Source organism: Lucilia cuprina, chromosome 3, assembly GCF_022045245.1.
Source record: "Lucilia cuprina isolate Lc7/37 chromosome 3, ASM2204524v1, whole genome shotgun sequence".
Lineage (NCBI taxonomy): Eukaryota > Metazoa > Arthropoda > Insecta > Diptera > Calliphoridae > Lucilia > Lucilia cuprina.
Window position 1 is genome coordinate 27,909,510 of NC_060951.1, and position 72,089 is coordinate 27,981,598.

At 31.3% G+C, this 72,089-nt stretch overlaps 3 protein-coding genes across 5 annotated transcripts; 2 read left to right on the forward strand and 1 right to left on the reverse strand.

Annotated features, from left to right (window-relative positions):
- Positions 1–6,416: 6,416 nt before the first annotated feature.
- On the reverse strand, positions 6,417–35,558 carry LOC111685987 (nuclear cap-binding protein subunit 1). Its single transcript, XM_023448273.2, has 8 exons — positions 35,318–35,558; positions 33,901–35,239; positions 33,740–33,843; positions 11,178–11,425; positions 10,874–11,117; positions 10,674–10,798; positions 6,609–6,797; positions 6,417–6,531 (listed from the first exon to the last, which is right to left on the reverse strand). The coding sequence occupies exons 1-8, from the start codon at positions 35,358–35,360 to the stop codon at positions 6,418–6,420; spliced, it is 2,406 nt and encodes an 801-aa protein (XP_023304041.1). The 5' UTR covers positions 35,361–35,558; the 3' UTR covers position 6,417.
- LOC111679484 (eukaryotic translation initiation factor 4 gamma) lies at positions 23,764–32,239 on the forward strand. Its single transcript, XM_046945827.1, has 4 exons — positions 23,764–24,053; positions 24,231–24,487; positions 28,567–30,310; positions 30,990–32,239. Exons 1-4 carry the CDS (start codon positions 23,982–23,984, stop codon positions 32,091–32,093), a joined length of 3,177 nt encoding a protein of 1,058 aa, XP_046801783.1. The 5' UTR covers positions 23,764–23,981; the 3' UTR covers positions 32,094–32,239.
- Positions 35,559–47,704: 12,146 nt separating the features above from the next.
- On the forward strand, positions 47,705–62,293 carry LOC111679489 (probable basic-leucine zipper transcription factor R). Of its 3 annotated transcripts, none has more exons than XM_046947355.1 (2): positions 47,705–47,868; positions 60,639–62,293. In XM_046947355.1, the coding sequence occupies exon 2, from the start codon at positions 60,713–60,715 to the stop codon at positions 62,207–62,209; it is 1,497 nt and encodes a 498-aa protein (XP_046803311.1). In that variant the 5' UTR covers positions 47,705–47,868; positions 60,639–60,712; the 3' UTR covers positions 62,210–62,293. The 3 variants fall into 3 exon arrangements, with proteins under 3 accessions (XP_046803311.1, XP_046803309.1, XP_046803310.1); XM_046947353.1 differs by lacking the exon at positions 47,705–47,868 and adding an exon at positions 47,971–48,202; XM_046947354.1 differs by lacking the exon at positions 47,705–47,868 and adding an exon at positions 48,262–48,372.
- Positions 62,294–72,089: the final 9,796 nt, after the last annotated feature.

Sequence of the window (72,089 nt, forward strand, 5' to 3'; positions counted from 1 at the left end):
AATTTCTGTATTTGTAATTAAAGTTTTAATACATACATATAATAAAAGTTGTAATTACTTGTAATTGCAATAGATGTAATTATTTGTAATTAAAATAACTGTAATTACTTGTAATTGAAATGCTTCAATTGATAATACTTCAATTGCCAGAACTTGTAATTGATCATTAAATTAATCATAATCTCAATTACATTTTGCAAACATGGCTTTTAAATAATTGCAATTAAAGATTAAGCAATTACTTGTAATTGAAATTAAGTTTTAACAAATACAATTATCTGTATAAGTACATAATCTATTTATACTCTACAACACTATAAAAATATTGGTTCAATACACAAGTATATACCTATCGATTCAGAATCATTTTTTGAGTCGATTAAGACATGTCCGTCCGTCCGTCCGTCTGTCCGGTTGGTTGTCCATGTAAACCTTGTGCGCAAGGTACAGGCCGCAATTTTCAAGATAATTTGATGAAATTTGGACCAAACATATTTTTTGGCACAGGGACGAAGCCTATTGAAAATGGTTGAAATCGGTCCTTTATTTCACCTAGCCCCCATACAATCGTACCTCCCGATTTGGACTTTTTATGCAATAATTACGTCAAATATTCAATTATCTCTCTAAAAATTGGCACAAATAAGTTTTATATAAGTATAAATGACACTGAAGTTTTCGTAATGATCGGGCCTTATTTGACCCTAGCCGCCATACAAACTCCCCTTCAAAAAATGTCAAACGTCTAAAATTGACTTTTAACCATTTGTATCGCAATGAAACTCAACAAAAGAAACTGTTATTTAAAAATATATCCTTTTCCCAAATTTACCAAAGATCGGCCCATATTTGACCTATATAAATTGCTTAAATACTTTGGAATTAAGGTAAAATTAAACGTAAAAGTTTCTTTATGAAAAATAAAAATTTTAAAAATATACTCATGGTGTAGGGTATTATATGGTCGACCATGCCCAACTATACTTTCCTATTTGTTTTTAATTCTTATTCATTGTAATTACTAGTAATTGAAATACTTCAATTGGTAATACTTCGATTGCCAAAAATTGTAATTGATCATTTAATGAGTTGGGTAATTAAAATATGACTGTTAAATAATTGCAATTAAAGTTTTAACAATTACTTGTAATTGAAATAAAGTTTTAAGAATTACAATAACCTATATAAGTACATAATGCTTTAATAATTACACAGCTAATTGTGATGGTAATTATATAGAATCGTAAGTACTTTACAATTGTAATTACAATAACATGTAATTACAATTCATTCTAATTAATTCTACTTCAATTACCACTACTTTAATTTTAAATGAATTTTAAGCTATTTTCAATTACAAATAATAAAATAATTATATTCCAATTGCAAAGTAATTGGTAATATTTAAATTGCAAGTAGTTGGAATTGATCGTGCAATGAATTGCCAAATATAATCATTAATTAATACAGTTAAAAATTACAATTTCAATAGATGGCTTTAAAATAATCACAACTGAAGTATTAGCAATTACACTAAATTGTAATTAAAATTTTCTACAATTACAATTTCCTGTATTAGTAAACAATGCTTTAATAAGTACGTAGTTAATTGTGGTAGTAATTACTTGTAATTGCAATTAGATAGAATCGTAACTACTCTATACCATTCATTCTAATTAATAATTCTCATTACTCTTCTGAACTATGAGCTGATTTCAATTACAAGTAACAGAAATAGATATTAACTTAATTACAAGTTATTCGTTATACTTTAATTGCAATTGTAATTACATTTCCAATTACTTTAATTGTAATTGAAAAAGATAACTTTAAAAGAAACTCTTATCATAAGCTATGTACATTTTCTATTACAAATGCAAGTAATTGTGTTATTATTTATATAATGAATTACTTAATATAATCTTTACAAATCCCCACAGCCTTCTAAATACACATGTACCAACATATTAATATATAATTTTCATATTTAATACCACAACACACGAAAGTTTTCACAATTTTACTCATACATAAACACTATCAAAATGTTACTTTTGGAAAATATAGCAATTGAAATTTTAAAGCATATTTTAAGGGAAATGTTCCGAGCTGAGACCCTGGGAATACGGTACACATTATCGTCTATCTGACCTATAATTATTACCGTGTAAAGATCGAAATATCAATTTAGCGGTTGATGTATAATTTATAAACAAAATTGAGACTACGCCTTCATATAAGGGACTTCTCACGATTTCAGGTTGAATAGTGGATAATTCTGATAGATCAGAAAAGTATGCCGACACTATTACGTGACGACGAATCGATTTAAGGCCTAGGCAATTACACAGAAAATGAGTTATTGTTTAATCCTCTTCTCATTTACACAGCTCCTACAAAAGTCATTGTATTGAAGACCAATACGTCTTGCATGGTTTCCGAACTTGGAATGACCAGTAAGAACTGATAGCAGAGTGCGCAGATGTATTCTGCTTAGCCCCTATATATAGAATGTTTTATGAGGATCCATACATCTTAGCAATCGAGCAAGTGTGTTCTTGAGACCACCGGTCTTGAGCTGAACTTAAATAAGTGCTGCGTATTTATTTCTTAACGACTGTTATGGGGACATCGCAAAACCGGGTTATATTCAGTAAGACCATCCTCTTACCCGCTTTCGCCAAGTTATCAGAAATAGTATTGCCAATTATATCCCCGTGCCCTTTAACCCAAAGGAGTGTGTTTTTTGAATGTCTCGCCATCTCTTTGAGAAACACCCGGCATTCCTAGACAAGTTTTGGTGCAGAATATACACATATCAGTGTATATTCTACACCAAAAGTAAAGCTTTTTGGCTGTCGGTGTGAATTCTGATACCCCTATTGAATATCCGATAGTACCTGAGGCAGATGCCCTTTTTATCACTGAAATTTCCGCTTGTAAGATATTGCATTCATCATTGAGTCGGAAAGATATATTCATTCCAAGAAATAAAATGGCTAAAGAACAAGATTTCTCACTACTGGCCAATTGGCCAGTTGTATTGCACTTCTATCGAGAACAAGATTACTAATATCAGTTTAAAAATTTCCATTTCAGATCAATAGAACAGCGAAACAAAACCTATATTGCAAGTCTGACGGAGACTTTATTAATGTTGAACTCGTTTTATGACATTCAATTAATGACAACTCATATGGAGCGATGGCTGTGAAAGCTTTTTATACCTTCTTCTTGTTGTATTCCATTTTGGATCCAATATATGTGGTTTTAAAGAGTTAGATGAAGGAATGTATGCCATGTTCTGATGTCCAGGATATTAAGAGCTTCAGAATCTTTAATATTTACACCCTTCGGTCTTCCATTCTATTGGTCTTGCTCAAGCGATTCATTCATGTTTTGCAACATTGGGCAAATCTTTCAAAATATCGTTGTCATCTGCAAAAGATTAAGATTGGATGTCTGTCCGAGACTTTATATATCTTCAACTCGTTTTATGGCATTCATTCAACAACAACTTCTATAAAGTAATGACTGAAAAAGCTCTATGTATCTTCCACTTACCTCACTCCCTACTGATCCACCAATCTTTCAAAATATCGTTGTCATCTGCAAACGATTAAGATTAAAAGTCTAAAGGATGTTTTATGTCATAAAATATCCATTTAACAACATAGAGTGATGGCTGAAAAAGTTCTATTTATCTTCCTCTTACTTCATTCACTGCTGATCCATCATTTCCGCTTTCTTTTCGCTCTCCAGATTTCGTAACATTTCAAAATCAGCTACAAAACGTTCAATCTTTGTATAAGCTCAACGATTTCTTTCCGAATTTTATTTGGAAACTTCGTTTTTTAGACATTAATACCAATTCAATGGCGAAAATGTTAGAAAACACAATCACTTTGGAAATGAAAACATTCATTTCCATGAAACAATTTTCGATTAGACCCAGATATAGTTTAAAAGGAATTGCAGTCAGTTCCATTTTCACATTTAGATTAAATGTGATAACATTACGTATGTGGTATAAAAAATATATTTATATCACTCATACGTACAATGACATTTAGTAATTTTTGTTTAAAACGCATATTTTCTTAGCATACTTTCAGGCTGTTAAAGTAAATTGTCTACTAGGGCGTATGATATTTGTAGTTTATTTTTGTGTGTTTTGAAATAATTTCTTTTAAAGGAATTTTCACATTCAATTGCTATATAATAAAATTTAATAAATAAAACTCATACACACTCACTTACACACATACAGACTTTTTACTAAAAATAAATTTCTGTGATAAAAAAATATTAAAAGAAAATAAATATAAAAATATATATACAAAAACATACAACTACACTGAAAACAAAAATAAAATAAACTTTTTAAATTTTCATCTTCGAAAAGCACACATACTATAACAACAACAACAATGCTACATTCAATCACCTCTTTATACACTGAAAGAAAAATATATATAAAATTAAGCAAATAAATATAAACAAAACTACATAAATAATCACAAAAATTTTTTAACCAAATATTTGCAAACGATATTAATTAAAGAAGAAAAAATACAACGTTTAATAAACAAACAATACGGAAACATAAAAATAACCAAAAAAAAAAAAATAAATATGAAAATAAATTTAAAAAAATAAACAGCAATTAAAAAAAGCAATAAATTATTAACTATTTACCATTAAAAATATAAAAAAATAAATAATTAAAATTAAAATAAATGTATTTCACCACAGATTTTTCAAACAAATAAAAAGAAAACTGCACATTTTTCGTATGATTTCCAATTGCGTTACAAAACTTTTCGATATAAAAACCCAAACTATATGTTAAAAGAAATTTTTTTTAAACAAATAATTTAACAAACAAAAATGTAGAAAAAGAAATTAATAAATAAATTTAGTTAAGTATAAAAATTTCACATTAGATTAAAGAACAAACAACAAGAAAAGTTTTTAAATGATAAAAACCCCAAATACCAGTTCCCCTTCCCCCAAAAACCATGATAGTGTTTATATTGTAGTAATAATTATACTAATTCTAGACATTTAGTGTAAAATTAAACAAAATAAAGCAAATAAAAAAAGAGCAACCAAATAAAACCTAATTTATATACAAAAATACTTAAAAAAAATATAGTATAATTCTGCACCTACAAACAATTTTCTAATTTCACCGAAATAAAAAACAATTAAGGAAAAAATAAATAAATTAAAATAAAATAAAGACTACAACTTGTATTTTTAACCTCCACACATGAATATGAATAAATGACAAATAAAATACTTGAACAAAATATTTAACTCTTTGGTTGATTTGCTATAATGTTTTATGATAAATAGAATTTTGTTAACTTATTTATACTGTCGATTTCTTTTTTAACGCTTTTTTATTATGTTTTAACCTTTAATCCCCGACTTCTTACCATAGAACTTTACATGCGTACAGTAAAAAGTACTTTGCAACCAACTTCCCCTCAAAAGGAAATTTTAAAGTGCAACATGTAATAACTATTGAAAAAGTATTTATGTATGTAGGTAAATGGCAACAAAAGAAAATAGGTTTAAACAAATGATAAATTGTATATTAAAATAAACGAAAAAATAAAAACAAAAATAAAAAGAACATAATGTAAATTTATTTAATTAAATAAAAAATGAAAAATAAGAAAATCTGCATTTTTTCTTGGAGTGTAAAGTAGGGAAATTTAATAATCGAACAAACTTAAAACTTAATGAAAGATAGATAGATAGATAGATAGATAGATAGATAGATAGATAGATAGATAGATAGATAGATAGATAGATAGATAGATAGATAGATAGATAGATAGATAGATAGATAGATAGATAGATAGATAGATAGATAGATAGATAGATAGATAGATAGATAGATAGATAGATAGATAGATAGATAGATAGATAGATAGATAGATAGATAGATAGATAGATAGATAGATAGATAGATAGATAGATAGATAGATAGATAAAGCGACAAGACCTATAATTGAACCCAACTTTATATATGACCTAAAGTGTTTATATTCGTATTTACAAGTTTTTTTTTTAAAAAACCTCTGACAATTTGTAAAAATATCTGCATTTGGGAAAGTTCTTTTAATATCACCAATAATAAATCTCCTTTCAATTGGTAACAATTGTTAGATAAAAAAAAACTATAATTAACTTTTCTTTAGTATGTTGTTAAATTTTGTTTATTACTTTATTTACGCTGTGTTTTTCTTTTACTTTCTTTTCTTTACAATAACAATGTACTTTTTCCAAATATTTTTAATATTTTCAATTTGAAAACATTTAATGTTGTGTATTTATAATAAAAAAATCCAAATTAGTTTATGATGTAAAACTGTAATATTACTTAAATATGCTGTTAGATGTTTAAGCTCTCAAAGCTACAAATTGATGGAAAACTTCTAGAATATGAGAATCCAAATCTGAAGTGAAAAGTAATGTCTCCAAAGTGCTGCTGTATTTTTGGACTTGTTCATGATGCTAAAATAATAAATGAATATAAATTTAATATAGATTGTTTCCTAATTAGTATGTGTTTGTTAATTTATATTAGTTACCATAAGAAAGACTTGTTGTAAACGTCCAATAGTCCAACGATACCAATCTGTATCGGGATCACGTCCATCCGTATCGGAACGTACTAAATGTTCAGACAAAATCATAATAAATCTCTGGAATACAATTAAGAATAGACGTTTTTGATCCACATTGGCAGCTTCGAGTTTTTCTTCCATCCGCTCAACCATCTAGAAATGAAATTTAAATTTATTAGAAATTATTTATTCACATTTTTACCTAATTATTAAAAATACTTCAAAAATAAAATCCATTACATAAATAATTCGTAAATTAAAATTTTCTCTTATTAGACGTTTAAACCTTGAAATTCTAAGCAATAAACTACAACATCATATGGACATTGTAAATGTTAGTCTATTACTCAGTTACCCAGTTTGCCTTAGGCGATTTTATCTTCCGTTATTTGTTACACATTTTTAGTTTAGAAAATAAAAGTTTGTTTAAATTTTACGTTTTTTTTTCATTTCATACATTAATCTAGATTTCATTGTTAAACTAGTGATTAGAAACAAATGTAAATTACATATGAAACATATATGGTCTAAGTCTCTGTCTATTCACTAATGTTTAACGAAGCGTGATGAGTTGCTACGAAAAAAAAACTTTATAAACTACTTAGAAAATGTATTTAGTTTATAATGCTTAAATGTATTCTTAAGCACAGATGTTTAAAGTTATTAATTCAAAATATATTTATGATTTATTAGATTCATATTTTTATCTGTCTTTAGAGTAAAATCCAAATCATTAAAAACATTAGAAGATGACTTTGAGGTTTTTGTAATTAAAACTTCATTTAGAGTTAATGAAGTTGTTATAAAAAATTCTACTTTCAGGGTTATAAAGAAATGCCTAAGGCACTATCGAATATTAAGAAATAAGCGTAATAGTTATAGACTTTTTTGTGTGGTTCCTTTTTCTAAATTACAGGATCAAAAATATGTTGTTGTTTTAACAGGTTGGCAGTTATTGATTACTAGTTCCACACAAGAAAGGTTTCCTTTCCTAGTTCCACACAAGATAGGTTTCCTTAAAGTTCACTCCACTCAAATCTCAAGCTGTTTTTACTGGCAGAGGACGGAAATAGTGGCTATTGACCTGTCTGATACCTTTGATACTGTTAGCCATGCATAACTCATCAAGGATATCGCTGAAACTGACTGTACTGGATTCCAGTACATCAACAAATTCCTGGTAATGCCACCATCGCTTGCAAGAGAGCATACCGACCTTTTTGCCGGTATACCTATTTCAACCTGCAAACACTCGATACGTGAAAAACTATATGAGCTTGTCCAATGCAGATGGTCGACTGCAGCCACCTGTAGACAGGCAAGATTCATGAGGCCATCTTACAACCAACAGAGATCCCGAACCCTATTCTATATTTACAGGGTTAAACTACGGAATTTAACCACAGTGGTAACTGGCCCCTGCATTATACCATTAAATGTGTGCCCCATAGCCCTATGGTTAAGACCGACTAAGGTGGCGCAGTTTACAAAGCGTAATCTGCAACTAACAAGAGCAAAGTCGCCATCAACACTCTTTATCGCCCAAAACGAAAAAAGTGGATTAAACTCTTGGCTTCGTGATCAATAGAGCATCGAATTTCGATCTTGGTGGTCACATTCGACAGCTTATTCATCAACTCTTGTCAGTGCAATCGAGCACAAATTCGCAATTTGTGCTCGATTGCTCAGCCAACATTACTTCAATCTGTCCAGTGGATTTATGCACGCATCCAGTTGAAGTAGCCCAATTTTTAGATTTTTGTATAACCGGCAAAAACTAAAATGATGCCCTAAGGACTGTAACGAGATGCTTACGAATTACATATGAACAACTTCTATACGTGGAAAGTAAAGTCTTCCTAGTCAAGGATTTCAAACTGCAGTCCAATCGAGGATGTAGAAAGATTGATCTGTCAGTGGTTAAAATTTGCTGCTCCAGTGATACTCAGGAAAAAAACATTTAATGATAAAAGAATGATTATCCGAGAGCTGTAAAGGGGCTACTAACAAATTACCTCATAAGAACTTTTACACCAACAACGGAAGGTTTTTTGCTAGTCAATGATGTCTAAACTTCAAGATCACATAGTTAAGTGTTCCCACAAGGCATGTCGGAAGGACCAGCTTCTTATAAACGAGAAGAAAATGCTAAGTTATATAAAAAACCTATTAGATCAATCCTCGTATATGGCAGACGAAAGCAAAATACTTCATTCAATGGATTTAAGAACACATCCTGTTGAATGTTTGTGAACATCGTTTTTGTTACAACAATAACGTTTTTAGAGTCAACTTTTGTATACTGACTTGAGGCACTAAATGTGAAACAATCGTATTATTTCAGATGCTACAAAAGTCCTTATTAGGTTGTTGTTGGGTAGTTCTACATTAATGTCTAGGGCCTAAAAATTGGGCTATTTCAACTTTATGCCTCCATAAATCCTTTGGACAAAGTGAAGTATTGTTGATCAGTAGGCATTAACCTACTAATCAACAATACTTTGTCGTGAATGAACTGTTCTTGCCTTCCTCGGCAAGTTTTTTTCTGTGTCTGCCCAAAGCAGTGGAAGACCTTCAAGTAACATACATAACATTCAAGGAACATAATGTCATGCTGACTAAACAGTTCCTCCTGGGATGTCACCGGAGGAGTCATCCCAACTTTAACATCACACAGTTGGATGCTCCCCCGAGGCATGTCAGGAAGGACCTTCGTGTATACGAAGAGAGCATACGTAGTTATGTTCAGGATCCCTTAGATCGGACTTCGTATACAGCAGCTTTGAACGACATTCATAGAGACGCCATCAATACCGCGGTTTCAGGTTACCGCATGAATGTCGTTCTTGGAGGTCGCCCATAGCAGAAATAGAGAAGAACCTGCCGCGGAAAACAAGAGTTGCTCTGGCACAACTGAGATCGGGATGGAGCAACAGGCTCAACGCCTACTGGTCCCGCATAGACCGTGCCGTCCCCAATATATGCCCATCTTGTGGACAGGGTCCCCATGATACCCACCACATATTCAACTGTACAGACCATCCTACTTCACTTAGCTCAATGGATTTATGGACTAACCCCATTGAAGTAGCGCAATTTCTTGGCTTGGACCTAAATACAGAACCCCCGGATTAAAATTGTATAGTTTAAGCTGTTACAACAACAACAACCTTCAAGTAAGACATTCATGTGTGGAATCCTGCAACCGCAAAATATTTGTGTCTCTAAGAATGTCGTTCAAAGCTGCCATGTACGTGGACTGAGGATATTAGCGTATGTTCTCCTCGTATATTTGAATATTCTTCTTGGTATGCCTCGGGGAAGTATCCAAATGTGTGATGTTAAAGTTGGGATGACTCCTCCGATCATTAGGTTGTTGCAACTTATCGAATGTAACCAAAAGTTCTTCCAGCTTCAAAATATTTCGAGTCTTGAAAAGCTGAGGTAAAAAACTTGTAAAGCTTTTTGTTACAAAAATGACTATCGTCTATGAAAAAAGTAGAAAAGTCGACTTTGTAAATAAAAGTCGAAATGTCTGAAAGTCGAAAAAGTCGTAACAAATCAAAAAGTCGAAAAATGTCGGAAAAAGTCGAAGAGTTGAAAAAAGTCGACTATTTATAAAATACTAAAAGTCGAAAGTCGACTTTTCACTAAATGAACCCTAGCTAATCCATTAGCTACTTGGTCTCACCCAACTTGTGTCTTCCTCTCCTATACTTTCTTATGTAATTATTTTCCAATTTGTTTGCATTCTTTTAAATACACTGCTACAAACAAACCATAACCAAATGCGTGTGTCTAACTATGTTCTTTAATTGCATAATTAAAACTTAAAATACAAAATAATTTTCAATTAAAAACAAATCTTTAAACTAATGAATGAATGTTGCTATTAAGTAAAGAAACAAAATGTTTAAAACATTTTCTCTTCTAATTTGGGCAAAATAAACAAAATTATTTTAAGCTTAATTAATAATTTTACAAAAATAAAACTGATTTCTTTTCATAAACTTTAATTTCATTACTCACCTCTTCAGTGGGTTTGTCTACAACAACGACAGGCTTCTTGCGTTTAGGTGCAGCTTCATCTTCCGAATCACTTGATGATGAATCGGCTTTAGCTAATTTATCCTTGGCGTCAGTTAATTCATTATCTAGGAATAACGGTGAAAAATTGGAAAATTTTAATATTTGTTTAGATTAATGGAAATTTTTAACTAAATACATACTTAATTTAATAACATGTTTATTCATTTTCTTAATGGTCAAATGTAATATCTCCCACAGATACATTTTCGTAAATTCTCCAGTCATTTCTTTGGAAAATATCCAAGTTGCCACCGCCGAGCAATCAACAATTTGTGTCTTAAGTAATTTATCAATGATAACCACCATCATTTGCTGATGATTTTGCCACAATTCAAAGACATTGTGTAAAATACAGATTTGGGCTTCTTCGGACTCAGCCAAGGCCTGGGAATAAACAATAACAATAATAAATTATTGATATTTTAAATTTCCAAGTTTACTCACCTTAAAAACTAAATGAAATTTAGATATTGCAGCAAAACTATGCGAAAATGATTTTGAGCCCAAATTCAATAGAGTTTGTACGAATACATCAATTTTCAATGGATTAAATGAGGTTTCAGACATTTCCTGATCAGCATTTTCACCTGAATTTGGCAATTCTTTTAATATATTAATCACCTCTTCTGGTGTACATTTCTGGCGTATAGCCACTACCAATTGATGGGCTACTTGGGTACCGGCCAATGAAGCTGTTTATAAATAAAAGAAATTAAAGAAATTTTATATATTTTATTATATAAGTTTTATTATTTTTATAATATTAATGTTTATTTATCTATAATAATGAACATTTATTTATATATAATGCTGGTAATAAGGAAATATTTGTTTTTATTTAAAAACATGCTTAAAAAAATATTTTCATTAATTGGCACAACAATATATTATGTACGAGTATTTTTAGCAAAAAAAAATATATTGTCATCAACTAAAAATTAAAACGCATTCATTGTACGTTTGAACACTTTCATTTGAATCAAATTATCGTAACGTTCGATGGCATGTAAGTAAGTTTGTTTGTGTGCTATGGCTGACAGTTTGTCTGTCAGTTGTTGTCATTATTATTACACCAGTAATGTTTAAATTACTTTTTTGTAACTTCTTAACTCATCAAGTGCTATGCAGTAACAGTGGAAGAGAAGCAGTAAGTTTGGCAATACAATTCATTCGAATTTAAACTTTTGCTACATTTTTAGTTTGAAACGATTGAGATGTAGTCCATCGACCATCAAGATTATTTGTAAATTCTTCCTAGCATAATAGTAGATTTTGGTTTAGAAAAGTTGTTGTTGTAACGGTTCGACAGTGGCCGATAGTTCTTTCTTGGAATTAGAATAATAGAAAATTTATTTAGTTAGTGCCTGTGGATGGAAGGAGAAGCTGGAAAAACTGCTCCCTCTCAGTCAGCCTTAACCATAGCTCTATGGGGCGCAAATTTGTAGATATATCTGGATAATTAAAGCACCGTATCATGAGAACTTTAATGACAGGCAGAGCAACAATTGAAAGTGTCTGAAACGAGTCGTTCGCAGCACCAACCAGCTCTTAATTGTCTTTTAGAATCCGAGATCATTGGGGATGTTTTTTAGGACTTTGTTGCATGTTTAGACATTAATGGCTTCAGTGACCTCCATTTTATGCAACATTTCCCGGGCGCTTGCAATTAACAATCTGTCGACTTCCGACGGTATGACATCTCGGAAGTTTACCGGTGTTGCCTGGGAGGTGGATTATTCACATTACATTCGTCATCTTGAAGTATACGTTTGCGATTCGGAGTTCATTATTCAGGGCCGTTTATAAAGCTTGGCATTATGTGTGTTACTACTTCCACTCCTAATCCTACATTGCAAATCATTCCCTTCATAAGATATTAAGAATACAATCAGAACTGGCTTTCTCGAAATGTAACTCAATCAAAGAATACAATGTCATGTTGACAAAACATTCATATAGAATGTCACCGAGGAAGTCATTCCAACATTGAGTTAGAAGAACCCCTAGACATGTCAGACCTGCATATATGTATACGAGGAAAGCATATGTAGATTGATCCTCGAATACGGCAGTTTTAAAAGACATTAATAAAGACATCTTGAATGCACAGTTTCTATAGCAAATATCGAAAAAAAAACTTGGAGAAAACAGGCCTCATTAATACCTTTCCTAACTAAGACCCAAATAATACAACTAAGCCAACCAGGTTTGCGAGTTAGTTCAACTACAGTTAAAATTAGAGTAATTATAATTAAATCCTTACCAATTAGAATTAATTGTAATTGAAGCTTTTATTATAATTATTTGTTATGTGTAATTGAGCACTAACCACTTACTTATAATTCTCAATTACAAATACTTGTAAATGTAAATGAGGAATTTTTAATTATATTTTAATTGGTAAAACTTTAATTACAATTTACAATTACACTTTACAAGTGTAATAACTTTATGCAATCAGACTCAAGTTTGAACTTAACCCTACCTCTATTTATCCAATAGAATAAAGGACGAATACTGATGATGTAGCAAGATTTTTAAGCGTGAGCATTGAAAAGAAAAAAAGAAAATCGAGGAAATTGGAAATTCATTAGGAATACAAATATCTCTTTTTCGAAAACAACTCAACTGTTACAACAACCAAAGCTACTTTAGTTTATTTGTTATTCGAAATCACCTATTTAGAGCTTCTGTGGTAAATAAACTTCTAGAAAATCATCTATACTACTGACTAAATGACCGTTTACCGGTCATTGCATTTCAATCCCATACTCTATCAAAGCTTTTTCAATTTTTCCACAGTCCAAGTTACATCTACAGATGTAAACAAATTCAGATGTCTTGTGAAAAATTTGTCCAATTTAACGAACATACTTCCCTATCCATGAAATAAATGAAAAAATTTCCCGGAATTTCGGGAATTTTTCGCTTTTCAAATATAATATATATTTTTAGTACATCGTAGGTAGATAGGTAGGTTGATACTAGTATGTACAGTACATCAAATCCAAAGAAATACACCTAGGCCACTTTCGGGTCAGGAAAAAAATGTTCACTGAGTATATTATTTTTCAATATTCAGAAACTCAGTTTTCTGGACGTGATTCCTAATAATTTTCCAATCAGTGTTAATCAGAGATGTTATTTCCAGAATAACATAATTTCCAGAATAACATCACTTCTAATATACTTCGATCTAACTTCGACGACTGCCTGACAGTGGCAAAGAAAGTTCTCTTAAGTTACACTGTCCTCTCCACATGATCTACATTTGTCTGAATCAATAAGGCCACTTTTTTATATTCTCGTATTCATGTGTGTACACCTGAGGAGCTCAATATTGTCATTTCATAGCACGCGTGATAGGGTAAGAAAATTCTGCTGACGCTAAGTTGATCACATGCACTATAGGTTTAATACTTCTTATTTTTATAATGAGCAACATCAGTTGGTTTGCTTTCAACTTAAAACAAAATCAAATCTGTTGCTGATCAGCACTTGTGTTTGGGCACCACTGCTGTACACCCAAAATACTAACTAAATACTAACTTCAGACTTTCTCATTTTGGAGATTTCTCGTTTTCTTCTTATCAGGGTATCCCCATAAGATCTTTGTAGTTCTACCCTTCGTTTCATTATTCCAAGAGGCCTTATGGGATTCTCTTACCCATATTTTTAATTCAGCTTTTGTTGTGAGATTCCTTCCCTTTAAAGCCGACTCCCTTGCCCTTTCGTTGCCGACTACTCCCGAGCAGTGTAGTACGCATATAATGTAAACCTTACCTCTGAGAGAGTAAGGAGTGAGATCGAAAAATTCTTAACACACGTTTTTCATTACATTTTTCAACCGAAGTATTATTTGATTTTTTTTTTTTTGATCAAGTTACCTTTGAAAAACATGTCAGTTATTATGTGTAGTGTCAATTATATTAATTTTTTTGTTAATCTGATTAAAATGAGTGACCAGAAAAAAGTGCGTACTGAAATTATTAAATATTTTCAACTAAACCCAACTTGGTCTTACAAAAAGTTGGCCAAGCATACAAAGGTCTGCCGTCAAACTGTTTCCAATGTTATTAGAAAACCTGGTTCAGGTAGAAGGAATGGTCCACATGATGTTTCTAAAGCCAAAAAAATAGAACGCATTTTCAAAAGAGCTCCCAACACATCCGGTAGGAAAGCAGCTCGGTTAGCTCAGTGCTCGGACTATTTGGTACGAAAAGTTAAAGCTAATGCAGGTTTAAAAACATACAAGGCTCAAAAAGTTCCTGACAGGAACGCTGCTAAAAATTTAGAGGCCAAAAACAGAGCATGGAAATTGAAGTCAAGTTTTATAAAAAAATATTCTTGCTGCATAATGGATGACGAAACGTATGTTCTGGCAGATTTTTCGCAACTTCCAGGTCAAAAGTTTTATGTTGCTGATGCTCGAGGGAATGTTGAAGAAAAGTTTAGGACCCAAAAGCAGACAAAATTTCCCAGAAAGTTCTTGGTATGGCAAGCAATATGCAGTTGCGGCAAAAGAAGCCAATCATTTGTTACAACGGGCTCTATAAATACCGAAATTTACATCAAGGAATGTTTACAAAAAAGGCTGCTTCCATTCAAAAGACTTCATAATGTGTCCACTTATTTTTGGCCTGACTTGGCATCCTGTCACTATGGTAAACAAGCCCTTGAGTGGTACAAGAACAATAATGTGGTATTTGTACCAAGAGAGGCAAATCCACCAAACTAAGCACTATAAAAACGTTAATGGAAGGGTTTCCGAAAAGGGTTCAAAATTTCATCACTAGTGATTAAAACTATAAAAATATTTTTTTTGTAAATTGTAATAATAATTTGAATCAAATAAAAAAAACTAAAGCTGTAAGTTTAGTGGTTTCTTTTTTATAAACATATATGTATGTTAAGTATTTTTCGATCTCACTCCTTATACAGTTAAAGTTATGGTCTTAGATTCAATTCTGATATCGCTCTGGCTGTCGGTAAATAAAAAACTATAACTTTTCAATCATAAAAAAACTTATACATTCGTACTGACTCTCGAACAAAAAAGTGTTTGAATTAATTTTCAGACTTAACTTAATTCTTATGATAAGTTCATTGACCCCTAATACTTGAGCAATTTAGAGTGATACCTCTATACATACAAACATACCCACTGTCTCTATGTTATTTATTACTTACGGTGACAATAGAAGTACAATGTACGTTCATCACTAGTGAGCATAAGTTATCATATATGTATGCACTTCATTTTTTTTCTATTGTAGTTAAACATATGGTGGCGCACAATTTTTCTTGAACATACCTGACTACACAACAACTAAATAATTTCAGACAAATTACACATTTAACTTTAACGTGCGATACGTTGTAAGTTTATTAGTCTGGAACTATTTGTAACAACTTCTGAATAGAAATGAAAATTACATTTGAGAAAAAAAAACTTGCCAACAAGTTTTTTTAATACAAATATGAAGTAATAATAGTTGAAACAGCAACATTTTGTTATAATATTCAATTTTAAATGAAAATACTTCAAGAAACATTAACTTAATTTAGTGTTTCTTTTTTATAAACATTTGTTGTAGAAAAAAAAGGTGCAAGCAACAGTGCATTAAATTCGTATTGGAATTAATAATTGGTATTATTAACCAAATTATAATAAATACATTTAAACATTTAAATAAGACTAATACAATTGCCATAAACAATTGTTTATTAGCTTTGACATTTTGTATAGTCAAGGTCTTCTTATTTAAATGAGAAGTTAATAAGAAAAATTAAACACAAATAATAAATATATTTTTTTATAATTAATGCAAAAATTTTAGTTACTTATTAAAAATATAAAAAGGAATAATTAAATAAACTTAAATCCAAACAAGGTCTTGTCTTAAAAGACGCCCTTAAAATGCTAAACAAACAAACAAACAAACAAATAAGTAACATTTTTTCAGCAACTTTTCTGAGAAACAAACAAAAACTGAATAAGATGGTATTTTTAATTAAAAATCAACCAAAAACAAACAAGACAATGTCAATAGAAAATTTTCAAAAAAACAAAAAAAATGTAAATGATACTACTAATGATTTTGCGAAAAAATTTAACATAAAGAAACAATAAACATACCATTTGTTAATGGCTAATAATTACACTCAAAGAAATTGTATATCGCTCGATCAAAAAAAACTACTACTTCCCAGCAAAATCTTAACTTACTCGGTAAGTAGGCAAGTAATATTATAGAAAAGTGTAAGCAGTTACTTTTTGGGTTAATAACTACTTTTTTGTTCGACGATGTCTAAAAAATAACTGGTTACAAATGTGCTTACCCGACTTTTCCGGATTTAAAACTGGTTTTACAGTTATTTTTAATGTTTGCTAGTCTATTCTCTTACTCAATGCCCCATTAAAAAGTATTTTTATCATTCTATCTGGAATGGTTTCCACACTCTTCAATACTCGGTTTAGATTAAATTTTACGATCAAGTATTATAGAAAGAAGTCTATGAAGAGTATTTTCTTTAAAAATACGCCACCCGTAGTACCAGATTATGCGGTGCTCTGATCTGACCTCTGCCAATCTATGCAAGGACTAAGCCAAACAGTTGACTGAAACAACCAATTTTTCAGTCCCGGTCAGACCGGAGGTATTGGACACCTCTTTATACCCCGGGATTGTAATAACACCAAGGCGGAGGTCTCGCCAAGGTAACATGCCCCCGGGGGGAACAAAGCGTCAGATAATTGAAATTAACCCTGGAAATATACGCTTAATCGGTTGACAAAGCCGTTTAATAGGACTAGTTTATATTAGATCTTTGGTTTACGCCAACACGATTAGAAGAACTTTTGGTCAACATTCGTAGTATTTCATGGTTTTCCCGGCTTACACTATATATAACAATGTCGTATTACATAAATAATTGCATAGATAACTATATCTATCTATATTTATTATTTTATTCATTAATTATAGGCCAATCCACTTGATAAAATCTCTGAATAAGAACGTTTTATCTGTCATTCTTATTCATTAAGTATAGACCAAATCGTCCAACCTGAGATTGGGTCATTGATGCGCAATATGAACATATACCGGCGGATAGAGAGGCAGATAAAAAAAATCACCACTACACACTCACTATTGGCATTTTATCATTGCAATTGCACTGAAAAAAATATTTGGTTATTTTTAATTTTGAAGATTAAATTGCATTACTGTAAAATGCGAATATTTATAGACAATGTGTAATCAATGTACTTAAGAATGATAATTTCTTCACATAGAAACAACATTTTTAATTAAAATGTACAAAACAAGTATGAAACAAGATTAACTTATTTACTTTCATTGTTATGCATTCTAGAAAATTATTTAGAGTGTACGTTGTTTTTGTAAATTATGCTCTTGCTTTTGCAAGTTGTTTTTGTTTTTTTCAAGTTGTGTTTGCAATTTCTTTAACAAAGCGACATCAACCAGCCTTGTTGAATGCTGTCAAGCAACTAAATAAAATATTTGTATTTTTGATGCTCTTGTTTAGAGGTTCGTATGCGATCGTGTTGTGTACATGTAATTTGCCGAAAATCTTCGTTGTCAGAACAATACTAGCGCCGACGTCTGAATATGAATGTATCGCTCAACAATGACTTGATAAAATCTCTGAATAGGGTAGTCTTAACAAGGTCGATTTTAATGACAGCAATAATGTTTTTTGGTGCTACATGTCCGCGTACAAGAAAGGTCGAATGTACTTATCGGTAACAGTAGGGTATCGAACTCTAGTGATTCACTGGAGCATCGTCGCAACGTGGGGTGCATTTCTCTGTTCTCTCTTTACTATAGTCCAATAAGTTCCTTTTAAATTAATAAACTCGTTCCTGATAGCTGTATTATTTTACGCAGCACCCGACTCTCATCAAAAACACACCTATTTGTTGTCGATTGGCCACACAACGCATTATAGGGAAAATTCATTCTTCAGCCACACTTGCATATGTGGCACTAACTTCCTGCAGAAGTATTCTTTCGATGTGAAAAGGTTTAAATAGAATGTAAACTAACACTACTCCATCTATCCTCCCTCCCACAACTTATTTTCTTAACCATTTTCAATAGGCTTCGTCTAAGGTTTACAAGCCCTACTCGGCGGGTTCAATTGTATGAGGGCTAGGTGAAATAATGGACCGATCTTAACTATTACTTAACAATAGGCTTCGTCCCTGGGCGAATAGAAGATCATGTACGAAATTTCATTGAATTATCTTCAAAATTGCGACCTATAGTTTGATTTCAAGATTCACATGGACGGACAGACGGACGGTCATACCTAAATCGAACAGAAAATGAGCCGATTGGTATACCAAAAAGTGGCTATAGGACCAATATTATTGTGCGTTACAAACATCAGCACAAACTCCCCACTAAAGTGGTGTAGGGTATAATTACAATTAATTTGATCCTAAACATATCTTTTAATAAGATTAAAAGATAAGATTCATTAAATTGCACTCAATGATCATTTTTAAGGTCTTGGGTCTAGGTAGATATAAACAAGCAGTTGGTATTTAATAAATTATTCTTGAAACTAGAACTCCTTTAATAAACGAAATTTTATCTGTTCGGCAACTTGAATATTCCTCATTCATTTCTAATCGAAATGATATACATTAAATTCGATTTATCTTGATATTTTTCTCAGTGTAAACAAATAAAAATAATCTTCAAATATGTAAATAAATTCCTACATGTAGAAGGCTACAGAAAAAAAAAAACAAATCTGATGGCAAAGATTAAGGTTTTGTGAAAACAAATCTTCTTTATTTTGTTCAAGTAAAAATCTCACGAAATGCCACATACGCCAAAACAAAAACTACCAGTAATCTCATATCTACATTGTCTAGAGGAAAATAATTATGATTGGAAACAAAAGAAGAAACGCATGCGTTTAACTCACGTGTAAACGGCAGAGATGAAAATGTAATACAAAAAACCGAAAATATTGTATTAAATCTAAGACTGCGAGTAAGTAAAACAATGTAAATGAAAATTTTGATTTTAAAAAGATCTTATAAATCAAGATTTTACAATTAATATTAGAACTAACGATTTACATGAACATATACATAATTTTTATTCTAGACCAATATAAATAGTTTATATGAATTCAAATGGAATTTGTTAAACAAATCCAACTTTATTAGGCAAATTGCCAATTTTGTGTACAACAATTAAAACCACTATTTCATTTTCGAACCAAATACATAGTAGTCTTAGTGGTAATATTCTAGTAAAAACTTCAATACTGTCAAAATAGAATTGACATGATGTAATCAAAAACAAGTAGGAAAGTATAGTCGGGCATGGCCGACCATATAATATCCTACACCATGAGTATATTTTTAAGATTTTTATTTTTTTAAAGAAACTTTTATGTTGAATATTACCATAATTCTAAAATATTTAATTTATTGATAAAAAAAAAAAACTAAAATTTCTAAATGAGGCTTTGTATAGGTCAAATATGGGCCGATCCTCGGTATATTTGGGAAAAGGATATATTTTTAAATAACAGTTAGTTTTGTTGAGTTTCATTGCAATACAAATGGTTACAAGTCAATTTTAGACGTTTAAGGCATTTTTTGAAGGGGGGTTTGTATGGGGGTTAGGGTCAAATAAGGGCCGACCCTTACGAAAATCTGCAGTGTCATTTATACTTATATAAAACTTATGTGTGCCAATTTTTAAAGAGATAATAGAATATTTGACGTAATTATGGCATAAAAGTTCAAATCGGGAGGTAAGGTTTACATGGACAGCCAGCCAGCCGGACAGACGGACGGACATGTCTTAATCGACTCAAAAAACTATTCTGAATCGATCGGTATACTTTAAGGTGGGTATTGGACCAATATTTTTGTATGTTACAAACATCAGCACAAACGTATAATACCCTCCCCACGATAATGGTGTAGGGTATAAAAACTATAAAACATGTTCTAGTCTTTTAAATACAACCAATTTAAGCATTTTGTGGATAAATGTTGATTTTCTGATTGTTTCTCATGTCTTTAATAATTTGTTTACAAAAGGAAAATCTTAATTATTGATCATAATAGATCACTACTATACCCATGAGGGTCTATTAAATTCGCTACATTACAAACAAGTTACAAAAAGTGCATTTTAATTGTAATAAGAAAATTATGTGAAAATTTTTAAATGAATAAATGAAGGAATGTTTTAATGCATTACCACCTTAGTACTACATTTAAAAATTTTTTGCATTATTTTGAATTTCCCATTGAATAGTTATTACTTATTCAAAACATACAAGTTGGACACAATTTCATTTATTACATAACGTTTATAGGAAATAGTGAAAAATGTTTATTTTTTTATTGAATAATTTTAAACCCTTTACGTGCATTTATGCTGTTAGTGAAATAACCCTTAAGCGGCTGCATTGAATTTGAATTAATTAGCCAAATATAAATCAATAGCATGCGGTCATAAGTAGTTTGTTTTTTTGTTCGATTCAGTCATATACGTAACTGATTTTTCTCAAACTCAAATATTTATATTAGGGTGGTGCTTAAAATGTAGTTTACAATTAAGAGGTAAATGCGCAGAATGTTGTAGTTGTTCTAACAATATCATTCGTTTCTTGAGCTTAAGGATCGATTTAATTCTGATATCCGATAGCAGCCTTGCATAGCTTATATTACCAAAACATAATTTGGTCGATTCGACTCGATAAAATCCTGTACGATAAGTCTTAAACGTAGAGATTTCGATCTAATTTTGTTAGTTTATGTTACCCTTAGAAATTTAACCATCAGTTAGGAGAGGGATACAACAAAGGCAGAAAAATCGTTCACCTTCTGCACACTGGATACATTGATTTTATAATAGAGGTCAGAGAAACTAATGCTATGACTATTCGAAATAGAAAAAGAACGGAGTGGTCAAAACAACATGATATCCTTTTCAATCTCCTTCAGCAAACACCGAATATTCAAAACCGGTTGAATATTTTGAGTTCAAGCCACGTAATTATAAATACATTGTCAGAGCAATTTCGGAATCTACTAGAACAGACAAAGTAGGCACTCGTAGAGAGTGTTGCAGATTATTCAAAAAAGGGCTGTTGCACATGGACTACTTGCACCAAGGAGACCCTAGATGTCAACCTTTACGTCCATTTTCCCGAAAATTACCCATTCAGGAAGGCCGTTGCACTTTCCGTCAAGGGCAGGAAGATAAATGTTCTCATTAGTGAGAATAAGATTAAATGGGCTCTCGAGAGTTTTGATCCGTACAAATCACCAGTTTCGGATGGTATTATACATTATGATATCCAGCATAAGGAGGATGTTATCACTTCCTTGCTACCTAAATCTTATTCGGCCTGTCTGGAATGGTCCTATATTCCTGAATCTTGGATCAGGTGAATGTGGTTTTTATACCCAAAGGAGGAAAGGCCAACCAGCTTGTCTTCCTTTCTTTTGAAAACCTTGAAAAGGATTATAAATGTACACATTAGAGGCATGGATAATGCGTGCCACTGAACTAATGATCACTGTGCGGACCGTACCACGCCATCACAAGCTTTATTTATGGACTTTGTACACTAGTTGTCCGAATTTCTGATGGCCAAGCTATTGGCCATAAACTGATGATCAAGCAATTGGCCATAAACTCGGCGGCCAGGCTACATTCTGCTGAAAGCAGAAGCGGTCAGTTTTTATACTTACATCCCGAAGAATATCGGTTACTGCCCCACACTTCTTTTGGACTAAAATATTCACAGTCAAGATGTTAAACGAAATATCCTTTTCTGAGGTTGTAACACTTGACATCTATACTTATAGTCCATACAATGACAAAATGAGGAAAAAGGGGGAAGCCTTCGACATTCCTTTAATATATATATATAGTGAATGAGTTTCTTTTAGTCTTAAACCGCATGAACTTGCGACTCCCTAATATGGGCACATATAGGATCATTCATTCTCAGTATTCGCAACGGGACTATTAGGACCTAAGTGAGTCGGTCATAGGCCGACTGTCTCAACAATCTAAATATCCTCAGTTTCTTTCTTCAAAATGCTCTAAATATCTGGAATAATCTTTCAATCTTAAACGCACTAGGTAATTTTTAACCCAGGAGCAAGTAGGCTTGGCCCCCGATTTAACAGATTATGTCGGAGCTGCAATGACAAGGATAAAGAAAAATCTTTACTCTATCTTGTTTAAAATGCCCTGTCCTAGCTGTCAAGAGAAATAACGTTCTATGAAGTTCACTATATCCAACCTTAGAGAACTATCTTGGTCACGACCAAACGACCTATTGAGACATTTCCCTGCTATAGCCTGGATCTAATACTACACTAATGTGCAATACGTTAAATCTGACCAGTGATGGGGTCTTGACAAAACGAGGTGCCTATCATCCTTTTCGACAATTTAAGCGTTGTTGGGCCAAACCAGATTACCTTTGTACTTTCAATATTTCTATAACACGAACAGCATTATTAACAACAGCCACCCTAATAACCCAAACAACTGAGATAGTAACATTTGTTGCGAAACATTAGCCACTGCAAGTACGTTTTTGCGAACTTCATTTGATGTTTCACTTCGCTGAAGCAATGATCAAGCCAAACAAAAAGACGTTAATGTGCTTTTTTATAATATTTTGTTTTTGGTAATATGTATAGATAGACAAACAGCCAGCAGTAGCAGCAACAGTAAAATAACATGTGTGTTTACGACAAACATAGTAGCACATACTACTTACTAACCAATGCAGTAGATAGTAGTATTTTAAATTTTCCAACACCTCCCTCTAGAAAAGAAAAACTCATAAGAAGAAAAACACACAGCTAAATGTAAATGACTGTAAAATAAAATAAACACATTTTATTAAGTAGAGTTTTTTGATTAAATGTTTCAGTTGTTTAAAATTACGCGTACCGAACGGTTGTAAAACAAATATTTAACGGTTAACAAAAAATTTGAAATATAAAAAATATATATATAAAAACGTATTAGGAAAAATGCGTTACATTTTCAAATTATTTTTAAGTTAAGCAATATATTTGGAAAACAAAACTTAAACTTTGTGTATAATTAAAAATAATTGAAAATATATATTTTACTAAGACATAATCATACCAACAGTTGATTTTTACTAGAGCGCGCGTGTACAACCATCCATGCACAATTTTGGACAATGGATTACCAAATTGTGCCAAAAACCCACAATCATTTTTTGCTTGTTTTTAATTTATTAATATTATCTTTTGTAAGTTATTTTTTCCATTAACAAATTATAAGTATGCAATAAAACATAAACATACATAGTGCAAAATAAAAAAGAAAATAATAATTTATAATTTATATATAAAATACTTATAAATAATAAAATGTTTAATAAAATGTGTCTAATCTTTATATGAAATTTTTAAATAAAATTTTACAGTTGCCTTATTGTTTGTGTATTGTTAATCGTGATTTAGTTTTAACTCCTAAACAAGGCCTACAATTAAGTGGCAAACGTATATTTTATGAAGAAAGCTTTAATAGCGACAACAATAATGATAATACCTTACATCATAATGATTCTGCAGCTGCGGTGGCGGAGTTGGGAACACGACCCTGGGAACGTACCCTAAAGCATGTTACATATTTAACACTTTTTACAAATGCTGCAAATGGTATTATCACGGGAAATTTTAGGTAAGAGTTTATATTTTTCTTTAGTCATGTTATTAATTATAAGGAAATGTTTTGTTTTGCTAGTTTTAAGTTGATATGATAAATGTGTGGGGAAAAATTTTGGACAATGAGATTTGTATGTTAGATAGATATGGCTTTTATCTAATGATCAGACACATAAAATACACATTCATTCATTATGTAAATCAAAAGTGAGGAAGTCAAATGTTATGTTATAAATTAGGTTATAAAGAAAAAGTTCTTGAATAATTAATATATTTTGTTTACAACAGGGGTGTTCTACTCATTAGAATATTGGAGGTAATAAGAATGAAAAATGGATTCTATTGTTCAGTCAAACACATTATTTTTGTTATGTAGTAAGTATTCGAAATACACTGTAAACACAAAAGTGAAATTAGCGACATTATCTGTTTCATAATATATAGATCTCTTCTATTGTCCAATATCTTTAAATTGAACGTAGTTGTAGGGAGTTTGAGATACTTGAACCATTTTAAGAAAAATATTTTTTTTTATGCTTTCCACATATATTTCAAATAACTTGAACGTTAGAACTGAGACTTCTAATAAAAACAATCTTTTAAGAATGATTTTAAACTATTTCCTAATTTTCTGTAACAACAGAACAAGTTTAACGTTATAAGAATAACTGGTGATTTAGGGCGGGTTTCTTACTCCTCAGTTAAACTAGGCTTAACTTGCTGTTAGATTAATCACGGAACAAATTTAGGCGGACTTTAACCGATGATTGTGTTTTTCAGTTTTAGATTTAAGCTCAGTTAACTTTGTTAGTATTGCCAACATTTTTAACTCAAAAACATAAACAATGAACAGCTGTTTTTTTGCAAACAATACTTTTGTAAAATGGAAAATTTTTGGAAAAATGTTAAATAAACATTTAAAACAATAATAAAACAAAACAAATCAGAAAATTGCAATTTACTTAAAATATTAAGTTTTTGTTCTTCCGAAATCATTGTTTTATTGTTTTTGTTAATTGCGTTTTCTCACTTATAATTTGAGTTTTATTTTCCAACAACACTCAGTTAAACTAAGATATGATGTAACTTTACTGATAACTGAAAAACACGAAACCTATATTAAACCAGGTTTAACCAAAAAATGAAGATTATCTTTATTAGAAAAACTCGCCCTTAGTCAGAGCACTGATAAGTTATTATGATGTTATTTAAATTCGTGTTCTAATTCGGCAAACTGAAGATGATGGGTTCTATTCCCAGGGGGCATGTTACCTTGGTGAAGCCTCCACCTTGGTGTTATTGCAATCCCGGGGAAAAAGAGGTGTTTCTAATACCTCAGTCTGCGCGGGACTATAAATTGGTACAATCTACTGCCTGGCTTAGTCCTTGCATAGATTGAAAGAGGTCAAACCAGAGCACCGCATAAGCTGGTACTACGGGTGGCCAGTTGCCCGCAGGACTACGTCCTGGCTGGTCAGTTGGTTGAGGTACCACGTAGTGGCTGTGGTTTAAACCCAACATTCGCGGAGAGAATGTTGGTTTAAGGACTGATATATACTATACCTAATGGGTTGGATAATTCTCTCTTCGAACAAGTCTGTGTAGAAAGCGGCATATGCTGGATACATGAACCCGATCGATTTTGGGACGCCGATCGCGTTTTAGGTTTTAATGGTTGCCTGTCATCCCGTAGATTGGTCTTTATGATCATGAAAATGAAACTGATGTGATGGATTGTGTAAATGATTGAGGAAGTTTCAATATATTGGAGATTGGTACAGGAAATATTGATAGATGCTACGTGACTATTTGTAGTGGCAATTATTGAAATTGACTTTGGAGTTCATATTTCCTTTGTTACATTATCGGGTCATAAAAGAGGCATACTGATCCGTTGTTGCCGAATCAACAGAGGCCAACCCATCTGCGTGGTTGTAAACGGAAGTGATGTTTTACATCTCGGAAGCTAAGCAACAGGGCAGCAATGGTCAGGGATTAGATAGCTCTAGTACTTCAGCAAGGTGCTTGTTCATGGACGGGCCCAATCCATGTACAAAAATTGCCACCTGAGTTCTTCTTTGAAGGATTACAAATATTACTTCTACACCACATTAGTGGGGAGAGGGTATATTGGGTTTGTGCTGATGTTTGTAACGCACAATAATATTAGTCCTATACCCACCATAAAGTATACCAATCGCCTCAGAATCAATTTCTGCTGAGTAGGTCTATTAACTTCATAATTATGTTAAATATACTTGTATCTCGACAAAAAACCCTAGTAATATTTCCTCAGTTAGTCCTGATTTTGGTTTATATATAGCATTTTGAATTTCCTTAACAATATCTAGTATCTATGTTTTTCGAATTCGGCTTCTCGAATAAGTAAAAGAAAATATGTTCATCACTGACACTAAATCATAAAGTTACTGCCTTCAACAAAAACATCTGAATAAGAATGACAGACGGAAATTTATGTCAAATAATTAGTTTTGATTTTATAAGTAAATTGTAATTTATAACATTATTCTTTGTTTATAACTATTAACGTTACAAAGTTTTAAACTGACAATGCTTAATTTAAAATCGTTTTTGTTATTTCGCCCTTTTGTATATTTAGTGAAGATTTTAGATTTTCTATACAAACTGCAATAATTAATAATTAATTAATATACCAATAATTAATATCAATTCAAAATTTACTTAAAAACAGCAAAATACTTGCATTCACTATCGCTTGATTGATTGATATTTTATTTCAAAGGAAAGTTAATGCATGATTTAAATCTTCTTTGAAAACAATGTCATAGTTCTTAACTCAAATACAATTTCGATCCAGAGCTACTCGACTGACAATCGCTAATTGACAGCACTTGATCTATGGATAAAGAATCCTGATTAGCTCTATACGAAATGAAGATTTGGGCAGGGTGTGTCTTATCAACTTTCAGTATACAAAAGAAAAATTATTATCGTAAAAACTATAACAGTCTGCTTTAAATTTAGCTCGTAACACCGCCTTCTCGAGGAAATGAAGTCAACGAACATAACGTCATATTAAAAAGATAGTTCCTTCTGAAATGTTACCACAGAAATTATACTAACTTTAAGATTATACAGTTGAGTGCCGGGATATTATTGTTGTACGTCCCAGTTTTAGAATTGTTATTGGTTGTGAAGCCTCCACCTTGGTGTTATTGCAATCCCGGGGAAAAAGAGGTGTTTCCAATACCTCAGTCTGGCCGGGACTATAAATTGGTACAGTCTACTGTCTGGCTTAGTCCTTGCATAGATTGAAAGAGCACCGCATAATCTGGTACTACGGGTGACCAATTGCCCGCAAGGCTATGTCCTGGCTGGTCAGTTAGTTGAGGTTTCTTCGGGATCCACGTAGTAGCTGTGGTTTAAACCCAAATTCGCCGGGAGAGAATGTTGGTTTAAGGACTGATATATCCTATACCTAATGGTTTGGCATATGCTGGATACCTGAACCCGATCGATTTTGGGACGCCGATCGCGTTATGGGACTCTGGCATATGCCTGGATATTATTGTTGTACGTCCCAGTTTTAGAATTGTAAAGTATATCAGTAGCATTTAAATGGAAGAACTTGCAATACCTACGGAATTGTCACAACAACAAAAATTTTAATATGAAAAGCATTTTCGTTGAGAATAATTTTAAAATTCACAAAATTGTTAATTTTCTTAACAAATTGTTTATCAAGGGATGCGTCATGAGTCACAGCATGTGTGTATATATGTATACGTGATACACATCGCTGATTCTTGAATTTCTATAAGGCACATACTTTAATTAAAGTTTGATTGCTTAAATTTCCAATAAAGAAATTTTACAAAACGTCTTAACTTTGTAAAGTTAATATTTATAAAAATTTAAAAGTTAAATATAGTTTAAAAAAACTCAAGCTTATTTATCATTTATATACATATTTAGAAAACACACATTTATTATTAAAGTTTCTTTCTTAAATCTTTTGTTTTATATCAATATTAATACATGCTCTGTTTAAAATATTTAATTAATGTCTTTCATTAATGCTTTTATTCAATTTTAATATTATATAATCCCTAGCAAAGTAAAAGAGTACAATGAATTTCTCGCCTCCGACTATGTGCATTCACCAAAACCCCTCGATTCACGTTTTGGTGATATTGTTACTCTGGCCCAAGGTCGTCTGGAAACAATGCCCAATGGTTCATATCGTTTTGTAGAGGGTAATTGTGATTATGAATGTGCTCGAGAAAGTAATATTATAGCCATGTGGCATGTACAAAAGATACGTCATCGTGATACAGCAGATCGTAAATATCATTATGAAATGAAATTCAGTGTAAGTCCTATTACATCTAAAGCACCAACAGAAACTGTAGTACGTGGTGGTCCCAATAAACGTACCATAATGGAAGAGAAACGAAATAATGTACAAACGTTTATACAGAAAGAAGATGATTATCCGAATAGTTTTAGAAAATTAGTTTCAGATAAAGATGAAGATTTCTCCGATAAACGTTATGAGGCAGCTAGGAATTTTCGTCAAGTTAATCCTCATTATGCCTCGCAACAGGTTACTCCCATACCACAGAGTACATTTTTAAGAGGAGTTTATCATCCGCCTCCTCCACCACCACATTCAACAATGCATATGCAGCAGCTACAACATTCCCGTTTGTCACAGCAGCCATCTGTACATGCTCATACTCAGCTGCATTATTCACAACAACATCATCATCCTCAACAACATTTACCCTTGCCAGAACGTTTAAATATTGGTGAATTTTATAAAGGAAATTATGTGCCGAAACCCACTTCAAAAATGGAATTATTTCCCAATCTTTTAAATATGTTTATGGGAAAACCACAATATCCTTTGCCACCACCTACCACATTTCGACCTCCCACCTATCAAATGAAATTCCCTAGACCAGAGATTTACACTTTACAACATCATCCTTCACAAGAATTTCCCAAATATTCTGAATATCCTCAACATCCACCACCTCCTCCACAAACTCATTCACAAGAACAATTCACACAAAGACCATCTACTGCTATGCCCGTAGTAACACATCATTATCATCATCATTATTTTATGCCCAACAATAGTGCGATAACAATTGAACAGGCTATACAATACGGTAGCGGTGAACAGAAACCAGAAGCGGCCGCCGAACTTTATCACAATGAGGTTACTGCTCCTCAAGGTTATGTGACGAATTTATATGAAGAACCCCATGCCACAACAACTTTAAGGCAACAGCATTTTCCTCAACCACAACATCCACCTCAAACTCAATATCATGCAAATATTCAACATCAACAAACAAATCGTCAAAATTATCTGCAACACAACTATCATTTCCAACAAGTGGTTCCACCAGCTCCCCAGAAAATTGTTTTTCCCAGCACACAAATTGAACAGCAGCGAGTGGTACTTGTTACTCCTGCTCCTCCTTTGAGAAAACCACAATATCATCAGCCCCAACAACAACAACAAGAACATCAGCAACAACTACAACATTATGATAATCGTCCATTTACCGCCTCCCTAGAGTATACGACAGTTCATGTACCTTTATTGATTTCATATCCAGCAACAATTAGTGAAGAGGAACGTGCAGATGTGCCAACTCCACGAAATAAACCATTTTTACAAAGTGATCCCTTAGATGATAATATACATTATTCTGAACCTGATCCTTTATATGCCAACGTTAATGAGGCTGAAAGTGGTGAGGAAAATAAATATATAGGAAATGTGCATCAGTCACAGCAGAAGGTGGGAAATGAGGAACCTCAACTGGAATCGCCAGAGAATGTGAGTAAAATATTTTTGCAGAAAAGCTGTTTTTCAAAAAAAACGTTTTTCGAAATAGGGTTTTAGGAACAAAGTTGAGAAGACAAAAAAGTTTTTTCGACTGAATTAGAAGACGATCGTTTTTCACAAAAAAGCTTTTCACTAAGAATTATATATAAAAGCTTTTTTACAAAATAGCTCTTCGTAAAGAAGCTTTTTGAACAAAAAAGCTTTAACAAAAAAATTCTTTTTACAATAAAGCTTTATGAAAGCTCTTTACAAAAACTGTTAGTTATTTTGAAAAAAGTTTTTTTTAGTTTTTTCGTAAAGAAGTTTTTTTCAATAAAAAAAGCTGTGATCACAAAAATCATTTTACAATAAACCTTTATGAAAGCTCTTTACAAAAACTGACATTTATGAACAAAAAGTCTAATTAAATGAAAGCTTTTAGAAACAATATCTCTACATATGAATACACATTTTCTAAAATAAGCTTTTTTAAGTAAGCATTACTTTTGAAGACAATGCTTTTTTCACAACAAATATTTAAGAGAAATATTTTAAAAGTTTCTAAGATTAAGAAAGCTTAAGATACAAGAATAAACAAGAAATTTTAATCTTAGATTCATGCCTTTTAAAAGAGAATAAAAGTAATTTCGTAGAAACTAATACCAAACTTATTCTTTTTCCCTTATTTTAGTATGATCGCCATCAAACAAATCATCAACAAAATGATGATGAAAATGACAGCAAAAAGGAACACAGTGAATCCATAGAAGCTCAATTACCAGCGCCCAATGAAAAGCCAAATGATACCGAAGACGCTAAAGATACCGAGGAAACAACAGAAACCAAACAAAAACTAGCAGAACAAAATACTAGTGAAACAACCACCACTATAAAGCAAATAGCAAATGAAAAAACCACTGCCAAGTCCATTAAAACAGAAGCCTCTAACTCAATTGTAAGTGCAACAAAAAGACCCAAAATATTTCCCTTGCGCAGCAAACGCATAGGTCTCAAAACAGCTACTACAACATCCTCTACAACAACAACGACAGCAAAGCCAATATCAACTCCAAAACCTACAACAGAAACTATTAAATCCACATCTACAGCCAAGCCCAGGAAAACATTTGTTTCAACTTCCTCCACAGAAACTCCCCTAAGGATCGTCAGTCGTTATCGTAATTCTTATGCACGTGGTAGTTCAACCACAACTAGTACAACAGAAAAACCAGTATTGAAATGGACTCCTAAACGTAAATTTAATAAATTTATGTCAATAAAAAGTACTACACCAGCAGCTCAAGAAAATAAAATAGAAATTAATGAAACAGATGATGAAAGTGATGAAAATGTTGATAACAACGATGAAGAAAACAGTAACAACAATAATAATGAAGATATTAAAACAAATGAAAGTAATAATTTTAGAATAACGAAACTACATTTAATGACTAAAACTACAACAGAAAAGGAATTGGATTCAAAAACTACAACGACAACTGAAATGTCAAATGCTATAACTATGGGCACCAAGCCAACTGCAATGGCAACACCATCATCAACAACATCATCAACAACATCATCAACAACATCATCAACAACAACATCATCAACATCATCTACTTCTACAACATTTTCTCCTTTACTCTCACAAACTTCACAAGCTGAAACAGAAATTTATGAGATTTTAACCCAGAAATCTGTAAGCAAATCTGTTAGCTTAAAAGTGGGCAATAATGGTGAAGAAATTCCTGTTATTATTGATGATCATGAAAATGAAGTTAAAACTTTTTGATTGCGTGGATATGTTTAATTAGTTTGTTGTTGCTATTAACCAAATATTTTAAGTATGAGTATTGTTTTGTAAATATATTTGTTTAAAAAAATGTGTCTTTTTTTAAATATGTTTATATTTTGTTATATCATCATTTTTAATAACACATTTTGCTTTTTTTAATTAGTATTTATTAAATAAAAAAAATAATGTTAAAGCGTTTTTTTATAAAAAAAAATGGAATAGTTGGGTAATGTCGAACTTTTAATACTCTTTATTAGAGGAGGGAAACCTGTGATTGTAGCGGTTTCAATATTTTTCGTGAGTAACTATTAGTTGGAAGTGAATCTTCCACCTAACTCAACTCAAATATAAAAATTTTGCCCTATTATTCTATAGGATTAAGTTAGATTTAAAAGTATTATGCACTACACCAAAAACATATCCACTGGAAGACCAAAAGGATAAGATAAACAAAAACTCAGCAAAAAATAACAGAAATAAAGAAGGAGGTAGAAGTATAAAAATAAAGATAAAAATATGAAAGAGAAAATTACTGCCCCCACATAAAGTCAGTGAAAAAGGGAATAATTCCATAAACAAAACTTTCATCTTCACATAACCTGCAATAGTGCGCTATATTGCTGTCCCACTTACTTATCTAACTGAGCAATGCCCCGTAATTAACCCTATCAGAATCCCTAGACTGAGTTTATCCAGTCCTTTAAGTGTATTGGTAGCTCCCACTTCAAGTATTGGCCCGTAGAGTCTTTGCAATCTAATCTACTATTTTAGAACTGGTTTATAATGTCATAGATTCTTTCTATTATCAGCTTACAATAGTTCGATTATCAGTCTACAAATTCGAACCTAGTCTATCCAGTTCGTCTGCAACCTCATTACCACGTAAATTCTAATGTCAAACAGTTTTATGTCTCCACGAGCATTTCCACAATCTACAATCATGCGCCCAATCGCAATACTCTGAGAGAAGCTTGACTGTCAACATACTGACATCGGCACAACTGACATCGGGATGAAGCAACAGGCTCAACGCCTACCGGTCCCGCATAGAGCCTGCCGTCCCTAATATATGCCCAGAGTACCCATGATACCCACCACATATTCAACTGTATAGCCCATGCTACTTCATTTATACCAATGGATTTATGAACCCTACTGAAGAAGCCCAATTATTATTTGGACCTAAGTGCAGATCCCTCGGATTAAAAATCGTAAAGTTTAAGCTGTTGTCACAACTGACAGGTATAGAATGATGTTCAAGGCCGCTTGTAGAGTGCTTCTAATGGCACCAGAAATGCCAATGTAGGCTGACCTTTCAGCTTTATTTATAATTTTTCTGTAACTAATCTATAGAATTTGTTAAACAACGTTTTTCAATACTACCGCTCCTATCCAGAGCGATCAACGTGACGAAAGAAAGCTTTTCTTTTCGAAATTTCAATCAATCGGTTCTTTACACCGAACGATTCTGAGTGCAAGGAACAACGTTTACAACAAGAAAGTGTTATGTGAAGTGAAAAGGCAGTGAAGCTCCACAAGAACTGGTGCTCTAAAAAAGCCATATTCAAACTTCTCTATAACTATTAACCAAAATTAATACAAATTGTTTTTAGTTTCGAAACATTAAATGCAAATAAACTTACCAGCTTCTTCAGAGGCGTATTTATAACTTGGTTGTGGTGATACAGGCAATAATTTTGCATATGCTTCTGGCATCATTTCAACAATACGTTGGTGATAAGATAATCTAAAAAACACGAATTTTATAAATTCATTATAGTAGAAAAATTTACCCCAAACTTACCTTAAACATTTCTGTAAAACTTCCTGTATAAATTTCGGTCTAGGATGTTCCATATCCAATAACAAACAACTGTCCCATTCCTCCCAAGACCAGGTGAATTTGAAATTACTCAAATGGTATGAAAACCAATTGACAAAACGGTCGAAGCAAGAAGTATTCATAGAATCAATACGCATAAAAAGAATTTCAGTAGCTTGAGCTAAAACTTGCGGCAAAGTAGCAGGATGCAATTTACACAATTCAATCAATATAGAGCCATAGACAATATCTATATAACGTGGTGTAGGCATATGGAACAGCTCAGCAAATATAACTTCAACAATGCAGTATTCGAGAGGAATCTTATTTTTGTAAGGGAACGCTAATAGTTGGGCAGCACAGTCTTTACGTTCACCATGATGCATTTCAATAATATGATGAAGATGTTCTTCAATTAAGAAACGTTCTATGGAGTGGGCGCCCGGTAGATTGGGTCCATCGGGACAATCGGTATAATCAAACATACGATAGACTACCCAAGGCATGGGGTAGACGTAAGACTCATGATGAGGAGGTGGTATAATTTGGGGTAAATTGTGCTGCAATGCCTCACATAAAATCGAATCAAAAGCCAAATAGGGTCGAGGAATATGTTTTTCTGCCCAATTGTCTTGTCTTAGCTTGCGAATTTGGGCCCACAAACAATCGAGGTATTCCTCCTGGGGATGAGGAGCATCTACTGACCACACACGCAAAGCGTTGTGATGTTTTTTCGAGCGTTTATTCAAATAAACTTCTATGCGTAAAAGTAATGACTCCAAAGAAGATTCCTTCTTTTCATACAAATCTCTACCCACCCAGGGTAATGTAGAGAGTACAGCAAAAACATACCAATCACGACGTACTTGCGGTACAGTATCCTCATTGGAAACATCAATCATGGTATCCATTAATTGCAGCAAAGATGAAGCCGAAATTACATGACAATTAACCAAATCGGCCAAAAAACGTAAAGAATAACGAGCGGCATCCCAACGACAGATTTTTAGACTTTCCTTAAAAGTCTTAACCATGTGATCAACAAATTCACCACCAAATTTATAGTTTTTGGCATTCAGCAGACCCACCAAGGTCGTGTAAATTGTACATTTCTCCGGCATTTTAACAGCACAATCCGATAGAATGCGTAAAATTTTCAAACGGAATGTGCCCAAATCAGCCTCCAAAACCGATACCAAACCCTCCAAGTTTGATTCCACCGATGAGGTGCTGCGCTCACCTACACGCAATATCAAAGACTCTAAACGATCTTCGATCTCTTGATTTTCCGATACCCTCCTACGTTTGCGGTTACGGTGTTCTGAAAATTGTTGGAAAAATTATTAATGCAAAAAAAATCCACGTTATTTCTAAGAAATTTGGTTTTTTGTCCACCTACCGTAACCATCTTCATCTCCATCATGATGACGTCTACGATTCATGTTTTGTTTTATATTTTTGTTGCTTTTAAATTGATTTAACTATTTGGATTTTACAAATTTCTATAAAATTTGTTTAATCGTGAAATTTTGCTGTAGAAAATTTCCTTTTTTACAATTTATCTACACAAACACACAATGCTTTCTTTCATTTACAAACACAAAATCAGTGACCTGCGCCAACAAACATTAACAACGCCGGCTGTCACTAAAACTGTTTGGCGACGACGTAAAACGGCAGCAAAACCGGCAAAATTTTCAGCTGTTTTTTAAATTCTCAACTAATGGTGCCAGATTTATGGCTTTATTTTTAACAACCAATTGTTTTACATTATAGATAGAATGCCCATTGATAAAATATTTAGAGTAATAGCGAACCGCTATATAACACTGAATGTGTTGGTAATTTAGTTATTAATTTGTTGATATTTTTCTACATCGAACAAAGCACTGTGCCTCACAATGCTTTTGTTTTTGAACAGGGAGGTAGTAGGGTTCTATAAATCGACTTTCGAATAATCGAACAATCGACTTTTTGTCGAAAAAAGTCGAAGTCGACTATTTTGTTCCAAAAAAGTCGATAACTCGACTATCGTCTATGTAAAAAGTCGAAAAATCGACTTTGTAAATAAAAGTCGAAAAGTCTGAAAAAGTCGAAAAGTCGGAAATAGTCGAAAAGTCAAAAAGTCGAAAAAATCGAAAAGTCGGGAAAAGTCTAATAAAGCCAAAAAGTGGATAACAATCGAAAAAAGTGGAAAAAAAATCGGAAAAAGTCGAAAAAAGTCGAAAAAGTCGAAAAATGTCGGAAAAAGTCGAAAATAGTCGAAAAGTCAAAAAGTCGGAAAAGTCGACTATTTATAAAATATTAAAAGTCGAAAAATCGACTTTTAATTAAATGAAAAAAGTCTTAAAGTCGAAAAATCGAATTTTTAACTAAATGCAAAAAGTCGAAAGTCTAAAAGTCGACTTTTCATAAAATGCAAAAAGTCGAAACGTCGACTTTTCATAAAAAGCAAAAAGTCGAAACGTCGACTTTTCATAAAAAGCAAAAAGTCGAAACGTCGACTTTTCGTTTCAACTATAGAACCCTAGGAGGTAGCACTATTATTTTGACATTTGAAACATTTTCCAATTCCATTATTCACAATAATAATGCTATGTTTGCCGGAATGTATGATTCACAATGAAGTGTTATTGCACTGCAATAATTGCAGTATTGCCAATAATCAAATATAATATAAATAAACACGGGAAGTTGCCATTTAATGGAAATTTAAATAAAATTAAGTAGAAATTATGTGAATTTAAAAGTTTACAGCTTTGTTTAAGAAAATAAAAGAGTAAATAAACTTTATGAAATTAATACTTAATTGAAACCGAATGTTAAAGAAGACACTCTCTACAATTTCCACATATAATCATATTAACCAATTTAAAACCCTTTAAATCCTTTTATTTGTCAAAGATTTATTGGAATTATAAATACATTTAAAAATTCTATTAAACATAAAAAATAAATCTGTGTTTTTTTCCCTTGGTTAAACTTGGAGAGTGTTAGGATAGCATTTTAAGCTTGATTGTTATGCGCTGGGATTTGTTGCATATTGTTTACACTTTTTGAAAAAATCTTTTTGTTGTTGTTGTTGTTTTTTTTCATAGATAGCATAAGGAAGGCTCTTCTGATTGTTGTTATGGAAATTTCTATATGAGTTTTATTGTGGCACCACAGACTAATGCAACCACTATAAGTGTGTTTTGAATATTTATGGTTAGAGATGGTTTTTTATTGTTAAAACACTTTTTTTCACTTTACTTGTTTTCAATTCTTTTTTTCATGTTTTTTTGTCAGTATTGTATTCAATTTGTGAGGAACATTCTGCACTACATTTTAAAATCCTTTATACTTACACATACACATAAATACTTGTACAAATTTAAAAGGATATATTACACTTTTGATTGAAATGTGTTGTTGATTGTGTGTAAGGGGAAAAGGAAAAAAGAGGAAGATAGAGAGAGAGGAAGACATGCAGTCAGTTGGCATCATAAGGGAGCTACATAAATGCTTTAATATCCCAATGAAACTTAAAAAGGCTAAATCAGTTACATAACGAATGAAGTTGCTTAATTAGATTTTCTTATAAAAAATTTTATTTTAAAAATATTTTCATAAAAAATCTGTCATATACAGTGAATCAATTAAATAATTTGCCTATGTAAAATTTTAAAAATTTTAAGAAAAAACTTTATCTGAACAGTTATTTTTAGCAAAATAAAGCAATTTGTTTGTTGTATTTTTTAAAGAATATTTTATATTTGATTTTCTACCATAAAAAGTAAAATCGTTATATTAATTAACGAGATTTTTGATAAAATGTGAACGTATTGTTAATTTTATGGGTCAATAAAGTATTTTGCTTTTTTAGATTTTTTGTTCATTTCTTTAATATTGCTGCATTATTTTATAAAATTTAATATTTTTATTACTCCTATATATTAGAATAACATTTTTTAGATATTTTAGTAGTGATGATAAATCTTAAGGATTTATCAATATTTGACTTAACATGAAATCTATCTTTTCTTTCATTAAATTTCGAAAATGATAAGTAATTTTGAATTGGATACATGATATATTAGATAATCAATGGATTTGGACCTAGAAAAAATGTTTTGTGAGGTATAAATCTATATATTATAACAAAAATAATCCGGGTTTTTGATCATTTTGTATTGATAAACATAAACTACATTACGGAAACTCCATCTATTTGGGGAGTATTGTGTAAATTTCATTTAGAATTTTATAATATTGATTCTTATTCAATAAATCACTAAGTACCATCCTAGCAACTCTAAGTATGGGGACACCACCATATACCACTATAGAACTATTAAATGCAAAAATCTTGATTTTCGACCTCATATTTTAAATCCTTTATTATATGAATAACATACAGTAGGCGTATTTGGATCTGAATAGTTATTCTTGATTTGGGTTCTATATATGTATATGAGTGTATGTATTAGGTGAAAGATATTGCTTGACATTACGGTATGATAACCACCTCTATTTTAAAATATCTAAATTTGTAATTTTTTCCGGTACTACACGACAGTTCACTTTACATTGGTTCCAAGCAACCTAAGGTCTGTTTAGAGGTCTAAATTTAAACATAGTGTTGCTCCTAGTTCGTATATAGATTTTGAAAAAGATAAAAGATAAAGACAAGTCGCCTCCCTTTGGCAGTATAAGATTTTGAAAGAGCACTCAGTGCGTTTTTGCTAATAATTCTTTGGATCATTTCATCTATTACTCTATTTTATATTTTTTAATGTTATTGATTAAACATTTCATAATTATATTTTATTGATTTACACTTGTTCTAGAAATCTAAACTAATTTTTTATATCGAAATTGCCTCATTATTATACTTTAAACATTTTAAGGCAAATAACATCACATTTTCATCTAATGAGGGTATGATTTTTGCAAATCGCAATTGAAAAATACTCAACACTCTTCCTTTTAACAATAAAACAATAAATTCCAAAAATAATTAAGAAATAATTTGAAAACCCCAATGAAATTAACCGGAATTCTCAATATGCAAAATACTGCAAATTCTGATGAAAAATAATAAAATGTAACAACAAATGCACCAAAATTTGTATTTTAATATTTTTTTCTAATTTTTCCCATTTTACACAATCTCTATTTTTAATTGGAAAACATATATTTACTTTTTACCTGTTTTTTTCGAATTTTATTTATGAACAAAAAACTAAGTTTTCTTAAAAAAAGGTAGGCAAAAAACTTAGTTGATTCAGTGTAAATGCTTTAATATCCCAACGAAACTTAAAAATCTTATAAAAATTTTTATTTTAAAAATATTTTCATAAAAAATCTGTCATATATATACTGCTTAGATCTTTGCACATTTTATCTTCATAGATTAAAATATCACCATTAAATTGCATCTTAAACTTTCTCCAAGAATTCCGTATTGTTCATAAAGATTTTGCTGGGTTAGGTTATGCCAGAGTGCCAAAGTATATCGTACAAATGCACATCAACATCATAGTGATGTTTAAAAAAAATTATCATGTTGGTTGGATGATATATAAAAAAACATAAAATCCTTGGTAACTTTAAAAAATTGTATTTCTACAATGAAAACAGACGAGTGCATAAATTTAGCAAAGTTAATTTACCAATGAGTAGTACTTTATATAAAAATGTTGAGCTAATTTTTAAAACATCAATGTTGATTAGAGAAAAAATATTTCTATGTAGCATAAATGTATCACAATACATAAAGTAAATATATTGTTGCATAGAATTTTCTTCTTCTTTTGTGGGGATATAGTTAGTGTACCTCTGTTGCTATATAATTTCCAGCAGAAGCATCACCATCATATCAACAACAACCGGCATCAATGTCAGCACTATATAAAATTGCAATTCACACAATAAAATATGATTTTTTTTCGTTTATTATTATACAAACAGATATTTAATAAATGTGAATATTTTTTATTCGAAAATAATACTCTTGTACTTAAATTCATTAATTTTTTCATAAAATTTTTATGAAATCATCAACAAAATTTGTTAAAATATTTCATTTCATATAGTCCAACATTAATGTGTTATTTTCAGATAATGAGCGAGTAGTTTAAGAACAATTTTAATTTGTATTTTGTAATTGTAACAAAAACAAAATACAAGTAAAATTTTAATTCAAACTACTCGAACGTCATCTAGAAACAGCACTTTAGATTCTAACAAATTTAGGCGGACTTTAACCGATGATTGTGTTTTTCAGTTATGGATTTAAGATCAGTTAACTTCGTTAGTATTACCAAAAATATAAACAATGAACAGCTGTTTTTTGCAACTAAAACTTTAATAAAAAGAACAATTTTAGGAAAACAAGTAATATTTCTATATTCGGCTGTGCCGAATCTTCACCAAGTATGTTTTAAAAAACAGTTTTTATTTATTTTGTATCTCTGCACACATGTCACACATAACATACACACAAACAAATATAAACTGTAGTAGAAAGAAATATTAACCGTTGTACTGTAATACCACCGTAAAACTGTATTACCACCATCAAACAAATATGAGCTGTATTACCAACATATTACTGCTTTATCTCCTTGTTCGTGAGAACAGAAAAGTGTCCAAACATACAAAAAAATACACAACTGAATAAAACCAAATATATCTCCACACCCACATGTACATCTGTATCCAATTCACAGTGTTGTTGTTGCTTTTTTAAGAAAGCATGAAAAAATGTGGCTTTTTTGAAGACATGTCTAACTGAATTATTGAAGATTAGGATCTCGCCGATATCTGGGGACCTCTAAAAACTGATTTCAACAGACAGACGGACATGGCTTAATCGACTCCGCTATCTATAAGGATCCAGAATATATATACTTTATAGGGTCGGAAAATTATATTATAGAAATTACAAACGGAATGACAAACTTATATATACACTTCTCACGAAGGTGAAGGGTATAATTAAAAGAAACGTTAAAAACAAATTTCATATTGATAAAACAAGTCAGACAATTACCATTTACAAAAAAATATTTAACTTTTCTTCTTCCAAATTCTTAATTTTATTATATCCTACACCACTTTAGTGGGGAGGGTATATTGGGTTTGAGCTGATGTTTGTAATGCACAATAATATTGGTCCTATAGCCACCTTAAAGTATATCAATCGACTCAGAATTATAAGTAAAGTATACCAATTGGCTAAGAATCATTTTCTGAGTCGATTTAGCTATGTCCGTCTGTCTGTGTGATTCAATAAAATAAAGTTTTTTTCCTTCTATTGTCCCAGAGACGAAGCCTATTGAAAATGATTGAGCACTGTTCCTTATTTCACCAAGCCCCATACAACTGAACCCCCGAATCGGGCTTGTAAACCGTGTAATAAAACTACAGATCGCAATTTTGGAAATAATTGAATGAAATTTGGCACATGAACTTTTATGGTACTGTAGACAAAGCCCATTGAAAATGGTTAACACATACAACTGAACCCGTCAAATAGGGGGTCCAGCTTTCATATAGAAAGTAGGGAACCTTTAAACACTTAAGTAAAATTTAAGTTTTAATGGTCTCCACCAGGGTATAAACAGTCGAGGTTTATTGGTCTGCATCAGGGTTTAAACGGTTGAGTTTTAATGGTCTTCATCAGGGTATAAACGTTTAAGTATTCTGTGGTCTCCACCAATAGAACATAACCTCACTTGAGGTGAAATGAAAGCACAAGGTTAATGCAGACGATATACCAGTGCGAGCGACACGCAAAACTGTCGAATGCCAGGTAACAAACACAAGCCTGAACGCGTTTTTTAAAATAATCGCGATTACGCGAGAGTGAATTACGACTCATAAAAGTAATAATTTTGACCAAAAAGTTGGCAATACTAACTTAGTTGTTTGATCTTAAATCCATAACTGAAAACACACAATCATCGGTTTAAGTCCGCCTAAATTTGTTCCGAGTTTAATCTAACAAGTTAAGCTTAGTCTAACTGAGTAGTAAGAAACCAGCCCTTAGTACTTTTTTAAACTTTTGCTAATAATAGGTAGGATTGTCAATATACTTGCCCATAGATTCGTCAATAGACTCTTTTGAAAACTTTTTAATAGACTGGTCCATAAACTAGTCAACAGACAATTCAATTCTTCGACTAATGTGTTGCCAACGGTATTACTAGATAAAAATATCCATCATCTTTTTTGATGTTGGATATAAACTAGTAATTCATATTTTATAAATACTTAACTGATGTAGGGTACAATATTGTCTGCCAAGGTCGTAAAGTTTCCCAGAGTTGGTTTCGTATAAAAACTATCACAACATCCTTACAAAACACATACGATTGATTTAATTTTATGAATTGCTGACCATTCGATATCCAATATCATAAACCGTTTCAAACGAAGTTCAAAAGAATTAATTTTAAGTCAAATAGGTCAAATCCGGATCTGGTTGATATACTTTGTGATTGATAGTGTTTTACAATTTTTGAAAATTTTCGCACAAGTACAAACCTCACCACTTTAGTAGCATGAGCGACATCTTAAGTGCTTAAATCCGATTGACAGTTAGAGATTTTTAGAATCTCTTGATTATTTACACATGAATTTGCATACAAACATAAATACATATAATGTATGTGTAATAGAATACAAATATAAACTAGTACATATGTATATTATCCATTATTTACATGTGTTTCTTCAACAATGTTCCTCTAACACCACATTTCTAAGGAAAGCGGGGAGGTGTAATATCAAATAGAATTTGAAAACGGAAGCAATAACAAATTGTCACAAACTGTTCAATGTGTTTGCAAAAAAAAACCCAGTAAACAACGCAATTTTGATTACAAATTAAAAATGATTTCAAATCAAAGACTTTAAATGCTTTATAGTACGGTTCTATAAATCGACTTTCGAATAATCGAACAATCGACTTTTTGTCGAAAAAAGTCGAAGTCGACTATTTTGTTCCAAAAAAGTCGATAACTCGACTATCGTCTATGAAAAAAGTCGAAAAGTCGACTTTGTAAATAAAAGTCGGAAAGCGGAAAGAGTCGAAAATAGTCGAAAAGTCGGAAAAAGTCGAAAAAAGTCGAAAAGTCGAAAAAAGTCGAAAAAGGTCGAAAAAAGTCGAAAAGTCGGAAAAAGTCGAAAAGTCGAAAATAGTCGGAAATGTCGAAAAGTCGAAAAAAGTCGAAAAGTCGTAGAAAGTCGGAAAAAGTCGAAAATAGTCGGAAAAGTCGAAAATATTCGAAAAGTCGAAAATAGTCGAAAAATCGAAAATAGTCGAAAAGTCGAAAAAAGTCTAGAAGTAGCAAAAAGTCGAAAATAGTCGAAAAAACTAGAAAAGTCGAAAAAACTAGAAAAGTCGAAAAAACTAGAAATGTCGGAAAATCGAAAATAGTCGAAAAGTCGAAAAATATTGAAAATAGTCGAAAAGTCGAAAAAAGTCGAAAAAGGTCGAAAAAAGTCGAAAAGTCGTAAAAAGTCGGAAAAAGTCGAAAAGTCGAAAATAGTCGGAAAAGTCGAAAATATTCGAAAAGTCAAAAAAAGTCGAAATGTCGGAAGTCGAAAAGTCGGCTTTTAATTAAATGCAAAAAGTCGAAAAGTTGAAAAGTCGACTTTTCATAAAATGCAAAAGTCGAAAAGTCGACTTTTCATAAAATGCAAAAAGTCGACTTTTAACTAAATGCAAAAAGTCGACTTTTCGTTTCAACTATAGAACCCTACTTTATAGTCAATCGAATAATCGACTTTTTGTCGAAAAATGTCGAAAATTCGAAGTCGACTATTTTGTTCCAAAAAAGTCTATGAAAAAAGTCGAAAAGTCGACTTTTATTTACAAAGTCGAGAAAAGAAAAAATATAAAAAAAATTTTATTAATAATAAATAATAATAATAACAATAATAACAATAATAACAATAATAATAATAATAATAATAATAAAAAGTCGAAAAAAAGTCGGAAAAAGTCGAAAAAAGTCGAAAAGTCGGAAAAAGTCGAAAATAGTCAAAAAGTCGGAAAAAGTCAAAAAAAGTCGACTTTTTATAAAATATTAAAAGTCGAAAAATCGACTTTTAATTAAATGAAAAAAGTCGAAAAATCGACTTTTAACTAAATGCAAAAAGTCGAAAAGTCGACTTTTCATAAAATGCAAAAAGTTGAAAAGTCGACTTTTCGTTTTAACTATAGAACCCTACTCCATACTATTATTACACAGAGAGAAAAATAAATATACACTCCTGGTACCAAATTGACATGTTGTCAAGTAAATACATATGTACATACGTACGAAAACACTATGCAATGTTAACAAAGCAATCTAAATGTTTTACACACCCGTTGTCTAAAATTTAAGAAACGTGGCAAGCTCATTATTGACAACGGATGTGTATAACATTCAGATAGCGACAACAAATTGTTGCAATGTTGATGACGTTGCGTTCTCGTACGCATGTATATATTTGTTTTTAATATGAAATTACGAATTATGTGTAACATTGTTACGTATAACTTGTTAAAATGTTTGCTGGGATAATAGTAAACTAAGTACTTGTGCTAAGTGTGTGTGAATATTCTAAAATTAAATTTTCAATTCACTTCATTTAGTGTCATGTGCAAATAACAAATAAAATTTAGCTAAAATGTTCTTGTGTAAATATTTGTCTCACATTGATACGTGTCTAACGGTTACTGAAAGGAATTTATTCATTTGGGACTTTATCATCAATGTACTATTTAAAATGAACAAGGCCGACCATATGACACCCTACACAAGTCAGTATGTTTAAAATTCAGATTATTTAAACAAAATAAGAATTTATATTGTTGTTTAACTTTATTCCGGAATATTTTTACTTATTGTTGACAAAATAATATAGATTTTTTACAAGAGGGCTCATTGGAGAGTATGGGTAAATATGGGTCTTAGTTGATTCTTAACCTACACAAAAAATACAACCCTGTTCAGCTGTTGACGCGTCAAAAGTTGAAAGTTTCTGAACTTTTGGCGGCAGACGCATTATAAACTACTGTTTGTAAGAATTGGTTCACACTAGGAATTTTTTTTTGTAAAACTTTTGATTTTTGTGTGTGAGAGAAAGAGAAAGAAATATCAATCATCTTTTTCTCCCACACACAAAATCAAAACTTTTCTTTCCTAGTGTGAACCTGGTGTAACTTGATAAGTGAAAAAAGGCTATTTCAGAAGCCTATAACGCGTTGCCGCGTAAAACGCGTGTTGTGTCCACCTTATATGTTGGTAGAGGAATTTACGTCTACTTTTAAGTTATTTATGTAGAATTAAATCGTGTTATTAGTGTTTATAAGCGAATTTTAACTTCCATGTCATTTCCTGAAGAGCAGTTTGTATGGGAGCTAGGGTCAAATAAGGCCTAATCATTACAAAATTCGGTAGTGTCATTTAAAGTTCTATAAAACTAAGTTTTGCCTATATTTGTTGACAAAATAGAACATTTAACGTAGTTATGAGCCCTATTCGGAGGGTACGGTTGTATGGGGGCAATACGAAATAATCGGCCAATTTCATACAATTTCAAAATTTGATTAAATTATTTTATGAGTAAAAATATAAAAGTTCATTTTTCTTAGAAGATATAGAGCATAAATAATGAAAACCTGTAACTACTTAAACTTTTCAATAAAAACCTAATTTTTGATTGAAAATATAAAAGTCAATTTTTCTCAGAAACTTTAAGAGTTACAGCAAAAACAATAAAAATCTGCGATCACTTGGATTTTGAAAAGGGATTTTTTTAAACTATTAATAATAAAGCAAAATCATTGAAATTCTACAGATAGTTTAGCACACTTATAAAAATGTTTATCAACATTAAATATAAAAAAATAATCACAGACATCAATACATACTTACATACATACAGTGAATCAATTAAGTAATTTGCGGAAACTCCATCTATTTGAGCAGTATTGTGTAAATTTTATTTAGAATTGTATAATATTGATTCTTATTCAATAAATCTAACATTAAGTACCATCCTAGCCACTCTAAGTATGGGCACATCACCATATACCACTATAGAACTATTAAATGCTAAAATCTTGATTTTCAACCTCACATTTTAAATTCTTTATTTTATGAATAAGATACAGTAGGCATATTTGGATCTGGATAGTTATTCTTGATTTGGGTTCTAAATATATAGGTGAAAAATATTGCTTTTGTTGACATTACGGTATGATAACCACCTCCATTTTAAAATATCTAAATTTGGTATTTTTCCTGTACTACACGACAGTTCACTTCACATTGGTTCCAAGCAACCTAAGGTCTGTTTAGAGGTCTAAATTTAAACATAGTGTTGCTCCTACTTCGTATATAGATTTTGAAAAAGATAAATCAGGAGTCCAATAGTTTTCGTTGGATACAAGTCGCCTCCCTTCGGCAGTTAAAGATTTTGAAAGAGCACTCAGTGCGTTTTTTCTAATAATTCTTTGGATCATTTCATCTATTACTCTATTTTATATTTTTTAAAGTTATTGATTAAACATTTCATAATTATATTTATTCATAATTACACTTGTTCTAGAAATCTAAACTAATTTTTTATATCGAAATTGCCTCATTGTTATCCATTAAACATCAAATAACATCACATTTTCACCCAATGAGGATATGATTTTTGCAAATCACAATTGAAAAATACTTAACACTCTTCCTTTTAAAAATAAAACAATAAATTCCAAAAATAATTAAAAAATAAATTAAAAACCCCAATGAAATTAACCCTAATTCTCAATATACAAAATACTTTATTGACATGCAAATTCTGATGAAAAATAATAAAATGCAACAACAAATGCACCAAATTTTATATTTTAATATTTTTTCTAATTTTTCCCATTTTACACAATCTCTATTTTTAATTGGAAAACATATATTTACTTTTTACTTGTTTTTTCGAATTTTATTTATGAACAAAAAACAAAATTCTCTTAAAAAAATGTAGGCAAAAAACTTAGTTGATTCACTGTATGTATTACAATATTATTCTATATTTCTCTATCTTGATGACATTGTTAAACATTTGATGTTGATGAAACATGTATGACACTATCATCCTGTCAATGTTGGTGATGATGATACTGATGTTTTCCTGTTAAATAGCGAATTGTAATGTGTTCATCAACCATCAACAAGACACTTTTCAATGTGTGAACATTAAGAAAAAAAATCATTGCTTCCATGATTTACTAAAGGATGAGAAAAAGTTTCAAAGTGATGATAAATAATAATATAAATACAAAACTACAGACAGTGCATTTTAACAATGCATTGCAAAAACAAAAAGTTTCATATTGTAACAACAAACAACATACTTTTAATATGTAGTAAGTAAGTATTAGCAACATTCATCCCTTACATACATATGTACTAGGGGCTGAGATTTGTTTTTATTGTTATTCATATATCATAAATTTTCTGAAACCTCAAACCCCAACATAGACATGTTGCGCGCCAAAACCTCTAAGCACTTGTACTTAGCAACATCACATGGTTTCTATGATGTTGCTTGCAATGTTGCTAGTGAAACGGTAAAGGATCTTTAAACATTTTGATTTTTTATTATTGTTGGGGGTTGGTTTTAACATTCCTTTTTTTGTTTTTTTTATCAAGTTGTTGTTTTTTATCTTTTACATTTGTTGCTTGTGCATCTACAACAAACACCCACGTGTGATACTGAAACTGACTGCCTGGTGTTGACGTTGTTGGTTGCCGATGATGGTGGTGGTTGGCAGAGTTTTTAGCTTTTGTTGCTTTTAACACTTTACAATGCTTTTGGCTGGCTGACTGGTTGAATGAATGAGTGGATGTATGTATGGATGCTATAAGGATATACGTGTGTTTATGTGCATGCTGCCTTGGTTGCGCCTTTATACCACCGGTACTTTGTTTGCGCCGCATTTCTTTCGTTTGTTTGAATATTTTCAATTTTTTTTTCATAATTTTAAAATTTGTGGTAGAATCTGTTTTGCAAACAATTTCATTTGATTTTTAACTGTCATCAACAACGGTAGTATAACGGTAAAATTTATTATAATCAGTTGCGAAGAAAAATATTTGTGAAACGAAATTTATAATTTCGTAAAATTAAAGTTTTAAAATTGTATTAAAAATCGATTTCGTTATAAAACGTCTTTAACTAATAAAAAATAAAAGTTCGCCAACTGCTAATACCGACGCGTTTTAAATATAATTTTTTACTAGTTTCACAAGATGTAAGTGATATTTATTTAAAAAAATAACAAGGAACTATAATAAATATAGTATTAAAAAAAAAAAAATAAAAAATGTTGCTCTCTTCGATCCGAAAATAAAAACATTCAAAGTTTAACAAATTCATTAACTTCTTAAGATATAGGAAACTTATATAGTAAATCGAAAGCTGGTAAGTCGGCTATTAAACATAAAACATTGGCTTGTAGCCACTTCAAAAAGAACATAAATTTTATTATATTTATCAACATTTTTAAAAGCCGTCGGGTTTTTATACCCAACACCTCTTTAGTGGGGGGGATATATTGGGTTTGTGCTGATGTTTGTAACATACAAAAATATTTGTCCCATACCCACCTTAAAGTATACCAATCGGCTTAGAATCATTTTCTGAGTAGATTAAGCTATGTTCATCCGTCCGTCTGGCTGTCCATGTAAACCTTGTGCGCAATTTTTAAGATAATTGGATAAAAGTTTGGCACACACGCTTCGGATGAAGTCTATTGAAAATGGTTAAAATCGGTCCATTATTTCGACTAGCCCCCATACAAAATCCAAAATTTTTGGACTCTAAGAATATCAAAGAAGTAAAAATAATCAAAAGATATCTTGTAAACTTAAAAATATATCGGAAAGCCTCATATATATGTATATTTGGATTATACTCATGTAATAATATTAATATATAAGCATTAACGTAATTTTTGGAAAACAGCCATTTATCTAGCTCTGAATTATCATCTGGTCTAAGAAACACTCCATCATTGCATGGTCAAATGCTAAAAAACCGACGTTCTAAGGTCATATAACAATGCCAATACTCCTTCAGTTATACAAATGTATATGTTATCTGAAATTAGGGAGCTTGGACTTAAATATGTCCAAAACCCATATCTGGAAATCTCTATTAATCCATTAGAAAAATATACATACATTGTCATCTGAGATAAGCAAAATCTAAAGGATTCTAAAAAATTTAGGATTCTAATAAATTTAAAATGATTCCGGAAATACCCTTAACCCATGCTGTCCAAAACAGGGTTTCTTTAACCCATACACGCAGAGAAAAAACATGGTTCGACATGGTTACTATAACTAAACTATGTTCACTGTAACACTATATTGTTATCAAAAACATATAATTGTTATTTTCATTCGATTTAAACTATATTGTTATTCTTGTAACCATTTTCATATTCATGGCAATTATAAGTTTGAGTATGATTCTTTGAAACATAATTATTTTTTCAATAACTAAATAATAACAATGAAAACATATTATCGAAATTATTAACGAAATTATCATCACATCTTAATATATGTATAACAAACAATATTAATGTAAATAAAATATATTATGGTGATATATTTCATCTGTATATAAATATAATATGATATTTTAAAATTGTTAAAATAACCATAATATATTGCTCTTAGAACATGGTTACCACAATCATGTTTTTTTTTCTACGTGTATCCGAAATCTTTATTTATAAAGACAAATAAATACTTTGATATCTGTGTTAAACAAAATTCAAAGGATTAAAAAAATAAGTCCAGTAAATTTAAAGGGATTTTAGAATCTCCCATATATCGAGCCTAACCCAATCTGTCGAAGTCCTAAAACGGAGTTTCTAAAAACATGTCTCGAAATCTTTGTTTAAGAGAAAGTGTTTTAATGTGTTTGCCAGATTGAGATTTAGTACATCCTAATCGTTTAGAAAAATATACTTTGATCGCTGTATTAAACATTTGTTGCTATAGAAATTGAAAAACGATTAATTTATTAGAAGAAATATATATATTTTTTTAGATTTTTTCTTAATATGAATAATTATTTATGATTATAATCATATTAAAACTATTTATCGAGTTAATGCTAATTAAAGAGACGAAGAGTCGAATGTTGAACCTTACGTCCGGATTTCCGGCTTATCACGTTTGTTAACATTTAGATAACGGATGTGTATACAATTTAGATATCGACAACAAATTGTTGGAATTTTGACAACGTAGTGTTTTCGCATGTATATATTTTGACAACGGATGTTATTGAAAAATTATAAACACTTTAAAAACGTATTTTTTGCCTATTGAAACAAGACTTTATAGCGACAATTGTCAAAATTTTAGCACTCTAGCTTCTTCAGTTTAGGTTCTATCATAACTTTAACGAGTTTTATGACAGGGAACTAGACCGACATAATACTAAACTTCCTACTTCAGTCGTACATTTTGTTCAATTTAGCAACATTCCTTCTTTTTATAACAAACTTACTTTATTATTACGATATATTTTTTTGAAATTTCATAACTTTAGTATATTTAGTTTGTGCTCCATGATGTCTTAAACAGACGGACAGAGTTAGACCGGCCTTAACTCTTTTTACACTGTTTGGCTCTATTTCGCCTTTCGTCGCGGATGTACTCTTTGTACGAGAGAGTGCACACACAAATTTAAACTTTTGGCTGTTTCTTCGTAATCCTTGGTGTGACGATTGGCTTCTTAATAGAAAAAGCACATGTTAAAATAGCTAGTCATCCGGTCAGTCGGATAACCCTAAATGGTTGGTAAAATAGCTAATTCGGCTCTATCTGATCAAACTTCTAGGTCTATTCTAGATGACTGTTCCGCTCAAGAAGATCGCTTACTATTATTTTACAAGTCAGTTTCGTAATTTCAAGGATGTGTCACTAACATTATCTAAGTGTTACAATTTATTATTTGCCATCAGATATTAGTCAGAATGTTGAGATGTAGGGTCAACTATAGGCCGATTCTTGTAAAATTATACAAAAAGATTTTAGCTCCTATAGAACAGGTTTATGTAGAATTTTATGTTAATAACGTTTTTATTATAAAGCTTTAAAGTCATTTTCTAAATGTTGCGAGATATGGTGGCTATAACGGCCCGACATATAACGCTATAACGGACCGATCCTCATGACATTAAACTGAGAGATTTAAGTTAAAATAAAACTAGTTTATGTCAAACATAATTGCTATAACAAGCTTGTTATTGTTCAGATTCCAATAGAAAGACAAACATGACGGACGGATATGATAAGATCGTTTGATAATCTAATAAGGTCTTATAATTTATATACTATTTTGTATGATATTACTATTATAACTTTCTAACAATTTTGTACCAACAATTTGCAAAATAATAACAAGTTAAATGGCAACAATTTAGAACTATAAAAACATATTATGTGTGACTTTAATGTCATCAATCATTTAGGACTAAGAGTTCGCATTCAGATACGCACACACACACACACTTATTTATATTCCTATCACCTATGTATACATGTAAGTGTTAACTACATACATGAGTTCAGTTTATATAAATCTGTATTTCGACATACATACGCACACATACATGACCAATTAAGGATAACATGTTTATAAAAACTCTCTTGTATCTACCAAATGAACTGAATAAAAACTAACAACCATGTATATGACGACGATGATGATATCAAGGCCAAAGGCTTAAATACAAAATGATTAAGTACTCGAAAATTACGATAACATGTGAATGTGTTTGATATTTTTGACACACATACACACACGCACGCACACTTTTACAATTACACTTGTTTGAAACGCACTTTATCCTTTTGAGTTTATGATGCCTGCAATTTGTAACCGAAAGGGTATTTTTCAAATTGAATTTGATTTAAGGGTAAATGCAAAATAAGTTCTACTTTATTATTAAATAAAAGAGTTTTTGTATTCTATGGAGTGGCACTTTAGTGTAGGTCTGACAAATGTCTGTATTTGTATTTTTTATACCCTTCACCTTCGTGAGAAGGGTATATATATAAGTTTGTCATTCCGTTTGTAATTTCTATAATATAATTTTCCGTCCCTATAAAGTATATATATTCTGGATCCATATAGATAGCGGAGTCGATTAAGCCATGTCCGTCTGTCTGACTGTCGAGAGTTTTAACGTGAGCACCTGCCGTGTCGGCCTTATCTCACGGTGGTCTTTTTTATCCACAGGGTAGACTTGAGAACGGTCTACCATCGCCCCTTTGTCTTCAATAAAGACTCAGGTGGCAATTTTTGCACATTGGCTATGACCGGTACCATGCGCAAGTACTTTGCTGGAGTACTCGAGCTATCTAATCTCTTGCCAAAGTAGTCACGTTGTAAGACAACCACACTACTATGGCTCTGTTGATTCGGCAACAGCACCTAGAGACGTAACCGGTGGACCGAAGCACGATCCATCAATAAGCCGTAGACATTGTTCTTACTCACAGTGACACGCTGTGGAAAGTCTGATATGAACAGAGTAAACATATCTGGACAAGGAAGGAAAATTAATTGGTATCACTTGTATATGATACCTTTCATCCATCATCATTCAACCCAGCACACATCTCATTTATTCGACACATTCATAGAGAAAAACATACGACACACTCATTTAGGTATACGGGTGGATGAGTCCCGCATACCTCTACATTCATTCCGTATCATATACAATTGACTCCAACCCATTTCCAACGCTTAGTCCCACAGTCACTTCTCTGTGGGGTATCTGTTGATTTTCGGCAACAGCACCGAACTCTTATCCCGAAATATTGACTATTATCATGCATCAGTCTTTTAACCGCCACTTATACTCTTCCCGCGAATTTGGCTTCAACCAACAGTCACTACGTGGATCCCGAAGGAACCTCAACCAACTGACCAGCCAGGACATAGTCCTGCGGGCAACTGGCCACCCGTAGTACCAGATTATGCGGTGCTCTGGTCTGACCTCTGGCAATCTATGCAAGGACTAAGCCAAGCAGTAGACTGAGAACACCAATTTTTCAATCCCGGTCAGATTTGAGGTATTGGGTCCTCTTTATACCCCGGGATTGCAATAACACCAAGACGGAGGTCTCGCCAAAGTAACATGCCCCCGGGGTGAATGTCCGTCTGTCTGTTGAAATCAGTTTTTAGAGGTCCCCAGATATCGGCGAGATCCCAATCTTCAATAATTCAGTTAGACATGCTTTCGAGAAGATCGATATTTAAAATCAGCAAAATCGGTGTATAAATAACGGAGATATGAGCAAAAATCGTAGACTATCTCTGAAAATTTCATCAAAAAAGCCACATTTTTTTCATGCTTTGTTAAAAAAGCAACAACAACACTGTGAATTGGATACAGATGTACATGTCCGTGTGGAGATGTATTTGGTTTTATTTAGCTGTGTATTTTTTTGTATGTTTGGTTGCTGTTCTGTTCTCACGAAGGTAAGTGGGTATAACAAGGACATAAAGCAATAATATGTTGGTAATACAGCTCATATTTGTTTGAGGGTGGTAATACAGTTTGACGGTGGTATTACAGTACAACGGTTAATATTTCTTTCTGCTACAGTTTATATTTGTTTGTGTGTATGTTATGTGTGACATGTGTGCAGAGATACAAAATAAATAAATACTGTTTTTTAAAACATACTTGGTGAAGGGTATATAAGATTCGGCACAGCCGAATATAGAAATATTACTTGTTTATAAATAAAGTTATAAGTAACAGTGAAAGGTCCTGTAGTCGATGTATTTAAAATTATTTTAGAAAAATAAAAAAATACTTTTTTAATTTTAGTTTCAGTCCTTTGCCTACAACTTTTACTGTATAAAACTACAATTCTAAACTCATACGTCTAACTACTTTAAAGTGAGTAAATGAATGATGTTAGAATTTAAATTAAAAAAAAAATTGTGGTTGAAATTTGCGTTGATTGTTGATGGATAAATAGTGAATATAAAAACGCCACAAGTGGCACATTATTTTACTAAAAATCTACATACCACTTTATAAAATGTTATTATCCTTTTTAACAATCTTCATAGTCACTATTTACAAAGACTCGTATGTGCTTATTATAAAAAGTACTTCTCATATGGCTGAATTTTTAAACGATGTTAAGGGATAGAAATTTCAATTCAAAAATAAATTTTCTCGCTATAATTAAGTTTTTAAAGGTTGCTTACAAGTTAAGTGTCGGTAAAATGTTTTTATGTAAACTCATGTTGTAAATCTATGAATCAATCATGCTGGGGTTGATGTATAACTAAAAAAGCACCCTTATGGGAAGGACTATTCTCTATAGTTACAAAAATTTCAATTGTAATTAAGATTATACATGAGACTTTACTGTAAATAAGGTGTTAAGTTATAAATAAGTATAATTTCGTAAGAAATATTTCTAAATGCGTAAATTGCTCCGCTAAAATCACGTGTATACACCATTATATATCAATGTGATGGATTACTTAAATATCAGCTGTAGAAAAGATATCAAGATATACAAGTTCAAGTAATTAATCACACATATTTTTCCCTGGAAAAGTTCTACCATATACTTGAAAGTATCTTAAGCTTTGTAACAGAAATATTCACGAAAGTCTAATACTTTTGGCCCTATAGAGATAAAATTTGTTATCCTTTTATAAAATAGTTACTTAGATTGAATTGGCACTTGATCTTTATAGTTGGACGATTCATTAAAACCTTTTGGTTTTCATGTTAAAGCTATGGATATTTGTCGAATCATCATTAAAGAGACGCGAAAATGACAGAAAAAAGTGTTTTCATTTTTCCATCTTTTTTAGATTTGGTTTCAGAAAATCAACCAATTAATATTTCGCTTTATCTGTAAGATATTCAAGCCAAACACGATATTCTTGGTTCTTAAACAGTTTAATTATTGCATCTTTTGTTAGCGATTACCTGATGTGTGTCTGAACATATTACTTGGATAGATTTGATTTCACGAAATCAACCAATTAATATCTCGCTGTCTCCACGATATATGACCGGCATACTTGGAAAACTTTTGACTTAGTGTGTACATTCTCTGGGAACATGATGGCTGATGTATCCCGGTTATGTATTACATGGTACTGTAGATGTTGGATGTTTATCACTATAATTTCAGCTTAAAGTTGACCTACTGCAGTAGTCAAATATCACTACAAACAGCCCTATTTAAAAATGTTCCATCGGTTAATATTTGCATGCTTCTGAACATTATTTGGTGGCTACTAATGTAGCTTGTTGCGCCTGGGATGAATGTCGAATGTCGGCTTGTGTGTGTGAAATCCCGGATTGTGCAAATTTAGGATCACAAAAAGCGCCTTTGATGGTATTCAAATTAACCCTACAGTTAACCCATCAAAAAGAATTGGTTTGACTACAGTTAAGACAATTGCCATTTAGACAGCAGTACAGTTTTTGCTTTTGATGTCCTAGCTACAGTGTTTAGGTTCAAACCCGGTTTGCAATCCCATACTGTGCAGAGGGCTTACAAAAAGACGAAATTAAAAGCTATAAGCGTCGGTAGTTTACTTCAAACTTGTTGTAAATATTTTTAAAATCTATTGTAAAATTTTGAAGAATAATTGCATGGGTTTGGAAGTCTAAGGAAAACCCAGTTAAGAACATTTTGGACCTTGAACATTAGTTCCAAATTGTATTAACATATCTCGAAAATTCGTAAAATTATTTAAACAAATTTATTGTTTGAAATGAGTCAATTCGGAAGTATGCAATACTCAATGTAGCTTCATTATCTATTTGAATTTAAAAGTTCCATTTAAACGATTTTCATAATATGTATTAAATAATTTATAATATTTATAAAATATAATAACGTTTGTACCATATACTAGGCAATTTTAGCTTTAATGGGCTTTTGAGGACTTCAAATTTAGCTGAAAGTTAAAAAATACAATTATACCAAGCTACTTTTCCACTTAATTCTTCGACCGTAGTCCATAAATCTTAAATTCGTCTTCTTCAGGCTTTTCTGTACTTTTATATATATTAGAGACTTGAATTTTGAACGCTCCATAAATCTTAAATTCGTCTTCTTCAGGCTTTTCTGTGCTTTTATATATATTAGAGACTTGAATTTTGAACGCCCCTTTTTGCTCTTAGTTCTTCCGCCATAATCATATAATAAAAAATCCGTGTACGTTAGGATTTGGCCTAGGTATTTTACTATATTATGCCGACGAATGTCTTTTTCATCCACTGGGTAGACGGTCTACCGTCGCTCCTGAATCATTTAATGATGAACTCAGGTGGCAATTTTTGTACATGGATGTGCCGGTCCATGTACAAGCACTTTGCTGAAGTACTCGAGCTATCTAATATCTTGCCATAGTAGCCCCGTTGCGGAATGACTATACGTACTGGTAGCACCTCTTTTCCCCGGGATTGCAATACACCAAGAAAATCATCAAGGAAATATGCTCCCGGGAGGATATATTTTTCCGACACTCAGCTTTCTAACTAATACTAGTATAATAATGAATTGTACTTCGTAAATTACGCCCTCGTTTATCATTCAACCCCCAATTACATGATTCTCCATACAAAATTTTCGCTGCGAATTACACAAGCCGATCGCAATTCACTTTGAATTAGCTTATGAATTACGAACGAATGACTGTCATCTCAAATTTTTATCGAGTATTTATTAAAAATAACGGGTTAATTGGCTATCGTCATTCAGTGGCCGAATTAAGTAATTCAACTGATCGTGGAAACATGGTATTAGGATAAAACCTAACTATGAAATTAAAATAATGATAACTATGGAACTAAGTTACTATAAGAACAAAATAATACATATGTTATGTGCTATTTAATCTTTCACAACTGTATGAGTTTTTATGCAAACATTTTTAAATTGAGTAATTTAAAAAATAATAAAACAAATTCTAAATTTGAATAACAGAACATGCTTAATTAATATAAGGTAAACATTTTTTTCTATACATATGTAAATTTTACCGACAAATAACCCAACATAAAGTGTTACAAAAGACATACATTCATATAACGAACACCACTGAGTGTCACTGGTTTTCCTTTCCCTTCAGAAAAAATTTAAAATAAACAAAACAAGTGTTAGCAACTTCTGACAACTCAATATTGCAAAAACATATAGTACATACATATATACTTTACATAATGAAATCGGCTAAAAATTCTACTTAATAGTATATGTTTTATTTTTAATAAGCCTTTAAAAAGTGTGAGTATTAACAAGGACATAGAGTTTAGTTTTGGAACGTAGATTGAACAAAAATTAAAAACATTGTCCTTTAGTATAGAATAATAACGTCGCCAGCCAACCAGTCAGCAGCTATCAGTGATATTCTAACTGCCAACTTTCAATTAAACAAACAAACCATACCACTTCGGAAAAAAATATGTTTTAATTCTCTAACAATCTGTTGCCACACTTTGGAATTTTTAGCGCTCTTTTATATTCACATTAATAATAAAAGTAAAAAAAAAGTTTTGTTGATTTTTTGTTCAAGCTGCCACAAATATCCTGCAGCATTGTTGTAAGCTTCTAAACAGAGATTCTCAACTGGTAATGTTTCAAATAAAATATCTCAAAATCAAAGTAAACACACCTTTTTTCGCCTTCTCCTTCTTTGTTCTCGGGTGAAGAATAACATTCTACGAGACAAGATTGTTATGCAGCCGAAGAACATTAACTCAAAACTTTTAAACAATATAACCGTTTTAGAACCTCTGTCATTTGTTTACTTTGTATGTACTTCTTCTATTACAAAAAAAAAGTATCATTAAATTTTTTTGACAATTTTAAAATATTCAAATTTTTTATTGTTTTTTCATTTTGTTAAAAAAAATAAACTTTTGCGGCTTGTTATGATATTTCTATTTTTACTCCTGTTTGTTATTTTTCATGATGAATTTCTATAGAACTAAAAATGCGACACTTTATACAACAATTTTAAATTAGATTATGCTAATTAAGCTTATTCATTCATTTGAAGGATTTAAAATTGAAATTAAAGGCTTGGGTTGCGAGTTTGTTGTACATATAAAGGATGTACTAGGTTTCAGTGAAACAAAAAAACTAATGCGAATATTTTAATGAAAAAAGGACGTAAATATATGTATGTAAAACCGGGATCTGATTTACTAAAATATCTTAATTTCCATTAAACTAATGAAAAAGCACATCCCTTTCATCTTAAGAGGAATGTAAAATCGACTATTTTTTAGAACAACTTTGATATATTTCAAAAGTTTAAGTTCATCTCAAGATTTCCTTACATAATATTTTAAAAAGATTTTTACCAATGCTGTATTAAGGACTTTAGCCCCAAAAAATTGGTTCCTGAAAGTAAATGGATTCAAATCCCAAAAGACAATAAAAATAAGACGAAACGGTTAATAACCGATTGAATCTAGTATACATAATGGTTAGATCCAGCAAAAGCCCAGAGATTGTCGTTAAATCTATTTTTAAGCCATTTCGCCTGAGACCTGTAGGATAGTGGTAGAAGTTGTAGTCAACTGTCTAAGACCCTCAACATAGTCGTATAACCAGATATTGTATACTTCGATATTGTCGTAATTACTGACGTACGGCTTAACAAAACAATGTTTTTATTCTTGTCACAGTCCTAAGACTTTATCTGCAGAAGCATCCCAATAAATTTCCTGATTGATTTAGCATCAAGTCTAGGACATAAGTCCTTAGATGTTGCGTTATTCCATTTCAAAAACAATCTATCCGAAATTAAACTAAAAATCTCATTATCCTATACCAAATGAAATAACTAACTAACTAAATAAAGAACTAACTAACTAAGTAACTAACTAACAAACTAACTTACTAATAAACTAGCTTACTAACAAACTAACCAACTAACTAACTAACTAACTAACTAACTAACCAACCAACTAACTAACCAACTAACTAACTAACTAACTAACTAACTAACTAACTAACTAACTAACAAACTAACAAACTAACAAACTAACAAACTAACAAACTAACAAACTAACAAACTAACAAACTAACTAACCAACTAACTAACTAACTAACCAACTAACTAACCAACTAACAAACTAACTAACTAACCAACTAACTAACAAGCTTACTAACTAACTAACAAACTAAGTAACTAACTGAATAACTGCCTGACTGACGAACTAAATAACTAACTATCCAACTAACTAATTAACTAAGTAACTATTAACTAACTAACTAACTAACCAACTAACTAACCTACTAACTAACTAGCTAACTAACTAACTAACCAACTAACTAACTAACTAACTAACTAAAAAGCTAACTAACTAACGAACTAACAAACTAAGTAACTAACTGAATAATTGCCTGACTGACGAACTAAATAACTAACTATCCAACTAACTTATTAACTAACTAACTAACCAACTAACTAACTAACTAACTAACTAACTAACTAACTAACGAACTAACTAACTAAGTAACTAACTAACTAGCTAACTAACTAACTAACTAACTTACTAACTATCTAACTATTAACTAACTAACTAACCAACTAACTAACAAACTAACTAACTAACCAACTAACTAACTGAATAACTAACTTACTAACTAACTAACTCAATAACCAACTCACTAACTGCCTGACTGACTAACTTACTAACTAACGAACTTATTAACTATGAACCCCCTTAAATATGTCTTGAACTATAATTCAGCAATTTTCTGATTTAATATCTTTATTTTTTTAAGTTTTCTTTGCGTATTTATTTCTCAAAAGAAAAGTTTTTATTGCCGACAAATAATATTTCTTATTCCATGTTGGCACTTGGAAAAATATGCGCTAAGTTTTAAAATTAAAACTATGACTTTCCTTTCTTTAAAAAATAAAAAATATCTATTGCACAAACAAACTTATTAAAAATTACTTATTATTTGTCTTTACAAACATGGATTTGTTGCATAAAAAAATTAAGACAGATAATGAAATATTTTAATGAAAAAACTAAGCTAAATAAAAAAGTTAAGTGGACAAACAACCAGATAGTTATAAGGATATTACAGTTAAATATTTATTTGTTTAAATTTAAAAATATTTTGTAAGAACATAACCATTGCCAAGGTACTTCGGAGTTATCTGAACTTTGACCTATAGTATTATGGTTAGTGACTTAGATGCATTTTCTTTCAGCTTTCTAGGTTTTCTAAAAATAAGGAAGGAAATACTTTGAAATTTAAGAAATTAATAGACACTACGCAAAAAATTAACACTCCTTTACTTTTTAATTTTTTCAAGGACTTCAATACAATAAGATTTTAATATCAAGAAATGTAAAGTCTTTGTTATTTTAAAATAAATAAAAGAAAACAATAAGACTTATAATTCCCAGAACCACCTTCTGCGTGTTGTTTAAGACAGCCCTTAGGATAATAAAAGATGAAATTGAAAGACAAATGGAATTAAGTGAATATAAATGTTTTTGTCTATTGTTTGCATTTTACATTTACATTAACAAAAAATATGCAAGAATAAAAAATATGGAAACATTTTACAAGAAATCCATTTAAAAAGACATTTTAAACAGATTTTTCCATTTGTGGTTTTAATTGCAGATTTGTACTAAACAAATAGGAAACAGGAAAGGAGAAAGGAAGTTGCCAGCTAAACACAGCAAGCAGCTAGAAACATGTCTGAGGAACAACAACAACATCAGCAGCAGCAACAACAAAGACAACAGCAAATGCAGCAACACCAGCAGCATCAACAACAACAAATTAAATCCCCTAAGGATACAAATAATACAAATGCGAATAACAGCAATGCCGCCAACACCCAAAATACCCCAACACCTCCAAGAAAATCAAATATACATGAAATGAGAAATCAAGATTTTGTAAGCCGTTTAATGGCAGCCACGCCTCCTTATCTCTATTCAGCTCCTTTGGGCCCTAACAATTTCTTCTTCAGCGATATGTTACGCTCCTTGGTGGCAGCTCGTAATCAAGAAAATGTACGCAATCTTCAACTGCAACATTCGGCAGCTTTGGCGCGAAGACCTCGTAAAAGAACTTGGTCTCAACAACGCTCATACTTTAAAGAAAACGAAACTTTATTGGAAAAATCTCAACAGCAACAACTACAACCACAATTGCCACAACTTAATGCCGCAGAAAAACCTTTGGAATTGACTACGCACAAACCGTACTTGCAACATTTGGCTAACAAATATCGTAAACTAGAAACAGAGGCAAATAAGGAGTCCACTGATGTTAAACAACTTATAGCGAATACCAAAACCTCAGAAAGAGATGCAGATAATGCCAACAATAACACAAATACCTCTTTAGGAGGAGGAACAGTAGACACTAACTTACAGAACACACCCCCAGCCGCTTCATTACCACCACAAGATTTAGTATTACCACCACCACCTCCCGTTTGGTATCCACCTTTGTATCCTCCCTATGGTATAGATCCCTTACACTTCTTTATTGATCTCAGAGTTTCGGGTCATATTTACGATCGTAAAAAAGAAAATATATCACCCTTAGCTAGTGCGGAAAATACCACCACTGCCAATGAAGCCACAAATTCTCCTCCTGCTTCCCATACCATTACATTACCCAACAAACATCGTCATGGTTCGGCTTTTACAGTACCCACACCACGTTGCAATGACTTAAAAACGATCTCATCCCTACAACATACACCCTCCGTCACGCCTACCTCAGATGCCATAAACCTCAGTTCTAGTGCTAGTGCAGTAACAGCTTCGGCCGTTAATAAATTCGAAAACTATGCCAAATATTATGATTTCGGTGAAAGTAAAGAGAATCAACCCAATATAGCCAAATGTAATGCCAACTATATGTTACAACATTTACCACGGCTATACAGTCAATTTGCGGCCAGAGATTTAATAGCACAAGCGCAAAACGAAAGTCTTAATCATCATCTGAACAATGATGTTCTCGAAACTGATAATAAATCGGACAATGACTGTGAAGCCGAATCGGATGAACGTCATTCGGTGGCAAATTCTGATGACAACGATCTCGATGAGAGTTCAAATCGTGAACGTGATATAGATGTGGAAATTATCGATTCAATTAAATATCGTACGGATGGTAATAGTAGTCGCTGTACGAGTCCCGATGATACTTCCATAACACAAATTGATTAGTTGATTAAGAGGAAGAAGGTATTTTATAATAATGCTAATTACGAATTTAAAAAAGTACATAATTAGATATTAATAAATGTTTGAAAATTAAAAGAAATACACGAGTTTTATTTGAATAAATTTTATTTATAGAATTTTCTATTACGAACGATTCGTTTTCACTGAATCGCAGCAAAAGTATGAATTTCGAATATTTTTGACCATTTGGTTAAGTTAGTTAGTTATTTAGGTTAGGTTGATAAGATGATATATACATGAAATCGGAAGAAACACACCTAGGCCACTATCGGGCCTGTTATCATGAACTTAGTTAGTAAGTTAGTTAGTTATTTAGTTAGTTAGTTAGTTAGTTAGTTTGTTTGTTAGTTAGTTAGTTAGTTAGTTAGTTAGTTAGTTAGTTAGTTAGTTAGTTAGTTAGTTATTTAGTTAGTTAGTTAGTTAATTATTTAGTTAGTTAATTAGTTAGTTAGTTAGTTAGTTAGTTAGTTAGTTAGTTAGTTAGTTAGTTAGTTAGTTAGTTAGTTAGTTAGTTAGTTAGTTAGTTAGTTAGTTAGTTAATTAGTTAGTTACTTTGTTCAATGAGTATATTACTTTTCAATATTAAAAAAAATCTGTTCTAATCACTGTTAGTGAAGAATGCTATTTCCAGAATGACATCACTTCCAAGATACTTGGATCTAACTTTGACGAATGCCTGACAGTGGCAGAGAAAGTGATCTACATGCTCTACATTCGTCTGAATCCGTACGGCCAATTTTGTATAGATGTGCTCGTAATCCTGTGTGTCCACTCAGAATACGTACCTTCAGTCTTCCTTATCTTCAGACGATTTCTCGTCTTATTCTCATCAGAGTCACCCCATAGAATCTTTGTAGTTTTATCCGTTTCATAATTCTAAGAGGCCTTAATGGATTCTCTCACCCATATTTTTAATTCAGCTTTCGTTGCGTCGAATGGTTTTCCGTTTGCCAGGTTAACTACTTCAAGCTCCCTTTCCTTTAAATTGCCTTCTGGCTTCTGACTGGAAGCTTGTGTTATGATTAGGTAACGGTGGTGGCAAGTCCAATAATGGTGTATAACCTTCCAATATGTCCAGTATAAGTTGATTAAGTGTCCTATAACTCCCTGCAACGTTTCCAGAGCTTTGCTTGAAGTAGTACACATGGCACCATTTAAACCCAGCAGTATGTACGCTGAACTCCCTGTAGAAGCTTGATATTACACTTTTTGTCCAAAGTAGTCCACCAGATTATTGAAGCATAAGCCTAATTACACTTTAATGAAGCTAATTGTCATATTAGGACTAAGACCCCATTTCATGGCTATAGTTCTCCTACTTATCGCCCAGCACCGATGTGCCTTGTTGATCCTGTGCTCTATGTAGTGTCTCCATTTTAATTTCCGATCTTGCCCATGATGCAAGGTGTAGTATACGTAGAAACTTTTACCTTTCTTGTAAAAAAGATAGATTTCCGTCTTCGCCGGGTAAACATTGAGGCCTATTGGTTGAGTCCAGCTCAAGACCGTATTGAGAGCATCCTCAGCTCTTCTACACAATTAATTTGGATCCTTTACCATTAAAAGTATTACGACATCGTCTGCGTAGCAGACAGGTCTAAGTCCTTTCTCAATAAGGGTCCTTAGAGGGCTATTAATCACTTTTACCCAGAGTAAAGGTGACAAAATCCCACCCTGGGGTTCAACTTTTTCCTGATAATTATATCGTACATCTCTTAGATTATCCATCTGTAGTTGATCTGTAGCATGTAGTTGATCCAGTTACGGAGTACCCGGCCAACTTAAAACTGTTGACCGGTCCACGTTATTGAAAGTATAGTTTGCTAACAAAATATAAATCTATGTAATGGATAACTTCGTTTAAAGCAGTTTCCAACAAAACCATTACATAAGCATGCTGCTTAAATTTGCAATATTTGCTACTTTTTATAAAAAAGTACTTTTCTACCACTTTTTTTTAAATAGTCAGAAAGTTCATGAAATCGCTTACATGTAGATAAAATAAACTCAATTTCATTTTAAACTAAAATTTTTGAATATTTGCTACTTTTTTAAAAAAGTACTTTTCTACTACTTTTTTCCAAATTGTCAAAAAATATATGAAATCTCTTACATATAATTTTAATAAACACAATTTGCATTTTACACTAAAAATTTGGAATATTTGCTACTTTTTTGAAAAAAGTACTTTTCTACTCATTTTTAAAATTGTCAAAAAGTTCATGAAATCTCTTTATATATTTTTCAAATAAACTCAATTTGCATTATAAACTAAAAATTTTTACTAAATGCTACTTTTTAAAAAATTACTTTTCTACTACTTTTTTTAAAATTGTCAATAAGTTCATGAAATCCCTTACATTTAGTTAAAATAAACTCAATTTGCATTTTAAACTAAAAATTTGCAATATTTGCTACTTTATATAAAAAAGTACTTTTCTACCACTTTTTTAAAATTGTCTAAAAGTTCATGAAATATCTTTATATATTGTTCAAATAAACTCAATTTGCATTAAAAACTAAAATTTTTGAATATTTGCTACTGTTTTTTAAAAAAGTACTTTTCTACTACTTTTTTAAAATTGGCAAAAAGTTCATGAAATCTCATAGATATTGTTAAAATTAACTTAATTTGCATTATAAACTAAAAAGTTTAAATATTTGCTACTTTTTAAAAAAGTACTTTTCTACTACTTTTTTAAAAATTACTAAAATTGGCTTAGAATGTTATAGTTATGTTTAAAAAGGAATATTCTATATATTTGGCTTATTTTTGCTATTTTTGCTACTAAAAAAGTACTTTTCTACTACTATTTTAAAAAATTGCAAAAAATGTTATAAAAAAATGAAATATTATAGTTATCTATTGAAGTGCTTAAAAAGGAAAATTCTATATATTTAGCTATTTTTTGCTACTTTTTTAAAAAGTACTTTTCTACTACTTTTTTTAAAAAATTGCTTAAAATTGTCTAAAAATGTTATAGTTAAGTATTAAAGTGTTAGAAAATAAAAATTTAGTAAATTTTACAGTTTTTTGCTACTTTTTAAAAAAGTACTATTCTACTACTTTTTTAATTTTTTTTTAAATTAGTTAATTTGTTAGTTATTTACTTAGCTATTTAGTTAGTTGAACTTAATTATAAATATGCTAGTAAACAATAAGATTTTTTAAAACACCTTCTATTTAAACATTCTCAGTATGTTTTGCACATAAAATTTATGAAATACGTATAATAAAATACAATTGTATTACAAATCTTTGAAAAACTCAAAGTACCCAAGAATTATCCCCTAATAACCACACCAGGTGTTACAACTACGGATGTATCTTATCAATCCCTAACAAATTCGCTACACACAATCAACACATTTAAGCGGGAGCAAGGGGGTTGATGTTGTCAAAATTGACGGAAAAAATCAACAACAATCATTTAGAGCCGCCACCCATCCACAATTTGTAAACGTTTTCCTTTCACGGTTTTGGAGAAAATCGTACATACATAATTTAAATACACAAAAAACTGTGTAAATTAAAATAACGTTAAAACAAAATATGGTTTCATAAAGCTCAGTTGTATTTAATTGACAACAAGTAGGAAAGTATAGTCGGGCATGGCCGACCATATAATACCCTATACCATGAGTATATTTTTAAAATTTTTATTTTTTATAAAGAAACTTTTATGTTGAATATTACCATAATTCCAAAATATTTAAGCAATTTATTGATAAAAAAAACTAAAATTTCTAAATGAGGCTTTTTATTGGTCAAATATGGGCCGATCCTCGGTAAATTTGGAAAAAGGATATATTTTTTAGTTTTGTTGAGTTACATTGCGATTCAAATGGTTACAAGTCAATTTTAGACGTTTAAGACATTTTTTGAAGGGGGTTTGTATGGGGGCTAGGGTCAAACAAGGGCCGATCCTTACGAAAATCTGCAGTGTCATTTATACTTATATAAAACTTATTTGTGCCAATTTTTAGAGAGATAATAGGATATTTAACGTAATTATGGCATAAAAAGTTCAAATCGGGATGTACGGTTGTATGGGGGCTAGGTGAAATAATGGACCGATTTCAACCATTTTCAATAGGCTTCGTCCCTGTGTCAAATAACATGCTTGGTCCAAATTTCATCAAATTATCTTGAAAATTGCGGCCTGTACCTTGCACACAAGGTTTACATGGACAGCCAGCCGGACGGACATGTCTTAATCGACTCAAAAAATGATTCTGAATCGATCGGTATACTTTAAGGTGGGTATTGGACCAATATTTTTGTATGTTACAAACATCAGAACAAACGTATAATACCCTCCCCACTATAGTGGTGTAGGGTATAATAACGCAGAAGAAGATACAGTACAACAAATTGGAAAAAAATGTGATTTCATAAATCATTTACTAGCAGACATACATACTTTTTTGTGGGATTTTAAGCGACAGTATGATGTCCTTAACCGCAAGGCATATTTCAATTGCTAGATGCGAGATGATAGATAGATCTATCCGCTACTGATGACAATTGTGGTGTTAAATTGAAAAAAAATGTAGAGCAGAATAAAATTTTAACCAAAATAATTCATAGAAAAAATTAAAAATGCTTTCGGCTTTATTGTCATCAAATATTGAAATTATACTGGGCTGGAGCATGATTATGATGGGTTGAATGGTTTGTTGGTTTGTTAGGTTGGGCGGTTGGTTGGTATTTCTGATTATTCGTTATGACTGCGATTTTTTTCCAGGATATTAATTTTTACACCATTCATTGATTTCCGCCGTTAAAATATGAAACAAACGAACAGTCAAATAGACTGAAGTTATAGATGTGCAAAAAGACTTATAAAGGCGGTTAAAAAGTAAAGTTGTAATAGAAGTCGAAATAAATTGTTGACTACATCCAGAAAATGTTTTTGTAGGAATATAGGATGAACAGATTTTATGCTGCTTAGAGATAACATAAAGATCTTTTTCATTGAGATCTTTTTAAGGCATTGATTGTGATGATAGAAGAATGTAAACTACACAAATCCAAAAATATACATCTAGAACACTATCGGGTCTGTTGCAGGCTCATTTATCGCCCCTATTCTGCATTTTAATTCTTCTTTTTCTTACTATTCAGAAACTTTTATTGGAGTACCTGTTTTCGATCGTTGCATAGCTGAATGCGTAGAATAGTGAAGGACCATATTATTATCCGATATTCAGAAACTCAATTTCCTAAACGTACCTAAGTTTTAAGAATTTTCTTAGGGATGTTATAATATCGCACTCAAGATATTTGGATCTAATAACGCCAAAAATCTAGCAGTGTTAAAAAAATGCTCCAGAGTTTCACAGTTCTCTACACATGCACTACTTTTATCAGAATTTTGTAATTTTTTTTTAATACGTATTATTATACTAACCTCGGATTTGCTTATTTTGAGAATGATTCTTGTCCTGCTCTCTTTGTGGTCCTATACTTTTTCCTCCATTTAGTTATCGCTGCGTGTAAGGCATTGGGATTCTTGCGGGTAATTGCTCTAATCTTCTACTTGACTATGATCTTATTTGTTTGTACGGGTGAAAATCTTGATCTGCACATGTATTTATATCGGCTTTAAGAAAATCTGAAACTTGATTATATAAGACTTTAAGATTACGGGAATAGAATTTGAAGAATACACTAATAAGAGACCAGGAATAAGGTTGAAAATTAGAAAACTTTTGGAAATCGGATAAACTCGTTATCTAAGATAACGCTAATAGAATTCGGTAGAATACAGTTAATAGAGATTTTTGATAAGATATATCAAAAACAAAACGTGGTCTGTCATAATTCGGAGGTTGTTTTATAATATAAGTTTTAGTTTACATATTTTTAAACTAAGGATGTTTTTAGAAAATTCAACCCTTCGACAAGAGTGGTAATAAAAGCAAGAATGAGATACTCCCACACACCTACTTGTAGTAACGGAAACATGATAAATAAGTCTGATATGAGTGTTTTATGAACTACGGAACAACTTACTATGGTCGGGTTTTTCTGATAAAGATAATCTTCATTCTTTGGTTAAACCTGATTTAATATATGATTCACGTTCTTCAATATTCAGTAAAATTATTTGTTATCTTAGTTTAACTGTGTGTAATTGGCCAATTAAACCTAAGTTATAAGTGAGAACACACAATCAACAAAAATAATAGAATAATGATTTCGGAAGAAGAAAACCTTAATATTTTAAGTAAATAATAAATTTCTGATTTCTTTTATCGATATTATTACTGTTTTAAATGTTTATTTATATTTTTTCTAAAATTTCATTGTTTATGTTTTTGACTGAAAAGTTGGCAATACTAAGGGCGGGTTTTTTAGATAAAGATAATCTACATTCTTTGTTTAAACCTAGTTTAAGATATGTTTTGTGTTTCAGTAAATAGTAACGTTACTTATTATCTTAGTTTAACTGAGTGTTATTGGCCAAGTTATAAGTTTGAAGTGAGAAAACACAATTAACAAAAACAATAAAACAATGATTTCGGAAGAACAAAAACTTAATATTTTAAGTAAATTGCAATTTTCAGATTTGTTTTGTGTTATTTATTGTTTTAGGGCGGGTTTTACAGATAAAGATGACCTACATTCTCTGTTTAAACCTAGTTTATTATATGTTTTGTATTTTTCAGTAAGCAGTAACGTTACTTATTGTATTTGTTTAACTGAGTGTTATTGGCCAAGTAAACTTAAGTTATAAGTGAGAAAACACAATTAACAAAAACAATAAAACAATGATTTCGGAAGAACAAAAACTGAATATTTTAAGTAAATTGCAATTTTCTGATTTGTTTTGTTTTATTTATTATTGTTTTAAATGTTTATTTAACATTTTTCCAAAATTTTTCATTTTACAAAAGTATTATTTGCAAAAAACAGCTGTTCATTGCTTATGTTTTTACTGAAAAGTTGGCAATACTAATAAAGTTAAGACCTGATTCACACTTGGAAATTTTGTTGAGAAACTTTTGATTTTATGTGTGGGAGAAAGATATGGTTGATATTTATTTCTCTTTCTCTCACACACAAAAATCAAAAGTTTCTCAAAAAAGTTTCCTAGTGTGCACCAGGTCTAACTAAACTTAAATCCAAAAATGAAAAAAAAATCATCGGTTAAAGTCCCCCAAAATTTGTACCGAGTTTAAGCCTAGTTTAACTGAGTAGTAAGAAACTCGCCCTTAAATGTTTATTTAACATTTTTCCAAAATTGCAAAAATCAGCTGTTCATTGTTCGTGTTTGAAAACATAAAGTTGGCAATACTAACAAAATTAACTGAACTTAAATTCATAACTGAAAAACACAATCATCGGTTAAAATTCGCCTAAATTTTTTTCGAGTTTCATCTAACAACAAGTTAAGCCTAGTTTAACTGAGTAGTAAGAAACCCGCCCTAACTAAGTTAACTGATCCTAGATCGTTTAATTACTTTTTACTGTTTGGGGTACAAAATAATCACTAAAATATATTTGCTTCTCATTTATTAGTAGCTTTAAGATAATAAAAATAAAAAGTCCACAGTAGTTAAACTGGACAACATTTCCGCTGAATATGTATTTCGTTTTATTCATATTGTAGATTTGCATTTAAAACTTTTTTTGTAAATACATAGCAGGCTCTTTGACTTAACAATGAGATCGATTTCATTTAAATGTATTCAAGCAGAAAAACTGCAATGTTGGTATTAAATGCCACAAAAAATATGATTTAAAAAAGCGAATATTTTTTAAATTAACATTTCAAAAAAAGACAATGGGCAAAAATGATTTATTAATTTATTAAGTTTTTTAGCGCAACTTTTGACGATGACAAAATTTCATATTTCAATTTAAAAACCGCAGCCTCTCAACCTATCAATGGCCTCCCACACCCACGCCATTTTATTCGTTCTGTTCGACGTCAATTATTTAGATATTTTCATTTTTTAAGTGGCTTTTATGGAAAATTGAAATTCAACCTAATTGTAATAAATTTATAACCATCTCCTGCTTAGATTTCGCAAAAGGCTCTTTCGTCAGTCAACCATTGTTTGTTGTACTTTTTTCATATTCTTTTGTTAAATTTAACTTGAGTTATAGGGGTTGGTCAATGATTTTGGGACACTAAAATGGAGTGTTTTGCGAATATTCGTCCTCATAATCTATCTAATTTTGTAGTTAAAAGCCGAAACAATATTCCAGAAAATAGTCCGGAATAGTTTATAAAATTGACTTTAGTATATAGACTGGACTCTTTCTAGTCTATAGACTAGTCTATAGACTATAGTCTAGTCTATAGTCAAGTCTATAATCTATTTTATAGTATATTTTATAGTCTATTTTATAGTCTAGTCTATAGTCTAGTCTATAGTCTAGTCTATTGTCTAGTCTATAGTCTAGTCTATAGTCTAGTCTATAGTCTAGCCTATAGTCTAGTCTATAGTCTAGTCTATAGTCTAGTCTATAGTCTAGTCTATAGTCTAGTCTATAGTCTAGTCTATAGTCTAGTCTATAGTCTAGTCTATAGTCTAGTCTATAGTCTAGTCTATAGTCTAGTCTATAGTCTAGTCTATAGTCTAGTCTATAGTCTAGTCTATAGTCTAGTCTATAGTCTAGTCTATAGTCTAGTCTATAGTCTAGTCTATAGTCTAGTCTATAGTCTAGTCTATAGTCTAGTCTATAGTCTAGTATAGTCTAGTCTAGTCTATAGTCTAATCTATAGTCTAGTCTATAGTCTAGTCTATAGTCTAGTCTTTAGTCTAGTCTATAGTCTAGTTTATAGTCTAGTCTATAGTCTAGTCTATAGTCTAGTCTATAGTCTAGTCTATAGTCTAGTCTATAGTCTAGTATAATCTAGTCTATAGTCTAGTCTATGGTCTAGTCTATAATCTAGTCTATAGTCTAGTCTATAGTCTAGTCTATAGTCTAGTCTATAGTCTAGTCTATAGTCTAGTCTATAGTCTAGTCTATAGTCTAGTCTATAGTCTAGTCTATAGTCTAGTCTATAGTCTAGTCTATAGTCTAGTCTATAGTATAGTCTATAGTCTAGTCTATAGTCAGTCTATAGTCTAGTCTATAGTCTAGTCTATAGTCTAGTCTATAGTCTAGTCTATAGTCTAGTCTATAGTCTAGTCTATAGTCTAGTCTATAGTCTAGTCTATAGTCTAGTCTATAGTCTAGTCTATAGTCTAGTCTATAGTCTAGTCTATAGTCTAGTCCATAGTCTAGTCTATAGTCTAGTCTATAGTCTAGTCCATAGTCTAGTCTATAGTCTAGTCTATAGTCTAGTCTATAGTCTAGTTTATAGTCTAGTCTATAGTCTAGTTTATAGTCTAGTCTATAGTCTAGTCCATAGTCTAGTTTATAGTCTAGTTTATATTCTAGTCTATAGTCTAGTCTATATAATCTTGATTACAACTCTTCACCAAAATTATTAACATAATCATTTAATTGGCCACCTCCTGTACTGTAAATCTAGGGTTGCAAAAACTGGATAGTTAAGATTTATTAGTGGGTTGGTGTGTATTTTTGTTGTTGTTGATTTTTAAGATGATTTCAAAAAACACACAAATAAAATATTTTATTTTTTGTCATTCATAAATCTTTGAAAACTCTCATAATTCACCCGGTTTTGTAAAGTTTTGTTACACTTTTCATTTTCGTTGTCTCGCTTTTCTTACTCAAGTTTCTGTTGCTTTGTTATTACTTTCCATCCCTTTCTCCGCCATCTCTAGAGGATTATGAAAGATTTTAAATACTTATGCTAAACAATGCATATGTATGTACGGATGTGCAAAGAATATTGTTTATCAATAAGTAGCTTACTCAAACTTCTAAAGGATT

Excerpts from the sequence above, each read along its gene's own strand:
- LOC111679484 (XM_046945827.1), top strand. The coding sequence starts at position 23,982 with ATGGATTACCAAATTGTGCCAAAAACCCACAATCATTTTTTGCTTGTT. Across the intron at positions 24,488-28,566 it reads ATTATCACGGGAAATTTTAG|CAAAGTAAAAGAGTACAATG; the intron begins GTAAGAGTTTAT and ends TATAATCCCTAG. Across the intron at positions 30,311-30,989 it reads AACTGGAATCGCCAGAGAAT|TATGATCGCCATCAAACAAA; the intron begins GTGAGTAAAATA and ends CCCTTATTTTAG.
- LOC111685987 (XM_023448273.2), bottom strand. The coding sequence starts at position 35,360 with ATGAATCGTAGACGTCATCATGATGGAGATGAAGATGGTTACG. Across the intron at positions 35,240-35,317 it reads TGGAGATGAAGATGGTTACG|AACACCGTAACCGCAAACGT; the intron begins GTAGGTGGACAA and ends AACAATTTTCAG. Across the intron at positions 33,844-33,900 it reads GTTTTACAGAAATGTTTAAG|ATTATCTTATCACCAACGTA; the intron begins GTAAGTTTGGGG and ends CGTGTTTTTTAG.
- LOC111679489 (XM_046947355.1), top strand. The coding sequence starts at position 60,713 with ATGTCTGAGGAACAACAACAACATCAGCAGCAGCAACAACAAAGACAA.